The sequence below is a fragment of the Nicotiana sylvestris genome, chromosome 6 (assembly GCF_000393655.2).
Source record: "Nicotiana sylvestris chromosome 6, ASM39365v2, whole genome shotgun sequence".
Taxonomy (NCBI): Eukaryota; Viridiplantae; Streptophyta; class Magnoliopsida; order Solanales; family Solanaceae; genus Nicotiana; species Nicotiana sylvestris.
The window spans coordinates 26,387,494-26,459,582 of NC_091062.1; the positions used below are offsets into that span (position 1 = coordinate 26,387,494).

At 37.8% G+C, this 72,089-nt stretch overlaps 4 protein-coding genes across 4 annotated transcripts; 2 read left to right on the forward strand and 2 right to left on the reverse strand.

Moving 5' to 3' along the window:
- Positions 1 to 37,449: 37,449 nt before the first annotated feature.
- On the reverse strand, positions 37,450 to 38,684 carry LOC104230380 (early nodulin-like protein 4). The gene is made up of 2 exons (XM_009783167.2): positions 38,461 to 38,684; positions 37,450 to 37,820 (listed from the first exon to the last, which is right to left on the reverse strand). Exons 1-2 carry the CDS (start codon positions 38,630 to 38,632, stop codon positions 37,450 to 37,452), a joined length of 543 nt encoding a protein of 180 aa, XP_009781469.1. The 5' UTR covers positions 38,633 to 38,684.
- A 3,173-nt stretch (positions 38,685 to 41,857) lies between these two features.
- On the forward strand, positions 41,858 to 52,998 carry LOC104230379 (transmembrane E3 ubiquitin-protein ligase FLY2-like). Its single transcript, XM_009783165.2, has 15 exons — positions 41,858 to 42,471; positions 45,671 to 45,743; positions 46,014 to 46,141; positions 47,328 to 47,443; positions 48,577 to 48,637; positions 49,245 to 49,311; positions 49,393 to 49,470; positions 49,590 to 49,747; positions 50,059 to 50,118; positions 50,197 to 50,290; positions 50,906 to 51,073; positions 51,548 to 51,876; positions 51,999 to 52,115; positions 52,206 to 52,373; positions 52,598 to 52,998. The coding sequence occupies exons 1-14, from the start codon at positions 42,322 to 42,324 to the stop codon at positions 52,305 to 52,307; spliced, it is 1,701 nt and encodes a 566-aa protein (XP_009781467.1). The 5' UTR covers positions 41,858 to 42,321; the 3' UTR covers positions 52,308 to 52,373; positions 52,598 to 52,998.
- A 684-nt stretch (positions 52,999 to 53,682) lies between these two features.
- On the reverse strand, positions 53,683 to 56,423 carry LOC104230378 (L-type lectin-domain containing receptor kinase VII.1-like). Its single transcript, XM_009783164.2, has one exon. It carries the CDS (start codon positions 56,404 to 56,406, stop codon positions 54,349 to 54,351), a length of 2,058 nt encoding a protein of 685 aa, XP_009781466.1. The 5' UTR covers positions 56,407 to 56,423; the 3' UTR covers positions 53,683 to 54,348.
- A 4,612-nt stretch (positions 56,424 to 61,035) lies between these two features.
- LOC104230377 (leucine-rich repeat extensin-like protein 4) lies at positions 61,036 to 62,456 on the forward strand. Its single transcript, XM_009783163.2, has one exon. It carries the CDS (start codon positions 61,096 to 61,098, stop codon positions 62,239 to 62,241), a length of 1,146 nt encoding a protein of 381 aa, XP_009781465.1. The 5' UTR covers positions 61,036 to 61,095; the 3' UTR covers positions 62,242 to 62,456.
- Positions 62,457 to 72,089: the final 9,633 nt, after the last annotated feature.

The following is a 72,089-nucleotide window of genomic DNA, read 5'->3' on the forward strand; positions in this document are numbered from 1 at the left end:
TTTTAGCAAAAGAGCACGCGACATTGTTACTGGTTTTAGACTTATAAACGAGTGAAGCAGTTCAGATTCGATTAAAGCTCCTATAGGCATGCTTTCTATGTGTTGTCGATTTTGTACACTTTTATAAACATAGTAAAAAATGTTGAAATCCTATAGGCATGGCATCTAGATGCTGAATTTCGTTTAAAGCCTATGAACATTATATCTAATTGCGGTTGATTATTTAAGACCTATAAACATGTTTGCCTAATGAGGAATGCATATGCAAGATTCAGAAAGAACCTATAGGCAGGATATCTATATGATATGCAGAAATTCAGAAATTCCTATAAGCAGGATATCTATATAATATGCAGAAATTCAAAAATAACCTATAGGCATGGTATCTATACATGAGAATGCAGAAATTCTTAAAGACATGGTATCTATATGAGAATGCAACATTCCTATAGACATGGTGTTTATAAGAGAATGCAAGAATTCATAAACTCATATAGGCAGGTTATTGACCCCTTTTTGCATACATAGTTACCCCTCCCTTTTCACTAGCCATCCCCGAGAGTTTGATTATAAAGTTATTACAGCCGAGAAAGAGTAAAGTAAAGAAAAAATACAATCAGAAAAAGTACAACCAAGGAGAGCCTGATTCAGACTTCCTGTTTGAAGTATGAAGTAAACCAATTCTAAGAGATCTTATTTCAAAGCCTTTCTCCCATTTGGATGTGTCAGAGTTCCTTAAGAGCCTCATATGGACTCCGGGCAGTGCTCACACCCAAATGCATTATAGATGAAGATATAGTGCAGTGTGGAAGGGCCAGCCCTCAAGTGTCCAAGTTCAGAGAGAACTCAAGGTCCCAAGGCAAGTCTCACAAGAGGGGGCAGAATTTAGAGACTAAGAGAGGGTGCAAGTGCAGAATTCTGAAAAGGGGAAAGGGGAAGGGAAACAGTTTACATTAATACACATAGGGGTATAGGGAATGGGGACGTGGTAAGGAGGCAAGGACAAGCTAGTGGGCATACCCAACAATGACAAATGCTGGCACACCCATAAGCCTGTTAGAACACATTGTTTAGAGGTTAGGATCCTCTAAGGGATCAAGTTCAATCCATAGACAATAACTTGAATATTGTCATGTTTTAAACTATAACTCAAAGCACATAAAGGGAAATAGGGAGCGATGATTCATAGTAGAAATAGGCAGTAGGACATAAGCATACTAATTTAAATGTTTAACTCTATAGAAAGCAGTAAAGTAGACATGAATAAAAAGACTGTAAATAAACACATTGTTGTGGTGCTGAAGCTTAAATCAGGACATACCAGTTTCAAAGGAAACAAACAAAGAAAAGTAGTAGGTCTTGTAAACAAGCCACAATGCAGACAAGAAGAGAAAGTTATTGTAAGAGAGTATGAGTTCAGAAGGATTATGATGTCCTTTTTGTGAAAAAGGGTTGTGCCTTTTATAGTGTGAAAATCATAAAGAAATAAGGTAAGAAAATAGTCAAGGAACTGATTGTCAATCAATTACACAAGACTTCCCATAATTAAGGGATTCAAAGTCAATTAAATCACATAATCAAACTTGGTAGAACCCCCGAATTCTAGGGTTTCCACCTTGAATCAAGTACAGAGATGAGAAGGCAAGTAATCGAAACAGGCTCAGAGGTTTCAGTTCTATGAAACCTCTTGCATGTTTCTTTCAGCAGCAGAAACTCATGAGAAAACAATGATAGCAAGTAACACGCAGAACATAGTAGTAGAATTCAAAGAAAAATAGAGTAGAAGAAGCTAATACGAAACAAAATAGAGAAGACTGATAAGAACAGTAGAAGAAGCATGCTAAGAAATTTTAGAAGAAACTTTAAACAGAGCTCAGTAAAAGGAACTTAAAAAGGAAACTTAAGAATTTAGTAAGAAAATATAGTAGGAGAAACATATCAGAATACAGTAGAGAAAGCACACAGTAGAAAAGCATACGAGAACATAGTATAGGAATATACAGCAGAAGAAGCACGTAAGAATATGGTAGAAGAAAATACAAGAACCCAGTTGAAGAAAATACACATAAAAGGAAAAGGAAAGTTAGAAAACACTTAAATACTTTCAGAAAACCCTAGATCGGAAAAGAAAGATTTTGAAAGTAGTTTTTTGAAAGAAAAGTCAGGAAAACGTTTAAGACCTTAAGGAAAGCATGGATCTGGAACAGATCTAAGGGAATCGGAAAAAACTCGAAGGGTTAGTATTTCAAAAGGACCCTAGAAATGAGAAAGGCTTTGAAAAGTCACCGATCTAAGCCGGAGTGGTCAGGATCAGGCTCAAACAACCATGGTACGCCGGAGCAAGGCCGGAGATGGCCGTGGAACCTCGAATCGATAGAGGTTTGGGTACAAACCTTCAAGGTCAGGCCTTGAATCTTCAGAGATCAGGTGTGTAAGAGCAACAGGAGGTAGGTATAAGACTCCCATAGCCATGGAAGCCATGGATTCCGGTGGATTTCAGGGTGGAAGCGGTAAGAGGCGGCTAGGGTTCTGAGAAGACTCGAGAGAGTTTGAGAGATTGGAGGGTTTCAAAGGCGGCGGGTAGGTGAAAATGACTTAGGGTTAGTGGGGTTGGTGAATTAAAAAAAGAAAGGTCGAAATGTGGTCGTTGATCATTTCGATCAACGGCCTGGATTAAAAGGGGAGCCGGGCGGGTCATTCAAATGGGTTGTGGGTCGGGTAATTTTAGGAATTGGGCTGGGGTTCATTTGGGTTTAATTGAGGTAGAATTTAGGCTAAAATTGAAATAAGTAGGGCTAGTATTTAAATAGCCACTTTTCCCTTATTTATTTTATAAAAAATAGTAAAATAATTTCTGGAAAGAAATTAAAGGTAGTAAATTAATTAATAATATACAAATATTAAAATAAAAATACTAGACTCAATTTTGTAATTATAATCCTAATTAAATCTTAAAATATTCTAATATTGCAATTATATGCAATTTGGCTTTAAAAATACTAAATAAATTTGTAAAAATGTGCAAAAACCATACTAGCTATATTTTAGTATAAATATGATAGTCCAATAAATAAATTACAAAAATAATAATTTTGGGGATAATTATTGGTTTTTTCTTAATAAAATAAGGCAGTAAATTGATTTAAATCTTTTTTTAAAAAAGGTATATTTATATATGCATATACATGCTATTTTAAAGGCATTTTGCATATAAAAAATACAGAAAAAAATTGGGTGTCAACACCATCTCGACCCGAAGCTGGTCGATCCGATCAATCATCTGTTGGACCTGCGGGTTCTGACTATTAGTCACCGTGTCTAACTCATCGCCACTAACTTCAAAGATTTTTACCTGTTCCACCTGGTTAGCGTGTTCTTTCTCAGCCGCGTCCAACTCTACCCGAAGACTCTTAGCCTTTCCTTCACGTTGCTCACTAAGGAGTTTGTACATGTCTCTCTTCTCAGCGAGCTCTTTGGTTTCGGCCTCGAGTTGGCTCAGCTCATCTCGGTACCGGAGCAAGGTCTCATGGTGAAGCACCAAGGACTGGAAATATGAGAAGGAATATTATGAACATGCACGGAGAATCCACCTAGTTTATTTTTGCCTGGTCTTCTTCTGTCACCAGGCACCGGAGGTAACTAGCTACCCCAATAGGTGTGGAAAGAACTCGAGCATTCTCCAGAATGTTGATGATAATTGATCGCTTCCGACCAGGATCTATACTCAGGGAAGGGAACCGGTTGACTAGTATCAGGCTCGAATTAGGCCCACCTGCCCCAAAGGACAAACTCTTCCTCGGTACTTTTAAGTCAACTAATCCGGTGGTTTTCTCCGTGGCAGTGGAATCCACGCCCTCAAAAATGCTTTGGAGGGGATCATCCGCTCCATAGATGTTACACCCCAAGTTTTCATACGTGAGAGTACGTCGTAAGTCATTGATGTAAGCTCGGAAATGAGATTATATTTGGAAGAAAATAAAGTAAGTTAATCATGTTACCTTGGAGGTTACAAATATTTAAGATCATGAATAACGAGTACCAAGAGGGTTGGAAATCTTAGAAGCTAAACCAATTGAAGAAAATAAGTTTCGTCAAAAGTCGACAAGTTTGGAATGTTATAACATGTACTTTGGGGTGAGACTAGGGTTCTTAACATGATAAGGAGGTTATTCTATGAGTTATTTTAGTCGTATGATATTCATTTTCTACATTTTGAAGGCAAGCAAGTTGTGGAACAAGAGTTGGCAAAGGTCATCACAAGTTACATTCATAAATTTGTTGAAATTTAGGTCAAATGTATCTGAGCATTTATCCAAATATACTTGGAATCATGGGATGTTCTACCTACAAAATTGAAGGTCTACAAGTATAATTTCTAACGCATTAAACTGTTCGTCAATACGACATCGGAGTAGAGAGATATTCGCGTTTTCGCGAGACCGCGCAAGCAGCTCCCAATGGGACCCACTTAGGCGGTGGTTGACCTACTTCAATTTATAAACGATTTGGACGCCTATTTTTGCTCATTTTTCAACTAATATTCGTCTCCAAACTTCTCCTAACCCTCCTAAACATATACCACAAGGGTTTGAAGTGATTCCAAAGTGATTACACCATATTTCAACATCAAAACTTAGTTCTAGTGAAGAACAACACCTCTTTGAGGTTGTGTTGTCATTGAGGATTGTTGTGGGCTGTATTTGGATGAAATTCCAAGTTGTTGCTGCTGTATAAGGTGAGTATAACAGCCTACTAATTGTGCTTAATCTTGCTCGTATGTTGGTTAAGTTGTTAGGATGATAAACTACAAGATAATACTTGGATTAGCTTAAGTCACTTCTATGGTGTTGTATTGCTATTGAGGGTTGTTGTAAACTGAATATAACTTGGATTTTGACTTGAAGTTACTGTATAAGGTATTTATATTGTGATCTTGCTTGTGCCTAAGGTTATCTTGATGTTGATTAAGTTAAATGGATGGGCTAGACATGAACTAGTGAATAAAGTTGCTAATTGAGGATAGTTGAAGTGTTGGATTATTTTCGTTGTTATAAATATATGGTATAAGGATGTAATTATTGATTAATGACTTCATTATCATGTTAATGATACTTTTATGTTGAAGTAAGAAGTCTATAAGGATTGATAAGGGGTATACGGATTCCAATCGGAGCTTGCCGCTCGTCGTAATGTAGTTGTGACTTGTTGTTGTTATATGGTGTCTTGATATTGATAATTATGTATTGATGGATTGCTCTGGTCATTGTTGTTTGTATATGGTATTGGAGGAGGCCCTTGTTACAAGGGAGATGCTGCCAAAATTTACGTAAACGAGCTACTAGCTTAAGTTATAGACTTAGCCTTTGCTCAACACTGATTTTGAATCTCCTTATACTATGATAGATTGAGTTGACTTGTTTGAAGAGTTGCTTGGAAGGGATTTGGGAAGAATATACAAGGTATGTTAAGGCACTTACTTCTTTCTTTTGGCATGATCTAAAGTGACATGAACATAAACGGTACGCTAATTCATAACGGATCTACTCCTAGAAACTAAGGTTGTCCATGTTGTTCTTTCCTTATAAAGTTATTCTAAACAAGTGTGTATGATCCTTAAATCCCACTAAGGTTCATATTGATAGTAGGGATGTCCATAATGTTAATCGAAGGTGCAATGACCTTACATCACTCCGAAAGGGTTAAAACGTGATTACATAAGTCGAGCATGCATTATATATATGTATCTATTTTACTCTACCGAGCCGCGCTATAGTCGGCCGGGTATGGAACCTATTGTGCAACCACTGATCAGTAGGGTTTATCGAGCTCCACGTGGCCGGGTACGATTCTACCGAACCTTATGATGGTCGGGTACGCTTTTACCGGATCCTCTCTGAGGCCGAGTACGATATGATGATGATGATGCCCACAGAGGCGAATGTTTTTAAAAAACTTATGTATATATATATGTATTATGCATTTCATATCATAGCCCCTAGAGGCACTCAAATGTTACAGGTTGTATCTCCTCTATCTCTCTCTTTGCATTACTGTTCTTGTTTATGTTTTCCTGCCTAACATACTCGGTACTTTATTCGTATTGACGTCCCTTTTGCCTGGGGACGCTGTGTTTCATTCCCGCAGGTCCCGATTGATAGGTTGACAGTCCTCCTAGTAGTCTATCAGCTCAGCGAAGGTGTTGGTGCACTTCACTTGCTCTAGAGTTTCCTATTTGGTCAGTATGCTTTGGATATGTATTGATTGGTATGGCGGGGACCTGTCCCGACCTTTATGATTTTATATACTCTTAGAGGCTTGTAGACAGATATCAGGTGTATGGATACTTGTATGGCCTTGTCGGCCTATGTTTCGAGTTTACTAATGGTCATGTCGTCCTTATAGGCCCGTATGTCACATATATAAGTTTGTATATCATGTTAGGTCTTCATATGTTAAGTATTCCCTTATGTTCTATTCTTGTTATCTCATGACGAGTTTTCTGGCTCATTTACTCATGATAATATGATAAGAAAGATATGTTGCGTTGGTACTCGGTTGAGTAAGGCACCGGGTGCTCGTTATGGCCCTTCGGTTTGGGTCGTGACAATGGACCCCCTAATTCGATCGCTCCTTCAAGATTTGAGTTTCACCGAACATCAATTTTGTGAATGAAGGCGATCCCGTTATGTCAAAGACACCAGGCAGAGAAGAATCGACGTCTTGGGGATTCTCAACCCTCACTGCTACATCGACCTCTTGAACTTGAGGGGGATTGGCCTCCGTTGTTTCCCCCTCGGCTGCCACCCATTCCTCGGGCACAAGCGGCACATGGGCCAGAAAAAGGTCGTCCTTCTTTGACTCGTCCCTGAGCTGGAAGAGTGAGTTCGAGTCGAGCACTCAGGAGCTGGTGCTCTCCTTTAGCTTACACACCAGCCTTTCTTCTCATTTTCTTTTTCTCCGAGCTCGAGAACTCGAAGCCCTATTTCTTTTCTTCTCTCTGGACCGCATCGGAGAAGGAGACTCCATATGCAAGTCCTTGCTACTAACCGCAGGCCTAAGATTGACATCCCTAGGCAAGCCTGCAACAGGGATAAAGGAAATAAGGACTTGATAATAAAAGGAGAGGCCTAACACAACCTGATCGGGAAAGAGATCTTACCATGGGAACGGGCCTCCCAATGGCCCTTCGAGAGTTCGTGCCATGAGCTCTCGGACTAGGGCATCTGTGAAACGATACCTACCCACTCTTTGAGTCTAGGAACATCATTTGGAACCCAATCGACAGCTGCACCACCACAAATACCAATAAAAAGAGAAGTAAACATAAAATCAACATTCGAAGGAAAGTTCTATTTACGTCTTGTATTCCACTTCTTGGGGAATGGCATGCATTCCGCCGAAATCAAGTCCGAAGTCCTCACTCGGACAAAGAGGCCTTGCTAGCCTCGATCCAGGTCCTCATCGTTACTAGAGAACGGGGCTTTGTTGGCCCGGCGCACAAGCTTTATCAGCCCCCCTCAAAATATTTGGGAACTGTACAAACGTAGCAGGTGATCCACAGTGAACCGACAGGAATCAATTTTGTTCATAAAAAACCGAAGGAGGATCACAATTATCCACAGGAAAGGGTGAATCTGACTGAGGCAGTACCTCTTGCAGAGGTTTATTATGACTGGGTCCACCTGTCCTTATGTATAGGGATAAGTGTAAACATTTAGATATGCCTCAACATAGGTGGTAATGGCCTTTTCAGGGTCGGGGACCACTATATTTTTATCGGCACAGTTGCATCTTTCTGAATCGTAGGGAGGACCTCTTCGGTAATTGAATAGATGTATCTCGATACCTCTTTGCACCGATCCTGTACCGAAGAAGGTTTTTCAATTTTAAAATCATTATTGATTGAGCATCCCTCGAGGATGAACATTTTCAAGGGAGGTTTGGCTACTGGTTCATCAATTGTTACACCCGGTGCGGTCACCTCGACCTCAGTGGTCGGTCGCAAAGTAGAAGGAGTTTCTATTTGGGAAACGATTTTGGAAGTCTTTGCCATTCCTTTAGAAAGTAAAAATGGAGGAAAATATGGAAAATATGAAGAAAGAAAGGAAGTTTAAGAATTAGACTTGTTGGCTTGGGAAAAAGATGGGTGAAATTTTTTGCAACAGACCCTGAGTAACGGAGGTAAAATGCTAGAAGAGTGCAAAAATCTTGAAGATTCGAAGGTAAAAGGTTTGGTGCAAAGTGAAGATGAACAAAGGAGGCGGTATTTATAGGAACTCGGCGATGTTTCACATTCAGGGATAGCCAACTAGCGATTGACATGCATTTAATGCCATTATGACGTGACTGACAAGACGTTTTGTGTTTTTTTTTCATTTTTGATACGACGTATCGAAGAAGGAATCAGAAAGCTCATGTTGTTTCTCGTCAACTTATTCTCTGGGAAGCGAGGGGACTATCTGTATATGGGTAAAATCGAGCTCATGGTGTACTCCGACCTTCGACAAGATAATCCAGGCTCGAGACATGATGACAAGGGGCCCACATCGAGGCAAAAGTCTTATTGAATCGGAATCTGAGGGCATGACGCCTTCCCCCGAGAATATCGGGATGAGAGTTCTGGATTGGTCTTGACCTCGAATGACTTCGGAGAACATTATCGGACAATCAAATATAGCCAACGGAAGGCCAAAATATCCGTGATCGGCTGGATATCACGACGGAGATCTCGACACGTATCGATAAGGAGCCAAATATTAGTTAATCAGAAGATTATTTACCTTTTATAGATTTGTACCGAAGGTAAAACTCCCCTAATAAAGAGGGTCTGATGATTAATGAAACACATTGTAACACGCGTTCCAAGACAATTTATTATCATTTTCTCTGTTATTTAGATTTGTTCACTTGTTCATCTTTGTTTACTATAGCGAGCCCAGATCGACGGTGAACAATTTCACTTAGGCTGAAACTGTCCTATTCGTGTGGTTTGAATTCATTTTATCTTTCCTTGTTCAATCTAATTCAATTTATATCTTTGTGTCAAATTAATCCGTGTATCCTTAAACCATTTACAAATTCAATTGTGATCTGATTTTGAGTATAAACAATTCTTATCATTATAATTAATTTTTAAGAGAAAAATCTACAATTTTGATAAAATAGTGATTTGAGTCAGAAAATAGATTTCTAAACTTTGTTAATAAGGGTTGTGTCACCGGGTTTTTTAGTGTACATTATCATTATGTACACTTACACCATTGTTTGACCAAAATATATCGAAACCTTTTTGATTAAATCAATTAATGAGGATGAAGAGGTAAATCTCAGCCAAGCATAATAAAATCTAGATTAAAAGATGCAAGGGAAGAACAAGGTGAATAATGCTTCTTAATATGTCGAAACCAAATGATTAAGCATAAATGTGATAACTTTGAATGTAGAGAAATATTGCAATGGATACTATTAGCCAAGATAAAAAAATGATGTGTGGATTCCAGAACTGTAATAAGCAAAAGTCGTATTTTCTGTATTCACTTTTTGATCCCCCTTTACAAAGTCTTCTCCCTCTATTTATAAGGGACAATCCCCTCTTGAACCCTAAAAAGTATAACATAAATAATATTCGAAAAGCATATTCCTACTGTCCCCTACTACGCCTACACTACTACAAATGTTGTGCGTTTACTAACTGTTGTCAGTCGTCACTCTTTACAATGACAAAAGGACGTTGCGTCGTAAGGGCCTCGTCCCTTGTTGTACTCATTAGTGGTCGTGGTCATCCAAATTTGGACCTACACAGTTAGTTCCTCCGCTTGTCGAGGTTGTGGCTCGGTGCGTCCTCGATAAGCGGACATCACCCATTCCTGCGGAGAAATTTGGCTTACGAATTGTAATAGTTTGGCCAACAACGGAAGGGTATCATGCTTCACGATATCCTGGGTGGTGTGTCTTATTGGGAAATGACGTCACTTTTACGTGCGTCATCATTACGCGCATTTCCGAGACTGATGGTTTGTCGCTTCAATTTTGGTGTCATTAGCATCCTTCCGCTTTGATTATGGCGCTATCCAATCCTATAAATAGGTTGAGGGTTTGTTTTTTCAAAAACTCTTGGCCATTTCTTCTTTGGTTATTCCTTCTCATACCTTCATCTTTTGCTCTAGCGATTTCTTTGCTTTCTCTCTTTCGTTTGCCGTTCTTGAGTTTTTCTGATTTATCAACACATCTCCCACCATAGATATGCCTAGAACGTATCGATCTTGTGAGGGAATTTCTGATGCCACCTTATTATCCATGGCGCTCCCTTCCGGTGGTGAGGATATGACGGTGGAGGAAGGGGATTGTTTTCCCACCATAGATGAGTTACTGCTTAGAGACACCCCATGTCTCGAAGTGACTTTGTTAAAGAACATGCTCCTACTCCCGCTTCGGTAGTATTTGAAACTGAGCAGGCCCATATAGATGCCCTCCGTACTAAATACAACATTCCCCCTTATGTCGAGATGGTTTCGGTGAGAAGGGACTTCGTGGAGGTCCATAGACCGCGGTATTGTGCTTTTTATGAATACCCCTTTGTGATTGGTCATTCCTTCCCTCTTCTCCCATTAGCAGAAGAATTTTATCAGGTTTTCCCGGTGCAGCTTTCTCCGTACACGTACAAAATACTTTTGGTGTTGACAAAATATGCGGAGTTAGTGTGGTGTGAAGTTACCATTCACCACCTCCTACATTGTTTTCTCCTAGTTTTCACAGGGGTACTATAGTGCATCTGAGGCACCGTAAGGCCAAAGGGCTGGTGGTCGGAACTAACGACCGGGCGAGCAGCAAATTTTGACATAAGTATTTCTTTGTCAGAATCGAACACATTGTGTCGGGCCCTGCTAGATTCCCGGAGTGGTGGAATGAGAATCATAGGTGTCGTAACTTGTTTACTCTCTCTTTTTTTCTATCCAACTTAGTTTTTATTTGCGGCTCTCTTTTGAAGCTATGGGGCATCTACCCCGTCCTATCGCCAGTATAAGGGACTGGGTAGCCCGTTTGATACTTTATGCAGTGGAGACTCGAGACTGGCCCGCTTTGGTAAAACGTTTTGGGCCAAAGGTCTCATCCGGTAAGTGTCTTCCTCTGTACCGCTCTCGGTTGTTTGCCATTGTCTACTGATATGACTCTTTGTGATGACAGGTCATGGAGCTTCTAGGTGGAGGGCCCCAGTCCCTGCATTTTGCTAGGCTGTCACCTCTGCGGGAATGCAATTTACTTTGGAGAAGTCCATCCGAGAGGGTCGTGCTCAGCCGATACAGGTGAGAAACTCCTCTTGGGATATGGTTGTGAGGGGAGAGATTTCCTCTTTACCGGTCTATCACCTCATGGATGAGTCCTCTAATGGGGATGAATCTTCATTGAGAAAAAAAATGGTAGAGCTCGGGGAAAGGTGTGGCCGTTGATACTGGTAAGAGTGGGATGGGTGCGTCGGAGATATAACCGGTACCCGCGTCTATGACCGATACCATCTTGGTGGAGAGGTCTCCCCAAACAGAAGGGGTTTACCAAGGAGGGGGATCCGTGCGATCCACTACGGGTGGCGCATCATCTATTGTCGAAGGGGGCTTATGGGCCGAGGGGGATGGCTCGGGTTCAGACGTCGACCCAGGAGATGTTTGCGAGTTTTGGGAGCATCACATTCTAATCTACACATAGTCATCCCTGGGAACTACGACTTACTGTCGAACTGTGATCAGGTGGCGTCCATTTTTTCCCCTTTATGTGCTGCTCCTAAGAGCGAGGCACTTAGAGCGATGAGTGATGCAGAGTTGTCACAGAGCATTTCCAGCATGGCTCTTCGGGTAAGTGCCTCTCTTTTCTTTTCATTGTTGGATCTATTTTACTATTCTTGGCCCATCTCTTTATTTTAACTTGGTTTTTCATATTAGACCCTCATTGTGGAGATCGAGTGTGAGCGTCAAGAAAGGAGGAGGACGACCATCTATGGGAAGATGTCCTCTAAATATCAAGAATACTGCACCAAGCATCGTGCGATAGCCAACATTTTCACTCAGGATCGTGAATTTCAGCTATTGCATGATGGGCTTAAGCAGAGGGAGGATCAATTGACGCGTAAGGTCAAGGAATTGAAAGAGCGAGACGGGGACCTTATGAAGGTCGTTTCCCGTTGTAGAGAGCTTGAGGAGGCCCTTAATGTCAAGGAACATGAGCTTGAGCTAAATAAGGGAGTGGTGGCTGAAATTGCTGACCTCAAAGCAAAGGTGGCAAATTTAACCGAACTGAACACGAAGGCAGCGGAGGTCGTTGACCTTAAGAGAATTGGGTGCAACTGTTGATAGATTGGCCCATGTCAAAAGGGATAGGGCAACTGCCGTCTTTGAGGCAGCGGCTTTTGAAGACGCCCTCCGGGTTTGTAGATTGGAGCAGTCCAAGGAGTCGGAGGCATCTGCTCTTAAGGTTGCGAGACTTGAGGGGCATATTCAATGTTTGGAGGTGGAATTGTCCGCATTAAATGAGCATGTGTCTTCTTTGAAAATGGAGGACGTGCGACGTCAGTTACAACCCTCTACATCCCATGCTTCGGTTGATCCTACCGTGCCTCGCCATTTGTATGAGATGTGGGTTCATGCAGAAGCCCGACTCAATGTGTACAAGGCTCTTTATACTGATGGGAGGGCATCCAATATGGAGCTTTAGGAAGTGCATGCCAAGGCCCGTGCAACTCGTGAGGCATACGGGTATGACCTCATCACACCTAGCGGTGATGATATTAGTTCTGGTGATGTGAACAAACTTGCCTCCGATACTTGGTATGAGGAGGTGTATGCCACAGAGAATGATGTGGTTTAGTTTTTGGTTGTATTTACTTTTGCTTTGCCATTTTTGCAAGGGCATCTCTAAGCCCTTTGTAAAAACAAATATTTGTAATATATTTGCTGTAATGAAAATTGTTTTGGTCGTGTATCTCTGAGTTGTTGTTCCCTTTATCCAGTTTGTTTTACGATGACTTTTGCCGTAGTCATGTTACTCTGAATCTTTTTTGAAATGTTGAGCCCGTTGTGTTGTGAGTTTAGTTGAACTCTTTTCGTTAGCAACAGCCTTGGCCGTAGGGATATTACTTTCGAGCTGGTGCCGAAGTAGTATCCCGTCGTGGTTTGAGTGAAGTCGCTCTTTTCTTTGACAATGGCCTTAGCCATAGGGATGTTACCTTCGAGCTGGGGTCGAAGTAGTATCCCATCGTGGTTTGAATGAAGTCGAACTCTTTTCTTTGACGATGGCCTTGGCCATTGGGATGTTACTTTCAAGCTGGTGTTGAAGTAGTATCCCGTCGTGGTTCGAATAAAGTCGAACCCTTTTCTTTGACGATAGCCTTAGCCATTGGGATGTTACTTTTGAGATGTGTCGAAGTACTATCCCGTTGTGGTTCGAATGAAGTCGAACTCTTTTCTTCGATGATAGCCTTATCCATTGGGATATTACTTTCGAGCTGGTGTCAAAGTAGTATCCCGTCGTGGTTCGAATGAAGTCGAACTCTTTTCTTCGGTAATGGACTTAGCCATTGGGATGTTACTTTCAAGCTGGTGTCGAAATAGTATCATGTCGTGGTTTGAATGAAGTCGATCTCTTTTCTTCGATGATGGTCGTAGCCATTGGGATGTTACTTTCGAGCTAGTGTTGAAGTAGTATCTCGTCGTGGTTCGAATGAAGTCGAATGCTTTTCTTCGACGATGGCCTTAGCCATTAGGATGTTACTTTCGAGCTGGTGTTAAAGTAGTATCCTGTCGTGGTTCGAATGAAGTCGAACTCTTTTCTTTGACGATGGCCTTAGCCATTGGGATATTACTTTCGAGCTAGTGTCGAAGCAGTATCTTGTCGTGGTTCAAATGAAGTCGAACTTTTTTCTTCGACGATGGTCTTAGCCATTGGGATGTTATTTTCGAGTTGGTGTCGAAGTAGTATCATGTCGTGGTTCTAATAAAGTCAAACTCTTTTCTTCGACGATGGCCTTAGCTATTAGGATGTTACTTTCGAGCTGGTGTCAAAGTAGTATCACATCGTGGTTTGAATGAAGTCGAACTCTTTTCTTTGACGATGGCCTTAGCCATTGAAATGTTACTTTCGTGCTGGTGTCTAAGAAGTATCCCGTCATGAGGGTGGCATTCTATTTTATTTGCTAGAGTGTCGTATATGCCAGTTTTATTCATACATTGGAGACGCGTGTTGCTTTCGTGTACATAATGGAATGATTTTATTCATATGTCGGAGATACATGTCGACTTCGCTCGTACAATGGCGATACATGTTGATTTCGTACATATAATAGAGATTCTTTATATCTAGTCCCTTCATTACTTGGACTGGAGATATAATCAGTAGGCAGCATAATAAACAATGCTTCGAACCTTGAGACGTCCCCTTTGTTGCCTTATTAAAAACCTTCCCGAGAAAACCCGATTGGGATAAAACTCAGGCGAGGGAAAAAGAGTACGACTTGGGCGGCGTCTCTTTTCAGAAGTGGAAGTACTTGAGGTGGGCGACATTCTAGTTATTTTGTAGTAGTTTTCCTTCCATTATTTCTAATTAGAATGCTCATTTGCTTACAACTGCTGTGATTTTATATGGACCGTCCCAGTTTGTTCCCAATTTCCCTTTATTCGGGTCTTTCACCGCTTGTGTGTTAGCTTTTAGCACATAGTCCCCGACTCTGAGTGGTCGTACTTTGGCCTTCTTGTTATAGTACCTTTCTACTTGTTGTTTTTGGGCCGCCATCCTTATGTGTGCCATATCCCTTCGCTTTTCGACCTCATCTTGGTCTTGTTATATGCTTTCATCGTTGCTTGGTCCACTCTCATTGGAGTATCTCAGGCTAGGTTCCCCGACCACAACAGGTATGACTGCGTCAATGCTGTAGACTAGTGAATATGGCGTCTCACCCGTGCTGGTTTTCGGCATTGTTCGGTAGGCCCATAACACCTCTAGCAGCAGTTCCGGCCATGGCCCTTTGGCGTCTTCGAGCTTTTTCATTAATATGTTCAATACTGTTTTATTGGAGGATTCTGCTTAGCCGTTTCTGGCAGGGTGATATGGCGTGAAGAGTATCCGCTTGATGTTCCATTTTTCGAAGAACTCAATCGTTTTTTTCTCGATGAACTAGGGTATGTTGTCGCAACTTATTTCTTTGGGGATGCCGAAGTGGCATATGATGTTTTTCTAGAAGAACGCGATGACTTCTTGTTCATGTATTTGAGCGAACGCACCTGCTTCCACCCATTTGAAAAAATAGTCAATTAAAACCAAAAGGAAGCGTATCTTACCTCGCCCTACTTGGAGGGGTCCGACGATATCCATCCCCCCCGCATTCTTTAGTCAGAACGATATGACCTTATAGTAGTGCGTTCTTTGGTGAGTGATGAAAGCTATTTTCTCCTGGTCTTCTTCTTCCATGAGGATCTGGTTATAACCCGAGTAGGCATCCAAGAAGCTTAGCAACTCGTGTCCTGCTATTGCGTTGATGAGCTAGTCGATATGTGGTAGTGGAAAGGAATCTTTTGGGCATACCTTGTTTAGGTCCGTGAAATCTACACATATCTGCCACTTCCCGTTTTTCTTTTTCACCATGACCACATTGGCGACCCACTGAGGGTATTTTGACTCTCGAACGGAGCCATTTGCAAGTAGCTTATCGATTTCTTCACTGATGGCTTCGTTGATCGTGGCATTGAACTTCCTTCTTATTTGCCGTACTGGCAGGTATGGGGGTCGACATTTAGTTTGTGTTTGGCGATATCCTTTGGGATACCTAGCATATCTGCATGGGAGAAGGCAAATAAATTGGTATGGTTAGTCAAGAATTTATTAAACTTACCTGGTTCTAAGAGGTTGTGCCCGATATAAGCCTTTTTGTGCTGTCATTGATGTCTAGTAGGACGGGATCAAGAATTTCTATCGTTGACTCGGATGCTTCCACGATGTCGGGGTCCTTGATAACGTATGTCCGTACGTCAAGTTTGGCTCCCGACATAGCTAATTGCTAGGCTTCCGTATTTTCCCTTTTGAGTTGTTGGGTGTGGACGCAATCTTGGGCGATGTGATAACATTCTTGTGCGGTGCATTGCTCGCCTTGAATGCTGAATACTCTTCATTGGGTAGGAAACTTGATCACTTGATATAGACTGGAAGGGACCGCTCGCATGGCATGTATCCAAGGGCACCCTATGATGGCGTTGTAGGATGTTTCTGGGTTTATGACATGAAACGTCGTTTCCAGGGTGACTCCTCCAACTAGGACGGGTAGCATTATCTCTCCAGAAGTTCGTTTGACTGCATTATTAAAACCTGTTAGCGTTATGCAACACAATATTATTTTGCCTTCGAGTCTCATATGTACGAGGACTCGAGGATGGATAATACATGCGCCGCTCCTGCCATCTACCATTATTCTTTTTACACCAGTATCTGCAATATGTAAAGTGATAACAAGAGCATCATAGTGAGGGAAAGACAAACCGTCGACATCTAACTTATCGAAGATGATACTGTCTTCGAGGTCATCATAGCGTTCATGGGTGAATGATCGTTTGTGTTTATGTGTGGTGGTGAACTTGACATGATTGATTTCTATGCCATCGCCCTCTCTAATGATCATCTGTATAATGCGAGCGGGAGAAGGCGATTTTGGAAGTCCCTGGGACTGCTCGCGTCCGCGAGCAAAGTTATCCCGTCCTTGATCGCTCAACAGCTCTTCCAGGTATCCCTGGCTTAGCATTCGCACTACCTCTTTTCACATCCCTATGCAATCTTCGGTTTTGTGACCCGTTTCTTAGTGAAATTGACAGAAAGCGTCTGACTTTAGAGTGCAGGGGGTTTGACCTCATCTTTTGCGGCCATTGCACCTTTGTACCGAGTTTATCTAGTGCATACACTATTTCTGAAGGAGAAACACAAAAATTGTAAAGATAGGAGTGGAGGCATACCTTTCTCAAGTTGATATGGTGATGTATGTCGAGGAGGAGCATTCGTGTGCCGCGGTAGAGGCAAGGCAGACGTCCATATGTAAGGCTGATGCCTTTCTTGGCCGAGACGGATCCCCGACTGATCTCTTCAACCGTCATCGCGACAATATTTCCTTGCTTCAATTTAAAATGACGTCAACCATTGGGTCAGACCATTGAGTTCGTCCTCGTCAGCTCATACCTCGGCGCAGTAGGCATTATGAATTTCTTCCCAAGTAGTTGGAGGGTATTTCATGAGCCTGTTTAGCAATTTTTTGGTCTCCCTCGACCCGTTCCTGTTTAGTCCGTTCTGGAAGGCTGCTATTGCCATTCCCTCTGACATATTCGACGAGCTATTCTCTCCTTGTTGAATCGAGGTAAGAAGTCCCTGAGTCCCTCGGCGTGCATCTGTCTTACGGTAAATATATTGCTTACCCTAGCTTCTTCTTTTTTGGCTCCTGCGTGGGCGGTGACAAATTTGTCTGCCATTTCCTCGAACGTTGCTATCGAGTGTGCCGGTAGTTGAGAGTACCATGTCAAGGCTCCCCCTGTTAGGGTTTCGCCGAACGTTTTCAATAGCACCGATGGTACCTGCTCTTTTGAAAGATCGTTACCTTTTACTATGACGTAGTGGATGATATGATCTTCTGGATCGGTAGTACGATCATATATTTTTAAGTAGGGCGGCATTTTGAATGGTCTTTGGAATGGTGTACGGGGTAGCTTCTTCACTGTATGGTTGCTCAATGAATCGACCAATGTCGCGTTTTGGCAACAACTTTGGGGCGCCTGGTATTTTGTCAACCCTCTCTTGGTGTTCCTTCATTTGGTCACGGAGTGCCTTATTCTCATTTTCTATCTCCTTCATTTTCTTTGAAACGGCTGCAAGCGTATCATTACCTGCGTCATTAGTGACATGAGTGTTACCTGTACGGGGGGCATCTTGCTCATCAACGTTTATCGTGACATTTGCATCTACAACATTCTTGTTATCATTTAGGCGGGTTTATCAAGTATGGTGTCCAGAGTACTTGTTAGACATTCTTCCAGCAGTCTTCTTACCATCGGTGGTGCCTTTCCTGTTGTAGAAGTGGAGGATTCCTTCTCGCGCAAAGCAGTTATGCTTTCGTGCGGGGGAGGTGAAGCGTCTCCCCTAGGTGTGGTGTTCGGTGTCTCGTTTTCGTTATCTTCCCTGTTGTCTTCGTTGATGGTGTTCAGGAGGTTGGTTGTGATGCTTACTATTGCTTTTTGCCTTGCATCTCCTTTCCCTGCCATTGTTAATATGTGCAGAGCTAGGAAGAGGCGATTATCCCTCTCAAGGGTCTAGATGAGACTAAAATCTTAGCTAAAGAAATTCCCACAGACGGCGCCAAATTGTTTGACCAAAAGATATCGAAACCTTTTTTATTAAATCAATTAATGAGGATGAAGAGGTAAATCTGAGCCAAGCATAATAAAATCTAGATTAAAAGCTGCAAGGGATGAACAAGGTAAATAATGCTTCTTAATATGTCGAAACCAAATGATTAAGCATAAATATGATAACTTCGAATGTAGAGAAATATTGCAATGGATGCTATTAGCCAAGATAAAAAATGATGTGTGGATTCGAGAACTGTAATAAGCAAAAGTTATCTTGTCTGTATTCACTTTTCGATCCCCCTTTACAAAATCTTCTCCCTCTATTTATAAGGTACAATCCCCTCTTGAATCCTAAAAAGTATAACATAAAGAATATTCGAAAAGCATATTCCTACTGTCTCCTACTATGCCTACACTACTACAAATATTGTGTGTTTACTAACCGCTGTCAGTCGTCACCCTTTACAACGACCAAAGGACGTTGCGTCATAACGGTCTTGTCCCTCGCCGTACTCGTTAGTGGTCGTGGTCGTCCAAATTTGGACTTATACAACCATGACACAAATTTATCTGAACCTTTTATTATATCAATTCAATGAATACATGACACGTACTGTAGTGAATTAGTACATACATTTATAACTTAACCATGGTAATTAGTTTGGTTGTGCTTAAACACTAGGTTCGAATTATTTTTTACCCTTCCACCACTGACCACCCCCCTCGGCCCCTCCAAATCAGCCACACCAAAAATAGAAGTAATGGATGAGCTATATAAAGTCCTGAATCCAAGCAAGATAATGAGCAAGACCCGGGCATTTCAAAACAGACGTTACTGTACTACTATGCGTAAATCACTTCAAATCACGTATAACATGAGATGAACCAAAATTATCTAAAACCATAACCCTATCCTACCACTAAATAATTTCCATTTTTTTCCACTTTCCACCCCACGTAACAAGAAACCAATAATATATATACCTATAGCCTGAGACACAACTTCATTTTCTCTTTCCATAACCCTACCCCCCCCCCCCCTCCAAAACAAAAAAAAAATATGAATTTCCGCCTATGTATACTTTTCTTTTTCTCACTAGCCATGATAATTAATCCAATTTCATCGTCATATAATGATTTCAAGAATCTGTACAAAAACTTCGATCCGCTATCGATCATGCATGGCGGCCATGCAACTGCAGCTTCAACGAGGAAATGCAATGGCCTTATTGGAAATTGTATAAAGGAGGAAGAAGAAATGATGATGGAATCCGATATTAGTCGTCGAGTCTTACGAGGACAAAATCGCCATATTAGCTATGCAGCATTGTCCAGAAACAATATTCCTTGTAATGTTCGAGGTGCGTCTTATTACAATTGTCATTCCCAACAGAGAGTTAATCCTTATCGTCGTGGTTGCAGTCAAATTACACGCTGCGCTAGGAGTAACTCTTGAATCTCTCGACTGCTTTATTAAAAAGACTGTTTAATTTGTTCAGAACTTTGGTTAAGAGTAGTTATAGCTAGATCCTTTTCTTGTACTAGGAGGTGAAAAGTATCTTATTCTGTCCCATGCTGTCTCACAGTACAGTAACATCTACCTACACAAGTTCAGTGAGGACATAGATCTGCTTTGTATTTTTGATTTTGTGTTTTTATTTCCTTTTGTTGCGCCCAGGATTGGTAGATCTGAGGCGTAGTCATAGTGGTTATTCCGAAGTGTATGTGCTTTTGTTAATTAATGTTTTTTTTCATGAGATGTAAATTTCGCTAAGACGAGAGATTTGAAATTTACACTTTTTGTGTATTATGTATTTTTGGTTTAATTTTCTTATCAATCTCGTAAGATTTTTATTCTGCTTATTCGCTACAAACTCATATCTAAATGTCTTCATTCTCGAAATCTCAGATCCACAATGCATTGCTTAGTACCCTAGTTAGGGCTGGCGTGAAACCTCTACTTCTGGACTTTTGCCGTCTTTGTTGGTAGAATATAAACTCTGAAAATAGAAAATTATAAAGTAACGTTCACATCTATATTATATTAAAAGGAGAGTAGTATGCATTGTAGTTAAGCCAAGTGGCAAGCTAAAATGAAGCCACTTGGCAATTTTAAGACAACATTAATAATTAAAAATTATAGATGGAAACATAATTAATGGAAGTAGTTGAATTAATCTTATACATAATCTAAATAGATCTTAGACAAATTTTATTTATATATCTATATTTATATTTATATGTATATTGATATCTACATCTATATCTATATTTTGTATCTATATATTGATCCACACATAGATTTTCTTTATTACCTGGAAATATGGAGGTGAAAAATTAATTGAAAAGCTATAATAGAAACTAAATAAAAAATATAAAAAGACGTAATTGAGACAATTTATGACTATTTATACTTTGGAGTGTGTTAAAATATAAAATAAAGTAGCGTCTTAAGAATAAGACACATAGCAAAGTAAGACAAAACAAATAATAATTTAGGAAAGACTTAGGATAAAGTTAAAAGGATAAGAAGAAAATATAATGTATTAATTTTGTATCACATTCGAAGATTTGAAAAATCTTCATTTTTAATTGGACTAATAAATGCCTAAAGTTATGGGATATTGCAAATCCTATTAAACTTCTTTGTCGCTTTAATTTTAGGCATTTAAAAGGGTTATTTGCAAGAAATATATATATATTTGAAAGGGTAACATCGAAAGATTTTTTTTTTTGAAGACTACATTCTTTTTCCTAATTTGACATTGAGTTTTTGTAATATTGTTAACTTCTGGGAAAATCAAAAAATTTATAAACCAAATTCCAAGAGAATATATGTGTGTATAAATTATTACAAGAAATTAAAAGAAAAGAGAATATATATATATATATAATTTCAATGTAGAAATATATGGAAGGATAAGACTTATTTGATTTTTGAAAAGAGAAAGTGTGTGTGTGAGTGTTTATATATATTATATTAAGCCAAGTGACAAACTATTATAGAGCCACTTGACAATTTAGGATAGTATTAATACTAATACTTAATTTAAATTAAAACATATTTTTTCGAATCTCAATGAAAAGAAAGTAAATATTTTTGTAAAGATATTGTCTGACGTATCTTAATTAATAAATTTTAAAAAAAATTACATTGGAAGATTAAAAAAACGCCTCTATCTTAATTAATTATAAAGATAAAAATATAGGTATTATAAAAAATATGATAAATTTAAACATTAATATGGACAACATAATTTAAAAAATTAAAATAAAAAGAGAAAAATATATATAAATAAATAATTTTAACGTACAAACTATTATAGAGCCACTTGGCAATTTAGGATAGTATTAATACTAATACTTAATTTAAATTAAAATATATTTTTTCGAATCTCAATGAAAAGAAAGTAAATATTTTTGTAAAGATATTGTCTGACGTATCTTAATTAATAAAATTTTAAAAAAAAATTACACTGGAAGATTAAAAAAATGCCTCTATCTTAATTAATTATAAAGATAAAAATATAGGTATTATAAAAAATATGATAAATTTAAACATTAATATGGACAACATAATTTAAAAAATTAAAAGAAAAAGAGAAAAATATATATAAATAAATAATTTTAACGTAGAAATATTTGGAAGAATAAGACTTATTTGAATTTTGAGAAGAGAAAGTATTTTAAACAATAATGAATAAAATTTGCATTGTGGTTAAGCCACGTGACAAACTACTATAAAATCACTTGGCAATTTAGATAATATTAATACTAATACTTAATTTAAATTTAATTTTTTTTGAATCTGAATGAAAAGAAAGTGAATATTTTTGTAAAAATATTGTCTGCCCTATCTTAATTAATAAAATCTAAAAAATAAATAAATTGAAAGATAAAAATAACGCCTTTATCTTAATTAATTATAAAGATAAGAATATAGGTATTATAAAAAATATGATAAATTTAAAAATTAATATGAACAATAGATCAAAAGAATAAAAGTAAATAAAACATTTTACTACAAGAAAAAAAAACATATTTTTATTTATAATGTATTATAATGGAAGTAACGGACAAGACTATGATAATTTTAAGTTATGGGTAATGCATTATGGACAAGAAATTATGAGTAATTTTAAGAGATTTGAGAAATTTCTATTTTTTATTAACATTTGTTTAATGATTATATATAAATTTTATCTGAAAGATTAATATTTTAAAGTTATTTGCACATAAATCAAATAACTCAAATCATAGGTTTGTATCCGCGCATCGCGCGGGTAATAATACTAGTAGTCAATTAATACGACAATAATTTACAGCGTTAGGGACATTCAAGATGAAATTATTTAATTCCTTAATTTTTTACCTCTAGCTCCCAACTGAATTATCCATGTACGGATGGTATAACTGTGCGGTATGAAAGATAAAGAGCCCGGTTGGATGAGTTTGTTTTAAGTGACTTTTAAGCCAAAATAGCTTTTAAGACATAAGTTAGGAATTCTAACTTTTTGTTTTTGGCTTATTTTTGTCATTTTTAGCTTAAAAACAAGTGCTTAAAAGCACTTTTTTACTTTATTCAAACACTACAAAATGACTTAAAAGTTATTTTAACTTAAAAGCACTTAAAACAATCCAATCCAAACATGCTCAAAGTTTTTCAATATAAGATTTTCTATCAAGTCAGAGAAAATGTCTTGACAATAATAAGTTTAGGATTAAGTAACAGTTCATTCTTTGTAAAAGTTACCTCTCTTCTGTTGCTAGTCATTTATTTTCATAATAATTAAAAAAAATACTAGTAATGCTTTGTTATCATAAAAGATACGGTTTCATCTTTTTGAAGAAAAAACAAAAAGAAAGAAAAAGGTAGAAATGGCGTGGGGTAGCTACTGTTTAAGCTGGTATTTACTTTTTATCCTACATTTTTAATGCTTAGCAATAGTAGCCACTAGTCTATTAAAAATAATATGAAAAGATTGTGTTACCCTTTCTTCCCCAAACGGAAATACACTGATGCATTCAAAACATAAAGACTTCGTTTTAATTTGCGCTTGTTCACTACTGTTATGATTGACAACGATGCTTTTGGTTTTGAAAACAGCTGCTAATACAAAAATTGCGGATTCTGAGTCAAATGATGATAGTGACGAAGAAGTTCCTTATGATATTGATCCAGAGATAGAAATAGTCTCGCAAAATGTTGAACAGAAAACTCCTTCAGACACTTCAGATGAAATACAAGTACTTGGTAGCAAGGAAATGTAGTCTTGAAGTCCTAAAGTTAAGTTCAATAGTTAAGGACAGACAGTTCTTAACTTACAGTTACAAGTTCTAAAGTTAAGGACAGACAGTCCTTAACTTATAGTTACAAGTTCAAAAGTTAAGGACAGACAGTCCTTATCTTACAGTTACAAGTTCAAAAGTTAAGGACAATAGATCCTTTAACTTTGATTTCCAAGTTCAAAAGTTAAGGACATATAGTCCTTAACTTACATGAGTTACACGTTCAAAAGTTAAGGACAACCAGTCCTTAACTTACAGTTACAAGTTCAAAAGTTAAGGACAATAGGTCCTTAACTTTAACTTACAAGTTCAAAAGTTAAGGACGATTGGTCTTGAAGTTTGAGTTCCAAGTTCAAAAGTTAAGGACACGTAGCCTTGAAGTCCTGAACTTAGAGTTCCAAGTTCAAAAGTTAAGGACATGTAGTCCTGAAGTCCAGAACTTAGAGTTACAGGTTCAAAAGTTAAGGACATGCAGTCCTGAACTTAGAGTTCCAAGTTCAAAAGTTAAGGACATGTAGTCCTGAAGTTAAGGACATAAGTAGAAGGATATTTTCGTCCGGGCAGCTAAAGTTTATTAAAGCAATGGCTAAAGACTAAAGACATTTTAAACGGTGACTTAAAAATAAATACATATATTATTAGTGGTCAACCGTGCACTTCCCGAGAAAAAGAGGCTTTCATGTTATAGGGGCAAAGCACATGGCTTCTTCAAATTTTCGTAAAGACGAATCAACTCAACATAACACACGACCATTTCCTCTATACATGCTATGTTTTTCAGAGCCTTCAACCTCCCTGACGTCCACAAAATTACTTCTCACTCAACAAACTACATTTTTTCTTGTTCTTCGGCTTAGGCATGGTTTCTTTTTAAAAAAAAGGCGAAGACTGTTATTTGGTCACGTTAGATGTTACAGCACGCCAATAAATATGTAAGACATATCTTTTGCATATAATTAAATGTTTTACCATTTGATTATGGTTAAGTAATGTATTTTTGTTTGATGTATTTAATTCTTATGATTAATATTTAGTTAGGTGTAAACATTCATGTACAGATAAATAATTTATCATTATTTGGTCATCATGTCTCATTTTCACTCGTTATAAATAGAGTTAATTCTGCGATTATCTCGAATAGAATATGAGACAATTGCATTCATGAAAATTTCATTAAGATATTGTATTTAGGGGCATTTGCATCTATACCCACTTTTTGGGTCACGTTTTAACTTGTGTCCGCTTTGCAAAAAAAATTGCAAGTGTACCCACTTTTTCGCGTAACTTCAGCATACGGGGCTGAAGTAGCAAATGTAATCACGCAAAACTTCAGCATTCTAGTAGACGGGCCTGAAGTAGTAAAAATTGTTGAACCAAGTGTGCTGAGGTTTTTGTTTGTAATTGCTGAACTTAAGCATAGTAGCTGAAGTTTTGTTCTCTATTTGCTGAAGTTTTTGTTTGTAATTGCTGAACTTAGGCATATTAGCTGAAGTTTTGTTCTCTATTTGCTGAAGTTTTTGTTTGTAATTGTTGAACTTAAGCATAGTAGCTGAAGTTTTGTTCTTTATTTGCTGAAGTTTTTGTTTGTAATTGCACTAAATAAGCTGAAGTCTTTTTGTCCCGGATTCATTAGTTTTGTCATTAAGCTTTTTCAAAAACTTCAGCAGAAGATGTTGAAGTTATTTAGTTCATTTATAAAACTTCAGCACTAAATAAGCTGAAGTTTTTTTTATCCTGGATTCATTAGTTTTGTCTATTAGCTTTTTCAAAAACTTCAGCAGAAGATGCTGAAGTTATTTAGTTCATTTATAAAAACTTCAGCACTAAATAAGCTGAAGTTCTTTTTGTCCTGGATTCATTAGTTTTGTCATAAAGCTTTTTCAAAAACTTCAGCAGAAGATGCTGAAGTTACTTAGTTCATTTGTAAAAAATTCAATACTATATAAGGTGACGTTTTTGAAAAAGCTTTCTAACATACTAGATAAATAATCAGATTGCCTACAGTATCTAAATCATAAATTTTGGAAACAATAAACGTGAAAAGAACAGAATTATCATGAAAAGAATCACTAAGTGTGAAATAAACTTTTCGTACGTGAAAATATTTACAAACCTCCATTAGCAGAGCCTCGATTTGCGTGCGCAGTCCGGGCATGTAGCCGGAAAGCTTAAATGTGAAAATCTGTTAAAAATGATAAGTTTTGACTGTAAAATGAATAAATTTGACTTTGGTCAACGTTTTAGGTAAACGGACTCATACCTATAATTTGACGGTCCTGGAGGGTCTGTAGGAAAATATGGGACTTGGGCATATGCCCGGAATCGAATTCCAAGGTCCCAAGCCCGAGAAATAAATTTTTAAAGGAAATTATTTTCTGAAATTGTTTAAGGAAAATTGAAATGAAATTTTGCTTAGAACATGATGGTATCGGGCCAGTATTTTGGTTCCGGTGCCCGGTACAGGTCTTATATATGATTTAAGACGTTTCTGTGGAATTTGGTGAAAAACGATGTCATATGACGTGATTCGGACTTAAATCGCAAAGTTGATGTTTAAAGAAGTTTTGAGAAAATTTCATTGATCTCGAGATTTAATTTGATGTTCATGATATTATTTTGATGATTTGATTGCATGAATAAGTTCATAGGATGTTTTTGAGGTTTTGTGTGCACTTGGTTTGGAGTTCCGAGGGCTCGAGTGAGTTTTGGGTAGGTTCCGGGATGTTTTAGGCTTAAACCAGTAGTTGCAGGCCTCTAAACCCACCAATGCGGTCCGCGGTCGGCCTTGTGCGGTGCGCGGTGTAGGGCTGTGCGGCCACAGTCGACTTTGTGCGGTCCGCATAGGGACGCTGCTGTGCGGCCGCAATCGACTTTGTGCAGTCCGCACAGAGCACTGGACCACAGTACCCTCAAGAAGGCCTGTGGGGCCGCAATCCATTTTGTGCAGTCCGCACAGGGGGTCTGAAAATGGTATAAATAGACGGGATTTTCAGTCATTATTCATTTTTCAAAACCCCAAAAACATAAGAGGAGATTTTTCAAACAACCTTTTTTCTCCAAATCAATTGTAAGTCGTTTTTAACTAGTTTTCTTCAATCATTAACATCTTTTAACATGATTTCAACTTCAAATCAATAATTTTCACGGGGAAAATTGGGTGTTTTGGGTAGAATCTAGGTTTTTCAAAAATTGGGGATTTGGACCTCGATTTGAGGTCCGATTTAAAAACAAATTACATATTTGAGCTCATGGGGGAATGGGTAATCGGGTTTTGGTTCGAACCTCGGGTTTTGACCACGTGGGCTCGGGGGCAATTTTGACTTTTTGGGTAAAACTTTGGAAAACGCATTTTCATGCATTCAAATTGATTCATTTAGCGTTTATTGGTGTAATTAAGTAACTTGTAGCTAGATACGAGCGAATTGGCGGAGGAATCAAGGGATAAAGCTATAATTGAAACTTGAGTTATGTACGAGGCATTGAGGTAAGTGTTTGGTCTAACCTTAGCTTGAGGGATTAGGAGTTGTGTCTTAATTGCTACATGCTAAAGGTGGAGTACGACGTATAGGCATGGTGACGAGTATCTATACGTTGGTATTAAGCATGCTCGTGAGTCTTCTATTATAATTGTTATGACTCCGTTGTGGTTTTATTGCGCTTCATATGTTATTATCACCATTGTTTTCCTTTGCCGGGATGATTGTTGGATATTAATGATCCCTTGTCGGGATGTTTGTTTTGATAGTATTGTTCCCTTGCCAGGATGTTGTTGAAATATCATTGTTCCCTTGCCGAGAAGTTGTTATATTACTCTTGTTCCCTTGTCGGAATTCCTTGTGATTATTGTTGGCTTGTAACTGGGAGCGGGTGGTACGCCTACCACAAGATATAATGAAATAGGAGCGGGTGGTAGGCCTACCACAAGATATGATGAAATGGGAGCGGGTAGTACACCTACCACGAGATTTAATGAAATGGGAGTGGGTGGTACGCCTACCACAAGATGTGATGAAATGGGAGCGGGTGGTACGCCTACCACAAGATAAGATGAAATAGGAGCGAGTGGTATGCATACCACGAGATTTAATGAAATGGGAGCGGGTGGTACGCCTACCACAAGATATGAGAAATGGGATCGGGCTGCACGCCTGCAACAAGATGTAAACTGAAAGTGAAATTGGCCTTTATTTTCTTTATCCTTGTTAGAAGTTAAATTTTGGTTTCCTTATAATTTTATTGAGATTCTGTCTTATCTGTTATTCCCCAAAGCATGTTTTCTCCTCCCTAGTTTTAATTGTTTAGTTCTATATTTCTTTTCCGTTGTATATATATATATATATAATCGCACAAGTTTATCTGGAGTCTGGTCCTATTCTCGTCACTACCTCGCCGGGGTTAGGTCAGGCACTTACCAGCACATGGGGTCGGTTGTGCTGATGCTACACTCTGCACTTATGTGCAGATACCAGAGCAGCACTAGGTCAGCAGTAGTAGCTTGGGAGCTAGCCTTCAGTCCATCGAGATTCCGAGGTAGTCCTGCAGGCATTTGCAGGCCCGACGTCTCTTCTATCAGTTATTTTGTTCTATTATCATTGTATCCAAGACAGACCGTGTTCCTTCTTTCAAATGTTTGTATGTAGTAATCATAGATAGTCCGTGAAAGTTGTGACACCAGTTTCTGGGTAGAGGCATATGTTGATTTCCGTATTATTTTAGTTTATTTTGTTTAAGTCTTCCACTTAATCTCATATTCCGCTATTATTTAAATGTTTATCACCTGTTAAAGCAAGTTGCTAAAAAGGATTAAAACAAAGAAGTAAAGAATTTTCTAATTTTCGTGGCTTACCTAGCTTCTACGAGTAGGCGCCATCACAACTCCCAAGGGTGGGAAATCCGGGTCGTGACAAGTTGGTATCAGAGCTCTAGGTTACATAGGTCTCACAATTTACGGACAAGCTCAGTAGAGGCTGAGGGATCGGTACGGAGACATTTGTATTTATCACCAAAGGCTACACGGTTAGGAAAAACTTCACATTCGTTCCTTCTTGTCGTGCAGTTTGTTTCTCAATGCTAATTGAATTTCTACTTTGTTCTTTCGCAGAGGGCGAGAATACGCGCTTCCTCATCCACCGCTCAGTAGCCCGAGCCCCCCGAAGCAGCTTCCACGAGGGGCAGAGGGCTAGGCCGAGGCCGTGCTAGAGGCCGAGGTAGGGGTGGAGTTCAGCCCTTAGCAGCAGCACCAGTGACGGAGCCTCGGGTTGATTTTGATGAAGAGGTTCCGGCCCTAGCAGTTCCGGTGGGCCCAGCTCAGGTCCCAGAGGGGTTTATTGCTACCCCAGTTCTTCAGGATGCTCTGGTCCATTTAGTGGGCCTCATGGAGAGTGTCACCCGGGTAGGCTTGCTTCCTGTAGCACCAGCCGTCTCTCAGGCGGGAGGAGGGGCCCAGACTCCTGCTACTCGCACTCCAAAGCAGGTAGCTCCCCAGATTCAGACTCTAGCGGTTCAGCCAGTTAGAGCGGTTCAGCCGAGTGTGGTAGCTCAGACCGGCGATGGAGCGGCTATGTCTGCCGATGCTTTGTGGAGGCTGGATAGGTTCACCAAGCTCTTCACTACTACTTTTAGTGGTGCTTCTTCTGAGGATCCCCAGGATTATCTATACAGCTGCCACGAGGTTCTCAGGAACATGGGGATTGTTGAGACCAATAGGGTCGATTTTGCTATATTTAGTTTGTCGGGATCCGCCAAGACTTGGTGGAGGGATTTTTGTTTGGCTAGACCAGCCGGATCGCCAGCCTTGACTTGGGAGCAGTTTGCACATCTATTTCTGGAGAAGTTTCTCCCCATTACTCAAAGAGAGGCCTATCGGAGGCAGTTTGAGCGCCTCCAGCAGGGTTCCATGACTGTAACCCATTATGAGACCAGCTTCATCGACTTAGCTCGCCATGATCTTGTCATACTTCCTACCGAGAGAGAGGGTGAGGAGGTTTATTGATGGTCTTATTCAGCCGATTCGTCTTCAGATGGCTAGGGAGACTGGGAGTGAGATATCTTTCTAGGAGGCGGCCAATATGACTAGGAGAGTAGAGATAGTTCTGTCATAGGGAGGTGGTCATGGGCCAGATAAGAGGCCCCGTCATTCAGGCAGATTCAGTGGTACCTCGTCTGGAGGTAGATATTCATATGGTAGAGGCCATCCCCCTAGGCCTTTCCAGGCAGCACTCCAGGTTTCTCACGGTGCGTCAGGTAGCCGTGGTCCTTAGATGCACTATTCTGATTAGTAGTCCTACAGTGTGCCACCAGCACCTATCAGTGCACCACCGCTTCAGAATTTCCAGGGTCGTTAGCCCCAGCAGCCGAGGGCTTGTTTTACTTGTGGCGACACGAGGCACATTGCTAGGTATTCCCCTCGAGCTTCGAGCTGTTTTTCGCATCAGGGTTCCTGTGCTATGGTTTAGGCACAAGGTGTCCCACATGCCGCCCAGCCAGCTAGAGGTGGGGGTAGATGTGCTAGAGGTGGAGGTAGAGGTGCTAGAGGTGGAGCTCAGGCCGCTAGAGGTAGAGGCTAGCTAGCTGCAGGCCATCCCAAAGATGTAGTTCAGGGTGGTGGGCCCAGCCCCAATGCTATGCTCTCCCAGCCAGGCCCGAGGCTGAGGCTAAGGCTTCAGATGTAGTTATTATAGGTACGGTTCTAGTTTGTGATAGAGATGCTTCAGTGTTGTTTGATCCAGGGTCTACATACTCGTGTGTGTCATCCTATTTTGCACCGTATTTGATCATGCCTAGCGATTCATTGAGTGTTCCTATTTATGCGTCTACACCGGTGGGTGATTTTATTGTGGTTGATCGAGTCCATCGTTCTTGTGTTGTGGTGATTAGGGGTCTTGAGACTCGTGTAGATTTGTTGCTTTTAGACATGGTCGATTTCGATGTTATATTGGGGATGGACTGGTTATCACCTTACCACGCTATCATGGATTGTAATGCCAAGACTGTGACATTAACTTTACTGAGTTTTCCTCGTTTAGAGTGGAGAGGGACTCCTATTCATTCTACCCGTAGTGTTATCTCTTATGTGAAGGCTCGGTGTATGGTCGAGAAGGGGTGTTTGTCCTATTTGGCATATGTTCGTGATTCTAGTGCGGAGGTTTCTTCTATTGATTCTATGCCCGTTGTTTGTAAGTTTCCTGAGGTTTTCCCTTCAGACCTGCCGAGTATGCCACCTAACAGGGATATTGATTTCTGCATTGATTTGGCTTCGGGCACTCAGCCCATTTCTATCCTGCCGTATCGTATGGCCCCGCCTAAGTTAAACTAGCTGAAGAAGCAGTTGCAAGACTTGCTTGAGAAGGGTTTCATTAGGCCGAGTGTTTTGCTTGGGGTGCACCGGTGTTGTTTGTTAAGAAGAAGGACGGATCGATGAGAATGTATATTGATTACCAGCAGTTGAACAAAGTTACAATCAAGAATAAGTATCCATTGCCGAGGATTGATGATTTGTTTGATCAGCTTCAGGGTGCCTGGGTATTTTTGAAGATTGACTTGAGATCTGGCTACCATCAGTTGAGGATTAGAGCATCCGATGCCCCTAAGACAGCTTTTCACACTCGGTACGGGCATTATGAGTTCTTGGTTATGTCATTCGGGTTAACAAATGCCCCAGCAGCTTTTATGGATTTGATGAACCGAGTGTTCAGGCCTTATTTAGATTTGTTCGTGATAGTCTTCATTGACGATATTTTGATATATTCCCGCAGCAAGGAGGAGCACGAGCAGCATCTCAGAGTGGTTCTTCAAACTCTGAGGGATAGTCAGTTATCTGCTAAGTTCTCGAAGTGTGAGTTCTGGTTGAGTTCAGTTGCATTTCTAGGTCATGTTGTATCAGCGGAGGGTATTCAAGTTGATCCAAAGAAGATTGAGGCAGTCAAGAACTGGCCTAAACCAGCATCAGCTATAGAGATTTGGAGTTTCTTGGGATTGGTAGGCTACTATCGTCAGTTCGTGGAGGGGTTTTCATCCATCGCAGCCCCGATGACCAGGTTGACCCAGAAGGGTGCCCATTTTAGATGGTCGGACGAGTGTGAGGCGAGCTTTCAGAAGCTCAAGACAGCTCTATCTACGGCACCAGTGTTGGTTTTGCTCACAGGTTCAGGGCCTTATACAGTTTATTGTGATGCATCTCGTGTTGGGCTTGGTGCAGTGTTGATGTAGGATGGCAAGGTCATTGCTTATGCTTCGCGACAGTTGAAGATTCATGAGAAGAATTATCCGGTTCATGATTTGGAGTTGGCAGCCATTGTTCACACATTGAAGATTTGGAGACATTATTTGTATGGCGTGGCATGTGAGGTGTTCACGGATCATAAGAGTCTTCAATATTTGTTCAAGCAAAAGGAGTTGAATTGAGGCAGAGGAGGTGGTTGGAGTTGTTGAAGGATTATGATATCACTATCTTATATCCCCCGGGAAAGGCCAATGTGGTGGCCGATGCCTTGAGTAGGAAGTCAGCCAGTATGAGCAGTCTTGCTTATATTCCGATCGGTGAGAGGCCGCTTGCTTTGGATGTTCAGGCCTTGGCCAATCAGTTCGTGAAGTTGGATGTTTCTGAGCCCAGTCGGGTGTTAGCTTGCACGGTTGCTCGTTCTTCTTTGTTGGAGCGTATCCATGATCAACACTATGATGATCCCCATTTATATGTCCTTAGAGACACGGTGCAACACGAAGGTTCCAAGCAGGTTACCTTAGGTGATGATGGAGTTTTGAGATTGCAGGGTCGAGTTCGTGTGCCTAATGTAGATGGGCTCCGTGAGTTGATTTTAGAGGAGGCCCATAGCTCCCGGAACTCTATTCATTTGGGTGCCGTGAAGATGTATCAGGATTTGCGGCAGCATTATTGGTGGTGTAGAATGAAGAAGGATATTGCTGCATATGTGGCTCGGTGTTTGAATTGTCAGCAAGTCAAGTATGAACATCAGAGGCCTGGTGGTTTGTTCCAGAAGATTGAGATTCCTGAGTGGAAATGAGAGCGGATTACTATGGACTTTGTTATTGGACTCCCACGGACTCAGAGGAAGTTCGATGCAATGTGGGTTATTATTGATAGGCTGACCAAGTCAGCGCATTTCATTCCTGTGGCAGTCTCCTATTCAACCGAGAGGTTAGTTGAGATCTATATCTGGGAGATTGTTCATCTTCATGGCGTGCCTGTGTCTATCATTTCGGACCAAGGTACACAGTTTACCTTGCATTTCTGGAGATCAGTTCAGCGAGAGTTGGGCATGCGGGTTGAGTTGAGCACAACATTTCATCCTCAGACGAATGGGCAGTCCGAGCGGACTATTTAGATTTTGGAGGATATGCTCCGAGCTTGTGTCATTGACTTTGGAGGCTCGTGGGATCAGTTTTTGCCTTTAGCAGAGTTTGCCTACAATAACAACTACCAGTCGAGTATCCAAATGGTTCCTTATGAGGCTTTATATGGTAGGCGGTATCGGTCTCCGGTTGGATGGTTTGAGCCGGGCGAGGCTCGGTTGTTGGGTACGGATCTGGTTCAGGAGGCCTTGGACAAGGTCAGGATTATTCAGGATAGGCTTCGTACAGCTCAGTCAAGGCAAAAGAGTTATGCAGACCGCAAGGTTCGAGATGTGGATTTTATGGTCGGTGAGCGGGTATTGCTCCGAGTGTCGCATATGAAGGGCGTGATGAGATTTGGGAATAAAGGCAAGCTTAGCCCTAGGTTCATTGACCCATTTGAGATTCTTGATCGAGTGGGAGAGGTGGCATATAGACTTGCATTGTCGCCGAGCTTATCAGTCGTGCATTCAGTGTTTCATGTGTCCATGCTTCGGAAGTATCACGACAATCCATCCCACATGTTAGATTTCAGTACTGTCCAGTTGGACAAGGACTTATCTTATGAGGAGGAGCCGGTGGCTATTCAGCTGAGATCGAAGAGTTTTCTTCTGTTCGTGTTTAGTGGAGAGGTCAGCCTCCTAAGGCATCGACCTGGGAGTCCGAGTCCGATATGCGGAGCCATTATCCCCATCTTTTTCCCGACTCAGGTACTTCCTTCTTCTGTCCGTTCGAGGACGAGCGGTTGTTTTAGAGGTGGAGAATGTGATGACCTTTTGTCATCACTTGTGTTGCAATGAAATTCTACGTTTTGAGGCCTTAAAACCTCCCTTAGAACCACCTCGATTTGTATGCGCAGTCCGGGCGCGTAACCGGAAAGCTTAAATGTGAAAATCTGTGAAAAATGATAAGTTTTAACTGTAAAATGAATAAATTTGACTTCGGTCAACATTTTGGATAAATGAACCCGGACCCATAATTTGACGGTCCAGGAGGGTCCGTAGGAAAATATGGGACTTGGGCGTATGCCCGGAATCGAATTCCGAGGTCCCAAGCCCGAGAAATGAATTTTTAAAGGAAATTGTTTTTTGAAATTGTTTAAGGAAAATTGAAATGAAATTTTGCTTAGAACATGATGGTATCGGGCCTGTATTTTGGCTGCGGCACCCGGTACAGGTCTTATATATGATTTAAGATATTTTTGTAGAATTTGGTGAAAAACAGATGTCATATGACGTGATTCAGACTTAAATCGCAAAGTTGATGTTTAATGAAATTTTGAGAAAATTTCATTGATCTCGAGATTTAATTTGATGTTCATGATATTATTTTGACGATTTGATTGCACGAATAAGTCCATAGGATGTTTTTGAGGTTTTGTGTGCACTAGGTTTGGAGATCCGAGGGCTCGAGTGAGTTTTGGATAGGTTTCGGGATGTTTTAGGCTTAAAACCAGAAGTTGCAGGCCTCTGAACCCGCCAGTGCGGTCCGCGGTCGGCGTTGTGCGGTGCGCGGTGTAGGGTTGTGCGGCCGTAGTCGACTTTGTGCGATCCGCACAGGGGCACTGTTGTGCGACCGCATTCGACTTTGTGCGGTCCGCACATGGCACTGGACCGCAGTACCCTTAGTAAGGCTTGTGCGGCCGCAGTCCATTTTGTGCGGTTCGCACAGGGGGTTTAAGAAGAGTATGATTTTCAGTCATTATTCATTTTTCAAAACCCCAAAAACATAAGAGACGATTTTTTAAACAACATTTCTTCTCCAAATCAATTGTAATTTATTTTTAACTAGTTTTCTTCAATCATTAACATCTTTTAACATGATTTCAACTTCAAATCAATGATTTTCATGGGAAAAATTGGGTGCTTTGGGTAGAACCAAGGTTTTTCAAAAATTGGGGATTTGGACCTCGATTTGAGGTCCGATTTCAAAACAAATTACATATTTGAGCTCATGGGGGAATGGGTAATCGGGTTTTGGTTCAAACCTCGGGTTTTGACCACGTGGGCCGGGGACGATTTTGACTTTTTGGGTAAAACTTTGAAAAATTCATTTTCATGCATTCAAATTGATTCATTTAGTATTTATTAATGTAATTAAGTAACTTGTGGCTAGATACGAGCGAATTGGTGGAGGAATCAAGGGGGTAAAGCAATAATTGAAACTTGAGTTGTGTTCGAGGCATCGAGGTAAGTGTTCGGTCTAACCTTAGCTTGAGGGATTAGGAGTTGTGTCTTAATTGCTACATGCTAAATGTGGAGTACGACGTATAGGCATGGTGACGAGGATCTATACGTTGGTGTCAAGCATGCCCATGAGTCTTCTATTATAATTGTTATGACTCCGTTGTGGTTTATTGCGCTTCATATGTTATTATCACCATTGTTTTTCCTTGCTGGGATGATTGTTGGATATTAATGATCCCTTGCCGGGATGTTTGTTTTGATAGTATTGTTCCCTTGCCGGGATGTTGTTGAAATATCATTGTTCCCTTGCCGAGAAGTTGTTATATTACTCTTGTTCCCTTGCCGGGATTCCTTGTGATTATTGTTGGCTTGTAATTGGGATCGGGTGGTACGCCTACCACAAGATATAGTGAAATGGGAGTGGGTGGTACGCCTACAACAAGATATAATGAAATGGGAGCGGGTGGTACGCCTACTACGAGATTTAATGAAATGGGAGCGGGTGGTACGCCTACCACAAGATGTGATGAAATGGGAGCGGGTGGTACACCTACCACAAGATAAGATGAAATGGGAGCGGGGGGTACACCTACCCCGAGATTTAATAAAATGGGAGCGGGTGGGACGCCTACCACAAGATATGAGAAATAGGATTGGGTTGCACGCGTGCAACAAGATGTAAACTGAAAGTGAAATTGACCTTTATTTTCTTTATCTTTGTTAGAAGTTAAATTTTGGTTTCCTTATAATTTTATTGAGATTCTGCCTTATCTGTTATTCCCCAAAGCATGTTTTCCCCTCCCCAGTTTTAATTGTTTAGTTTTGTATTTCTTTTCCGCTATATATATATATATATATAATCGCACAGGTTTATCTGGAATCTGGTCCTAGCCTCGTCACTACCTCGCCGAGGTTAGGTCAGGCACTTACCAACACATGGGGTCGGTTGTGCTGATGCTACACTCAGCACTTATGTGCAGATACCGGAGCATCACCGGGTCAACAGCAGTAGCTTGGGAGCTAGCCTTCAGTCCACCGAGATTCCGAGGTAGTCCTGCAGGCGTTCGCATGCCCGACGTCTCTTCTATTAGTTATTTTGTTCTGTTATCATTGTATCTGAGACAAACAATGTTCCTTTTTTCAAACGTTTGTATGTAGTAATCATAGATAGTCCGTGAAAGTTGTGACACCAGTTTCTGGGTAGAGGCATATGTTGATTTCCGTATTATTTTAGTTTATTTTGTTTAAGTCTTCCGCTTAATCTCATATTCTGCTATTATTTAAATGTTTATCACATGTTAAAGCAAGTTGTTAAAAAGGATTAAAACAAAGAAGTAAAGAATTTTCTAAATTTCGTGGCTTGCCTAGCTTCTACGAGTAGGCGCCATCACAACTCCCGAGGGTGGGAAATCCGGGTCGTGACACTAACTTACGTAATTATTTATAATTTATTTTTAAATAATCTGGTAAACATACTTATGGAAATCATCCCCTGAACTGAAGTTTCATAGCAGCACAAACAGCAGCAGAAGAAAGAAGAAAAAGAAGAAGGAGGAGAAAGATGAGGAGAAAGGGGACTGAAGTTATTTAAAAAGTGGGTACAAGTTAAAACTTTTAAAAAAATAGTAATAGGGGCAACCAAATAGGGCGCCCTGTGCAATTTTTACTTATATTTATCCACAAAACTCGTCAACTACAAATTAATGCAATTTTGGTAAGCATATAAAGTAAGTAAAGACCAACAATTTCATAATCCTAAGGAATTAAAATTTAAAATGTCATTGGCTATTTATATTTTACTATTAGCGTGGCTTGATATTTCGTTGACTATATTCTTTTACTTTTGTTACTTCAAGATGATAAACATATTCTAATTTTTTCAGTAAACCCAAAGTTGAAAGTACTTTATGGAGCTCTTTGATGCATTTTTATAGCTAACGGGCGATGATTACGACTAAGTAATTTTATAGCTAGTATAGCTCCATAAAGCTAGACTAGTATAGCTAGAAGCAGTGCGAAGTTAATTCATTTTATACGAATAGGTTAATAAAAAAATATTACAGTTCTTCCTAGATTCTTTTAGTTTGTGCCAAAACTGAGCAATGATATTTGTTTGAATAAAAAATTCGAATTTTCCTTTTTTCAGTTTTTGCCTTCTCAACATTTTTTCGAATATACCAATGACGCTTCAATATACCATTTTGTTCAATCAAAAGCAATTAAATCACATTTAATTGAAAGAATTAATTAAAAAAAAACTGTAAGAATTAAACCAAGATACAGATATATGCTGCTATCATCAAACTAAAGCCCCAAAGGAAACCACTAGGACTAACAGTAAACCCTGCAGCCGATTGGGCCGGAGACGGGGCTGGTGAAACTGACCCAATGGGCTCAGTGACTGGGCTCAAGGCATTGTGGGCTTTATGGTTGGGAGATAACACAACAACTTTGAGCTTCTGGCCCTTCTCACAATTATCTTCATGTCCACTGATGAAATAGAATGGGCCTGATCTGTAAAGCTTGATTTTTGAATCACCATGTTTTAGTTCACGAATTGGCTTGTCCTTGTTGCACTTGGAATAATCATCTTGGTCAACTATAAGAACAGAATCTGACCCAATTTTGAACTTGAAAACTGCAAGTTTGAAAAAAAAGAAATACCAAGTGTCAAATTATTAAAAACACGTATACATCTAGACAGTCACAGAGTCAGGATTCTAACAATGAGATTTAGAAAAAATAGTATTAGTATAAATAGCCGCTCATTCAACCGCTTAAACTAAAAATAGCAGGAATATGTATATTATATGTATAGTTCATGTAATATGTGTATAATCAACATACATCGACTATGAAAAATAAATATTGAATCCGACAAGCTATTTGCGTAAATATCCCTTTAAGAAAACAAAAGAATGTTCGGCCTAGAATTGAAATCGGCAATCTAAAACAATTTCCGAAACATCTTGAGCTTTTTTCACTTTTAGACTGTGCCAAGCTATTCATATTTGGTAGCCGAAAAATTGTATAAAATTAGTATAGTTTTTATATATAATATACAAAATTTATATATATACAAAAAAAATATTTTTCGACTATTAGTTTGAAAGCGGCTATAGAGTGTCATTTTCCCAAATATTCTTTACCCTATTTCTACAGTATAATTTACTGACAAAACAGATTCAATTCAAAAATAACATGCAACTCTGCCACTGCAAATAAAGGTATTTGTATTATTTTTTAAAGATGAAAAAGAAGAGGAAAGGATTATTTACTAATGGTATCATTGACTTGAAAGCGATTTCTGTCAGACCAATGACTGTAAGATTCAGTAGGATTTAAAACCCAGCCACTTTTGCCACCAGCATAGAATGTATAAGCTTCACACGAGCACATAAAGCCAAGAAAAATCAAAAAGAAAGAGCTAAGTGAAAAAAGAGACTCCATTAGGAAAAACAGAGAGTTCAGAAACCAAAAGAAGAAATTTGCAAAAATGACCACAAAGAGAGCATCCTGAGGTTTGATGAGTGGAAGACTAGCAGTATTTATTTAGAGACGTATGAGATAACCGTTGATTTACATTGGGAATATATGGTAAGTCTTAGCTGTGTAATTTGTGCATATGTTAAAATCTCATAAATTACTGAGGTAGCTTTGACCATTGAACTGTATTTTTTTTCTTTTCAAATAACTGTTTACATCTGGCAATAAAATACTTATATCTGGCCGTTTGTGGAGATTTAAATTACATATAATCTGAAAGTCAAAATCATATGCATGTTGCTTCAAAGAATTAATTATACAAATAAGAAAAACACCGTTCTAATGGGAATAGAATCCTTGAAAATCTTAGCGCCCATTTGGCCATGAGAAATTTTTCATTTTTTTCGAATTTTTATTTTTTTTTGAAAATTTGAAAAACTCCAAAAAGTTATTTTTCAAAATTTTCACTAGATCACTCACAAAAATTCAAAAACAACTCAAAATTCTATTCATGTCCAAACACAACTCTAATTTTTAAATTACCATTTCACTTGAAAATCTTTTTACTTTTTTCGGAATGTTGCAATTCTTATGTCCAAACGCCCCCTTAGTGTATCTTATTGCAAATGTTAGAAGCTATTATGAGGAGTGTAAAGTGTAACTAATTGGATGAAGTTTATGGCTGAACAATTTTTTTCCTCCAAAAAGCCATTAGTTGCCCAAAAGGCTAGAAAAACTGTATAATTTCAAAAAAAAAAAAAATCAATGAAATAAACAACAGTGTATATTTTAGTAACACAATCAAAAAAAGTAATTCTCATAATGCCTCGCCGGAATTATACAAAGCTTGAAATATTCACTGGTACTTTAATAAATTAAAAAATAATGCATAAGTATTAAGTACTGGTAAAATTAATAGATATGAACACACAATATACAAGATTTTAACTTATCTACTTTTCAAGTATGAAAGAGTCGCCCCGCTGTTATGAATTTTTTCTAATTAAAAGATAACGACTGACATAAAATAATCATTTGTTCACTAGTATAATTTAGTCAACATTAATTAATACATTTTCTTAACAATTTGCAAATTAATCAATAAAACTAACATGGACTGCATCTATAACATAGGTTACTCGTGTAGTAAATCGTTCAACAAACTAACTAAGAGATTACGAATTGAACTATAGTGTAATGAACTCAAAACCTTAACAACGATCATTGGTGTTCAATTAAGTCTTTCCTATCTCCTTGAAATATAAAAAGAAGAATTAACTTAAATAGACGCCCACCTAATTTCTTAAATTAAAAATAGCTGAAGGAGGTATAATATATGTAAAACTCATATATAATTGTGTATAATCAATGTATAATCTATGTATACCGATTAGAAAAAGTAAATTGTGAATCTAACCGGCTATTAATGTAACAATCCCATATAAAAAAGAAAAAAAATAAACTTTCACGAGCTTCAAACAAAGCCCAAATGCTTAGTCTCCCATATATTTATAGGCCCATCTAAAAGACAACACCTAGAAATGACACCATATAGACGCGGGACAAATTCAAAAATAGCAAGATTTACAAGTGGTCGGTGAAAAATAGCCACAGTTTTAAAAATAATTGAAATTTAGCCACTTAGATAAATCTGAATGAAAACATTGTTCAAAATCCGGAAAATGTTCCAGCATAATATACTGGAATTATAGTATAATATACTGGAGTTCCAGTATAACATACCGGTCCAGCATAATATGCTGGAAGTTCATACATAGGTGCATCAATCTCCAGTATATTCTGCTGGAATTTTCTGTGTTGCAGTAAAATAGTGGCTATTTTTCAATGACTGTGCAAACACTGGCTATTTTTCAACGACCAGTCCGAAAGTTGGCTAGCCCGCACTATTTTTACTATAGACGCTTGTAACATATCTATTTAAATATATTTAATCTTTAACAACTATTTAAATTTAGTCAATTTTGGCAAGTTTCAAACTGAACATGTTTCTTCGTCTTCTTCCAACACATAAAAAATTAAAACTAATCGATTTTTAACTTCAGTTGGATGCGCATGTTTGAAGTTGATTTTGAAGCAGCTAAACTTTAGAAACATTGCAAATTTCGATGTTTAAGTAGTTAGCCTAAAACGGCTACTTTTACACTTCATCCACAAGCAGACAACTTGTCCAGAACAACAAAGAAGAGATAGGGAAAACTTCATATCCATAATTTTCAACTTCAGTTATACATCATACATGCATGCCAGGCTAAACTTTACAACCTTAGTAAAATTTGACTATTCTTTAAATAGGGGTCCTAAAAGGTTGTGCACTTCACCTACAATCTTGTCAGCCTGTCCAGAACAACAAAAAAGAGATAAGAAAAACTTCAAATATGTGATTTTCAACTTCAGTCGGACGCACATGTCTGAAGTTGATTCCGAGACAGCTAAACTTTACGAACTTAATAAATTTTGAATATTTTTTAAATAGAGAAGATCCTAGAAACGTTGTGAACTTAGTCCATAATCTGTCAACCTTTGATCATGAGGCGGCCAAACATTACAAACTTTGTAAATTTTAATTATTTTTTAAATAGGCGTCCTAAAAACAACTATTTGTGCACTTCACCCCCAATCAATCAGCCCGTCTAAAACAATAAAGAACTTCAAACGCTCATGTTTGAAGTTCATTTTGAGGCGGCCAAACTTTACAACTTTTTAAATTTCAACTAATTTTTAATAGGGCATCCTAAAAATGGCTATTTATGCACTTCACCCAGAATTTGTTAGCCGATCCAGAGCAACATAAACTTCATACCCGCTAAGTTAATTCTGACCCGGCTAAACTTTACAAACTTTGTAAATTTTGACTATCTTTTAAATGGGGTTTCTAGAAACGGCTATTTGTGCACCTCGCCCACAAACTTGTCAGCCTGTCCAGAACAACATAGAAGAGATAAGGAAACAGGTTCCATCCCTTTCATTCGGTGACAGCTCAATCACAACCGTTCAGAATGATCTTTAGAAAACTCTTTTGAAGATTCCATGGCCCAATGTCACATAACTGTAGGCAAGCATTAGCTTTATGCTTCATACCCACCAGTCAAACTATCATCCACACGGGACCACACCACTGAACCTAGACTTCATTTTTACCAAAGAAATTTAGGAGAAAACTATTGTCAAATGCTCTTTAGCTTAGTCTTAAATAGATTTTCTGCATAACTGATCCCCAACCCCGACCTCCCCTCACCCCCATTTTATTTATCCATGTATTAGAACATATTTAATTAATTAATAAAATATTGGGATAAATGTTTACTTATACTAACTGTTTTTGAATAAACAAATGCAAGTGCGGGTTTCTTAATTTCTGGTTCAAGAATTGACCAGTGAAGGCATTCTTGGTAAACCCCAAATCAACAATTCAAATGATTCTGCTTATGTTGAGCTTTCATTTTCTCTGAAGTTGATTGGTCTCTTGATTTTTTGTTGTTTGGACTTCACTTTAAGCAACCCCCATTTTTTGTATTTCTTCTTTTTAATTTTTTTTAAAAAATTTCTCTTCTTTGTAACTGTAATGGGCTTTATTTCTTCATCTGGGTTGTTCAAGAATTGCTTAAAGGAGAAGACTTTGAATTGATCTTAAAATGGGTGTGGCTAAAAATTTGATCTTTTTGAGGAAAAATGATGGGGTTTTGCTTAGAGTTTTATTCAGTTTATGGTTCATCTTTGGTGGATTTTGTCCAGTAATGTGCCTCAGGCCTCTCAGGGAAAGATATCGATCGTGGGGCGATGAGGTTAGTATTCGGAGTTATATTCTATTTGCTCTTCTTTGTTTTTTGCTTGCAAGTAGAAATTATTTTTTATTGGAATAAAATGTGCCCAAATAGTGGAATAAGTGCTGCTCTTACTAGTTTAGATTGTAGCATAGTCACTACGTTGATTAATTGATTGATCGTCGATTGTTGTTGTTGCTGTTGTTCTAAAACAGGATTGGTTAATGTTGTAAAAGTATCTCGCGGTGAAGTTTGCTACTTTAATACTGAATTGCATATTAAAAAAATGAAGCTTTACTCATTCAGCTAACATAAAGTGCGAAATTTGTATTAGCTAGCTGGTGAATTCTAGTCTTATGATCGTATTGTTTATGATTGGTTCTATTTCTTGTGTAGTTTTGCAGTGTTTAAAAATGTAGTCGAAAAACTTTGCATGGTTTAATTTCTGCTGATATGTTAAATTGCTCTCTCCTTATGTTAAGTAGCTTGAGCTATGTGGTTAATGGAATTGATATCTTTGGCTCCTGGCGAGCAAGAAAAGTACTATTGGTTCTTCTACCGTTCTACGTACTGCCTTGACATTGGATATTTATAAAATGGGCCGTAGTGGAATGGAACAGATATTAGGGATTCATATAGTTACCCCAACTAGTTTGGGAGTAAGGTTAGTTGTTGTTATTGTTGGAATTCTTGATGGGAAAGTTCTGACTTTGGTGCGTGGCACTGAGTTTCTGTTAAATATTTTCTGTCCCTAAGTTTAACCTTAGGCTTCTGATTGAAAGGAAATAGGTTTAAGCTTAGGCTGAAACTCGAAAGGGCTTTCGTGAAAGCTGATTGATAGGAAAGAAGAAGAGACTGGTGAGGGTCTAAAGTGATTCGGTGTTGTTGTTAATTGGATAAGCTAGCGATGACAAGCATATATGGGGGATGTAGAAGATGTAATGTGGTTAATGTTCATATGCTTCAAGTTTGAGTGGGTTAATTAATGGAGCAAATTTTTCACTTTTCATTATTCTTGTTAAGTCTTAGCTAACTTGACCTTATGTCAGTCAAAGGCTGAGCTCTTTTATTACATTGATGGAACTTTATATGACATATATTAAAAAAAAGGGAAAAAAACCTGCGATAGAAAGGTGATACGTTTGACTAACCCGCACTTCTATTAGACTTTCTCTTTGAAGTCTCAACAGATGCCAATGTTCTTGTATGCTTTTCGCCAAAAGAAGAAGAAGAAAAAAAACTAGGTGAAATGTGAAATTAGAACAAAGTTTTATGCGCTTGCCAGTTCGTGAATGATGCTATAAAAATCTGCTGGATGATGATTACTCCAATAAAAACATGAAAAGCCTGAGTAGTGTTTTGGAGAAACATCTGATGATAGAATAATGCATATCTCTAGTATATGATGAAAAATTCTTCAACATATGTACCATTTAAAGGTAGGGGTGGCAATGGGGCGGGGCGGGGCGAGTTTTCTTTAATGCGGGGCGGGGCGGGTTTGCTCCTATGCGGGTGCGGGGCGGGTTGAAACCATTTTAATTTTTTAAAAGCGGGGCGGGTTGCGGGTTTGACGCGGGTTGAGTGCGGGTTCAACTGCTATTTTACATTCTTTTTTCAGCTAGCAATTTTATTTTAGGTTTCTGTCCAAAGAAAGTATACTTATTTTTTGTATCTTGTAATTATTTATATTTTCATTAATATTTTTGGTATTAAAAATCAACATAATGGTTACTATACAACAATGTTCATTATTTCGGAAGTCAAATATTTTTTCTTAAATTGTGATTTTTCATGCATTTTATAAAAAATTTATTTATAAAACATTGTGACTTGTCGTTGTCTTTTACATAGTTTATAAATTTATAAATATGTAAATTTTATATTTCAAATTGAGAGTATTGCATTGTCTCATTATCAGTACTCCGACAGAATGTTGTTTTTAAAACAGATAAATGAATTAGCTATAATTTTTCCACTCACTTATCGGATAAATAAACAAATGCAGGTTACAACTTGGTGCGTCTGGCATGGTTACTGTTTATTTGTATGTCGTCCCTACCGTTTTCGATTTTTATAATTGCAATTCATGCACAAACTAGTTTGTTTCAGAAAAAATAATAGGAGAAAATTTAAGCGGGGCGGGGCCGGTTGAAAAAAGGAAAAATAGCTATGCGGTGCGGGGCGAGTTGAAATTCTTGCTGGTTAAGCCAAACCCGCCCCGCACCCATCCCGCCCCGCCCCGCCCCGCTGCCATCCCTATTAATTAAAGGAAACATCATTCCTTCTTTCTTGCACATGTTGCATGTAAGCATCTACGGGCCTAAGCAAAACACATGTCTAGATGCAGCCTAGGTGTGGCAACCATAGGCTGGTGAGAGGAATTCAAGCTATTTGGCTTAATCTGCAGCTGATAGGTCTAGTCCTTTATACTATTTGAATCTTACTAAATGTAAGTTTAGTATAAAAATGAGGAGATATGGGTGACAAAGTTATATGAGCTAAGAAGGAATAATCCATCTTTATTTATCCATTTTTTTTTTTTTTGATTTGCACCGGGTGTCCGAGTCTCTTCGAGCCCCGACTATTTCCGGGGATGCACAGGCCCTCGGCAAGGAGTTTCCCGCAAGTGCACCACGATTAATTCAGGTTTTACCCAGTCCGATGGCCCTCAGAAATTGTTTGCACCCAGTGGGTTTCGAACTTGAGACCTTGAAAGGGAGCAAACCCCAAGGCTCAAGTCAATTGCCACCAGGCCAACCCCTGAGGGTTATCTTTATTTATCCATTCTTTTATATGAAACTTGCTCTTATGAGTATTACCTTGTCTAATTATATTGAGAAAATCCCGAACAAAGTAGAATTTTCTCTGGAACTATTTCATGTATATGCCTACTGCCAAGATATCTGCCTCTCCAATCAACTCTTGACACCAATAAAGAGTTGGTGTTTACATAAAAAAAAATTCAGGGATGATGAAATGCCTAGATAAATTCAGTCAATAAGATATGTAATTACTAGATGGATAAACTCGGTCAATGAGATATTTAATTATTCTACTCAGTTATGACTTTTGGAGCTCATTTATGAGTATGGAACTCTGGAAAGGAAATTAGTCCTGCATTTGAACATGGAACCTGAAGATAATTTCATTTCCAAAAGTGAAAAAGGCCTTCTTTTTGTTTCCGCCTAACCTTTAATCATATCCTTATTGTTTGTTGCAGTGGCTTCTTGTTAGAAAGGATGAAAATGAATTGGGGCCATTTTCTGCTTGGAATATAACAGGAACTTATAGAGGTTTGTAAGTTGGTTGTAAATATGATATTTTAGTGCATTGCTCATATTACATATGAGTTGAACAGAATGCTTTACTGTTGTTCTACTTTTCAAAATAACGCCTTATTTGTTTTGTTAAGCCAACTGGGCTAAGAACTTATGGCCAATTTTGTAAGTGATTGAGTGGAACTCATCAAACACAACATAAAGGAAATTCTCATGCTCGTATCAATTACTATAGCTTTCTGTCTTGAATCTTATAATACCTTCTTCTGGACATTTGAGCTGCAGGGTCTTGGAGATTCCTAGATTCAACAAATGGCTCTTCCAGGTTTCCTGATTTTAGGAAGTCCAATGGCAACTCGGTCCTTGAATTGATAAGTAATCCAACAAAAATAACTGGTGTCCATTATGTTCAGGTAGTCCTGTCATCATTAAATAAGTGAATTTCTTTACAAATTATTGTGCTAACTTCCATTGTTTCCACGTAAGTACTTGTCTCTGACCTTTTAAAAAAATAAAGTTGTATACGTCATTGTGTCCCAATAGGTTTACTTAATTTTTAAGTAGATGTTTTGGTTAGTTTACTCACTCTTTCTATTAGAGCTTCTCTTATAAGTCATACCAGGTATCGTTTACTGTTGTTTACAACTTTCAAGAATTCAAATTCATTTAGCTGTACAAATTTTTGAACTTTGATGTGATGTTCTTTATCAAACTAACTAGTCAAGAATTTCTTTAATATTTTGTCCAACTACCACTAATATAGTACATAAATCAACTTAAGATTTTATACTTTGCATCCATTCAAATACTGTCATATGACAAGGATTGTGCTGCTATTTTGCTGAAGAAGTCTTACACAGCAAAAAGAGGCAGCCGGTGCACAAGACATCCCGCGTTCACGCAGGGTTCGGGGAAGGGACGCACCCCAAGAGGGTGTGATGTAAACAAGCTAACCTAATGCTTGCATTTGTGGCTGCTTCCACGGCTCGAACCCGTGACCTACAGGTCACACGGAGACAACTTTACTGTTGCTCCCAAGTTCCCCTTCTTACACAACATCAGTCGTTTACCCAAAGTTCCCCACAACCACTTTGGTATTTCATCCCAGCAGTATTATGGAACAAATGTCTATTGCTACTATTAGTCTATAGCTTATGGTGGTAGTGGTGTAATGGAATTGTTCTTCATCTTTTTATTTGTCCTAGCATTTCTATCATACCCTTAAATATGCTGTTTGTTGAATAAGCAAACTTCTTCCTGCTAATCCCTTTGACAAATTGTAACTTATCCAAAAATACCTGCATATTTGTAAACCAGTGAGTTATAGAGCTGTAAGCTCAACACCTTACTAGGAATAGTCTGATGTGCTTACTGATTCTAGCTTTGCTTCGTTATTGTAATGTATTGCTATCCTTTGATGAGTTGTGCATAAGCAGTGAAAACACGCGATTCTGAAAATTGAAGTCCAATATACTTTCTCTATTGCTGATTTACTATTAAAAGTGATATTTAGCAGGGGTTTGATCTTGCTCAGATGATGAAACTTTTTATGCAGAAATTGTACATTTCTACAATTTAACTTCACGTTGTACACAACAGGGTGCAATAATTTTCCATGATGTTTTTGACAATGAACATGGAATTGGTGGTGCTCAAATCAGAGTAGAAGGTGTATATATATGGCCATTCAGACAACTTCGAATGGTAGCTTACAGGTACTAGTTGCTAATTGGTACCTAGTCTGGAATAAAATTGATGTAAAAATATGCTAAAGTAATTAAGTAACTCATGCCAAAACTGTACAATAGTTGTTTTCTAGCTTTGAAATGCAACCAGCTTTTATCCTGCTGAATGATTCCGATAAAAAATAGTATTTAACAAAACCAATGAAGAACTGTTATATGATACATAAATGGATGGTCAGAACTGGTGCCTTTGCTGAAATTGAAGTAATTCATGCCAAAAATGTACAACAATTGTCGCCCAGGCCTTTGGTCTAGTGGTAAGAGTGCATCGCGTAAAGTGTGGGCTAGGCGGCACACGTTAGGGGTTTGAGTCTTACTGCTGACAAAAGCCTGGTACTTAAGTGGAGAAGGGTAGAGGGGCGGGCCAAATATCCAACCGAGCTTCGAACCGTGTGCCACTAGCCCTCGGGTATTTCTCGGTTATAAAAAAAAGAGTGTACAACTTTTTCTAACTTTTATTTCTAGAGTCCTTTTATCATGCTTGAGGATTGAGATTAAAAGTTGTATTTATGAACTCAGATAAGAACTGTAATATGATACATAAGACGATGGATGGTTATGACTGATGCATCTATGTTAAATTTGATTTGTATTATGTCTTGGACCGTCTAGAGAACATAATGGTATTCTATTCGGGTTCAAGCAATATGGCCTCACGTAGGAACTATTAGCTTATATGAAACAATGGCCTGGGTATAATGTACTACAGTAAGAAAGAAAGATAACAAGATAAAGCCTCATATATTACCTCTCCATTTCCTAGGTTTAGTTCCACTTAAGGTGCTTTATAGTGCATGAAACTATCAAGGCCATATTGTTCAAATTACCAAAACAGCAGTGTACGTACTTATAGTTGACTACTTTCTTGTACTTGCTAAGTTGAAAGCGGAGCTATTCTCAGTGCAAGAATAATAATCCTATCTGTTTTGATGCAGTTAGTAGCTGCGTATTAAGATATTTACTCACCTTTAGAATGTCTAAATCTTGTGTTCTTCATAAGATGGAATTTAAACTTTAGATATTGGTTCACACATCACATAACATGGTTGGAGATCCTATCTTAACATGCTTCATCAACTCACAGTCGTTCTTCTAATTTGCAGTGGCAAAGATGGTGAGTTTGGGCAGGAAGATGATTATCTATTGTCGAATCCATATCACTTGGTATTAATTACAACAATATGTCATTTGTCCTCAGCATGGATTATTGAAAAGAGTTTTGACATGTCACCTTATGATCATCAATAACATTGAGTTCTGCTGCTGCTAGAATCGGTTGAAGTACTTTAATTTTCTTCAAATGTGTCACATATTTGTATGCTTTATGTTTGAAGAACGCCATGCTTGAATTCCATTGAGAATTTGGCATGCTTTGAATTTTATATGATATTCTGGTAATGGCACAACAAATTTCAGAAGTTTTTTCTTCTACTTCTTTAGAGCTCCCTTTGTCTACTGTATTTTTCTTTTTCTAAAGAAAATTGCAGGGTATATCTCTTTATTAACATTTGAAATTTTAGCACATATTTGGATAGCCATAAGTAGAATTCTCTTTCAAAAGCGGGATAATGAGATGGAACTTCTAATACTATTCATATCCTGCAGATGGTTTTCCTTCCCCCTTATCCTTTGCTTTTTATTTCTCTTTTTGGTTTTTTAAAAATGTTTTTGGATGTTCCGTTCTTCCAGTGACAGTAATCTGAGTTTTTAGCTGTTAAGAAGATTTTTGTCATTGAAAATGACTTGCTTCATCCATTATCTTTGTTGACAGCTTGGAGTTTTCTCATCCCAGATCTTCCAGGAGTCTTCTCGAGATAAGATTTGGAAAAAGAAACACTGTAATAATGTTTACTCAACGTCGATCCGGTTTTTAATGTTGTAACTTCTCGCTTAAGCTATGTATCTTTTTGTTTCTGCAGCACCGTTTTATGAGATGGAGAAACATTGTAATATTGAAATTGCTGCACAAATTGCTCGTGTCTCATCCTCCACTAATGGTACTTCGGGTTTTCTTGTTTACCTTTCACCTTTGATATGATACAAGATCCTTGATCATACCTCATCCATAAGCTTGTGCAGAATATCAGGAAGAAGTGATTTATCTTTTTTTTGTCAGATGGTGCTCGTGATCATTATCACCTAGAAGGATTGATAGAGAGCCCTTCAGTGGATGCTGACGGAGACTGTTTCTCACCAATGCTATTGAATGCTACCTCTGTCAATATAGAGGTTTATTACAACAAAGCAGTGAACTATACATTGATGGTCACATTTGTATCCTAAAACACTTCTCTTTTTTACTCCCTCTGTCCCAATTTATGTGACGGTGTTTGACTCGGCACAGAGTTTAAGAAAGAAAGAAAGAAAGATTTTTGAAACTTGTGGTTTAAAACAAGCCATAGAACTTTGTGGGGCTATAAATCATCTAACTAATTGTAAAGTTGGAATTTTGAATCTAAATTATTTCTAAATAAGGAAGTATAACATTCTTTACTTAAAAGAAAAGTATGACAAAGAGGGATTATTAGTATCATTTTTGCTATAAACTGCACTTGTCTGGATTCCTTAACTGCCTAATCCACCAGATATCTTTTCTGCAAGTGCTCCTTCTTATTCGACAAATGGAACATAGCAACACTCAATCAGTAAGACTACCACCATCCATCTCTCTCTCTCTCTCTCTCTCTCTCCCAATCAATGATATGTGATATTTTTTTTTCTAGGGAGCTGCCAAAGTTTCAATTCTGATGATTGGACAACAGGCTATCATGGATGCTTATCTTTGTCTTTTGCATCTGACCGCTGGAATACTTGTTGGTAAGTTTGATCGGTAGTTGTTGTCTTGGTCATTCTAACTGGTACTAGTATAGTCGCAGAGTTCTGTGTAAGCTATTCATTCCTTGTGAGCAGAGGCGGATCCAAGATTTAAGCTTTATGGTTTCAACCTCTAAGATTCTTAGTATGAACCCATTGTATTTCTAAAGTTATGGGTTCAGTTTTCATGAATGTTTATACATAAATATATACTTCGTGTTGAAAGTGCGGGGTTCAATGAACCCGGAACCGATACTCTGCATCCGCCTCTGGTGATCAGGCGTTCTGCGGTCAGAATGCAAGTCATACCTATGTCATATTCTTCTGCGTTATTTGCCACTTTGAAAGCAGCACTGTTAAAAGTTTATGTAGATGGTTCTTCAAATGATTGACATTCTTAACTTGTTCATTCTTTTCTCATAACAAACTTATGTTGTTGGATATTGTCAATGAAGCCCTACCCTTGACTCCCAAGTATCACTTTTATATAGTTTTTCTTCATAGAAGTCTCTCCAAACTTATATCCAATTCTTGCTCTGTTAATTAAGTCTTTATAAGTATAAGCTGGTCACTGATTTCTTATGGAACTGTGTACCTCTCCCTTTAATTCTTTTGCAGAATCCCTTTTCAATGCTTTTGCAACTGCTGCATTCTTCAAGTTTGTTGTCTTCTCGATATTTGAGATGAGATATCTTCTTGCTATATGGAAAGCGAATAGGCCAATGAATAGTGGAGAGGCTTGGGAAGCAATGAGGCGTGAACTGTCAGTACTTTACGGCCGTTTCTGTAAGTATCTTTTACTTAATGTGGACTTGTATAAAATAGATGGCAGAATCTGCAACTGGAGATTTGTTTGATACACATACCTTTGTTATCAATATGCATGACTGCAATTGAAAGGGTAGTTAGATGTTAAAATCAAATAACATATCTGGTTTCACCAGCATTTACGTCTTTCTTTGTCCAACTTGCTGATGGACAGGCTAATGAATTAACCACTTCTTATTCTATCACTTTTCCCCAATTTTTTTTTTGTTGTGAGCCAACGAACTTTGACCAAGTACAAGAGAAAGATTTCCTAAAGGAACGTTGAAGCATTTGCTTCGGGTCTTTCCAGTCTCCCTCTCCTCTCAAAGTTGGGCTACTTGAGTTACATGTGCAGTTGGTCATAAACAATCTGCTCGCTTTTTACTTTTCCTTTTCCTTTGTTTTTTCCTCTTTTATAAGAACCTTTTTTATTATTTTCTGAATCTTTTGCAGATGGGATCCTTTTAGGTGGTATATTGGTCATGTACGAGTTTCACAAGCTTCTACGCCCTATTCTTCTCCTTTTACACTCTTTTTGGATACCTCAAATTGTAACTAATGTTATTCGTGACTCGAGAAAACCGTTGCACCCTCATTACATCCTGGGAATGAGTATAACTCGTCTGGCAATCCCATTATATGTCTTTGGCTGTCCTCACAATTTCATGCGTATAGAGCCTGACAAGAATTGGTGCATTTGCTTGGGAGTTTTTATGGCGTTGCAGGCGGCAATTCTTCTTCTGCAGCACTATCTTGGATCTCGATGGTTCATTCCACGTCAGGTTTGATACTATTCCGTCAGCTGAATCTCTCGAAAGGATTAATTGTTGAAAGCAGGAAAAACTGAAAATAATTCATTCTGCCCTTTTACCTATCTTTTGTAAGCTTTATTGTTGTGTTGCAGATTTTACCCGAGAAATATAACTATTACAGAAGGTTTGATCAGGGTGCCAATAGTGCCGCTGATTGTGTTATTTGTATGGCTGCTATTGATCTTACTCAACGTTCAAATACTTGCATGGTAATATATATAGTCATGATAAAATTTTCTCTCCTAATTTAGAGTTCCTATTAGAATGTGATTTTAACTACAAAATTTCTCGATATTCAGGTGACACCTTGTGATCATTTCTTTCATTCCGGTTGTTTGCAAAGATGGATGGACATAAAGATGGAATGTCCAACATGTCGACGTCCTCTTCCACCAGCCTGAATAGATGTTATTTCTTGAATTCATATTGATATAGAGCAACTGACATTGCTCAACCTGTTTAAAAAGGTAAATGGCTTTGCATGAAATTATATTTGAACAGACGACCGACTTGCTAGCTCTTGTGGACACTTTCGGTTTAATAAATTCAGCAGTCATTGTGAATGGAGTTTTGAAAATGTTATAGTTGTAAAATGTCATATGCTTGTAATTATTTTCCTATAAATAGATATCTGAAGGTCCTTAACCGAAAAGGAAAAAATGTGTTGACAAAGTTTTGTTTTTTATTTCAGGTTGGCAGACTGAGAGCATACTTAAGAAGACTTCACTAAGTTATTGAAAGTTAACACAGATTCACCAGACTGCTGTGCAGATGACCTGTAATGTACATTAGTAATGTAATAGCTTGTTCAAGTGATAACTGCCTATTCTTTTCTTGTATTACACCACAAACAGATTTCTTTAGAAATACATTTACTTGAGTCTAGAGCAAACTATGTGGGAAATGTGTAGTTATTTCCAAGTAGAGAATTCTAGACGGAAAGCTGATATCTTTGGCTGGGGAGCCCTAAGATCAGAGACCTATCTTCAAGATGTAAATTACAGGTAAATAGCAAATATGTTTGGTTTTCAAGAACAAGTGATGTGTATATCAATCTTGAATTCTTGCAATAGGATTAAACCACATGCTCTACCGCTTGTGTGGGCCCCTGTTAATTCCTTTGAGTTTTATAGCCCGTTTGGCCAAGCTTCTAAAATCAGCTTATTTTGAGAAGTGCTTTTTTCAAAAGTACTTTTAAAAAAAGTGTTTTTGGTGAGAAGTAATTTATGTTTGGCTAATTAATTAGAAAAGTACTTTTGAGTAGTAATTAGTGTTTGGCCAAGCTTTTGAAAACTGCTCTTAAGTGTATTTTTTCTCAAAAGTGCTTCTCAGAAAAGTGCTTTTGGAGAGAAACTACTTTTTCTGCTTCTCCAAAACTGCTTCTGCTTCTTCTCAAAAGCACTTTTTTTCCTTCCAAAAGCTTGGCCAAACAGGCTATTATACTAGCGAACGTACTCCCCTGCAATCTCATGCACAACAAAAGAAATTAGAAAAGAAATTTCTAATGCCTAATAGTCGACCAATACCTCTACCCTAAATCCCATTCTCTTTCTTTCACTTTTCCCACTTGGGACCCCGGCTTTGAGTTTTTTTTAGTATTTCCATGTTGGGATAAGTTAGCAGTTCGCATTTGATATAAATTTGTATTTTATGTAAAGTTGCTAGAGTACGTTCGAACAAATAAAAACTTGTACACTTAAATATCCTAAAAGAGGTTTGATCAGGAAAAAACTTATAATCAAGGGCAGGTTTGTTTTATAAAACTTTATCATGGTATGACCAACAAAAGTATTGTTCTTTCATATTGCATTAGGTATGAGATAATACATGACTTGATGTATAACTTATACAAGGACTAACTTGCAGAAGTTAATAACGAATACCCAACACTAGATAATTAAGTACAAAATTTTATACCATGATTGTTTCTTCTAATACATCATATCAAATGTTTCCTTAATGTATAAAAAAGAAACAAATGCATATATATATATATATATATATATATATATACACACACACACATACACGCGACCTTACTAGAACAGAATCTATTCCTTAGGCTCGTACCAATATATCATTGAGTTCTAAGGAGACAGGAAACCAAGTCTGGTGGATGAATCATGGCCATTACACCAGAGCGTTATTAACAGCCCCCATCGCCTTCAGGTCAGGAACTGTGTTTGTTCATGAAGCAGCATTGCCAATTCAACCATATATATCTCCAACCATTTAATAAAAAAGAAAAACAATTACACATATATCTCAAAACCAACCCTTTTTCCTTAGCCATCTTATATAATTTGTTCATGAAGAAGCATTGCCAATTCAACCAACGATAGACCCTGGGAGTATAGAGATGAAGGTAACAAGGAGCAGAGTGATGAACAAAAACCAACAATCATATTTCATCTCTACAGTCTGCAGAGATGTAAGTTAAAGTCACCTACCCTCCACTAGAGAATTTGTCCAAGAAATATGCCTGGAAGAACAATAATTGGATAGTATGGTATTCGGTCTCATACTTTCCAGAAGGTAAAAATCCATATCCTCAGCTTCAGATTCATCTACCTCTGAGTTCCTTTCAAAGAATTTCACCACTTGTCGCGTGGTTGGCCTAGCTTTGGGGTCTAGGCTCGCACATATCATCCCTAATTGCAATACCCTTAACGCCTCCTCTTCATTAAATCCTTGATTACTCCTTAATTGATTATCAAAGGCATTACTCAATTCGCCCCGTTTCATTAGTTCCCACAGCCAATCCACTAAAGGTGGCTTGCCTTCCTCTATTGGCCTCCTTCCACACATCACCTCCAATATTAGAACTCCATAACTGAACACATCAGTTTGCGTGGAGGCACGGCCTGTCTTGGCAAACTCTGGCGCCAGGTAACCAACTGTGCCAACAACTCGAGTCTCGTTAGCCACTTGACCATGATCATGCATTCTTGCTAGACCAAAATCACCAATTCTTGCATGCATTTCCTTGTCAAGTAAAACATTGCTAGCCTTAATGTCCCTATGCAACACTTTTGCCTCCCACCCCTCATGCAAGTATAGAACCCCTAATGCCACATCTTTCAAAATCTTAATTCTGTCTTCAAAACTCAACATGTTTCCCTTATCACATTCAAACAGCTTTTTATCCAAGCTCCCATTTTCCATATAATCATAAACCAAAATCAGGCTGCCTCCGCCTTTCTTGCACCAGCCTCTTAATGCCACCAAATTTCTGTGCTTTAGCCTACCAAGACTTGAAATCTCAGTCAAGAATTGCCTTCCCCCTTCACTGTTTTCATGAGAAATGCGCTTTACTGCAACCTCTGAACCCCCAGTCAAAACCCCTTTATAAACCTTCCCATTACCTCCAACTCCAATCACATTGTCATCAGCAAAACCCTTTGTTGCAGCATCAATTTCTTGATAAGTAATCCTATGTGGCCAATATTCCAATTCCCAATCTTCCGTACACTCTTTTTCCCTTTTTATTCTCCTATTTCTCTTAATTAGAAACAATGAAGCTACAGAAGTGACCATAACAAGAAAGAAGAGTGATATTGTCATACCTACAATAAATCCCTTCGATCGATAGACTGGATCTTTAGGAAGCTCAAATGAAGGCAACCCATGTGTGATCAAAGCATCACTAATCGAAAAATTGGAGTTACTAAAACTCCAAGCTAAAATCTTGTGACCTTGAGCAAGAGATCCAGTGGATGCTGTGAACCCCACATACATCTCATCCTTAAAAACTTGAGAAAGATTCAGAAGGAAATCCAACAAAGGTTGCTTAGGCCTTTTCATACCAACTGGTGCCATAGTAACATTAATGTGGAAATCTGCATAGTCAATCCAAACTTGGTAGTTTTTTCCATTATTCAACTTTAAAGTCTCGAAAGGCTCTTCATTTAGGCTACCATTATCATTATACTTATTGTACATATCAGGCCAATAGCCTGCTTCATGAGCAAACACTGATTCAAGAGAATTAACATCAATTCCAACATGGTTGTTATTTATGTCATTGAATTCTTGATTCTTGAAAACATCAAACTCAACCCCAAAGACATGGTTATCGGGATTCCCATTATTTGTGAAGTTCAAGAAACCTAAATTCTGTGAAGAACTCGACCCCCTGTAAATACCTGTGTGTGGCACAAACAAGAAAACTATGCCATGTCCTGGTAGCCTGTCCCTATAAGGCGCCATAGCAAAAATGAAAGATGTTGAAAAGGGAAGAACTTGGGATGAATTGGGTGCTTTTGTGACAATTTTTGAAGGGTGTAGAGCTCTACCATCTGAAAAGGAAATCGCATCAAGGGTAAGGCTAAGTATTCCAGATTCAATATTAGCATCCCCATACGCTGACATATCTGATGGTTTAAAGCCATTGAAGACAAAATCAATAGCTGAAGCTGATTGAATACTAGAAAGTATGGTTATTAGCAGGTAGAGAAGAAGAGTTTTTAGGTGTTGCTTCATTCTGAGAAAGAAGCACATGTAACTCTCATGCCAGAAAAAATTATGAGAAGCAAGTGGTTACATAGGAAAAGGGGAATATTGAAAGGATACTTGGTCAAAGATTTGACAAAAAATACTTGGTCAACCAAAAAAACCATTTAAACTAAAAATAACTATATTATATATGTATAATTCATGTATAATATGTGTATAAAGTATATAATCAATATATAGTCTATATATATCGGCTAGAAAAAGTAAACACTGAATCCGAACGACATTTGTATAAAGATCCAAAGATTTTTCAGGATAGTGGAAATATCATAAAAATGAATGAACTCTTGATGACTGTTTCACCCAAAAGAAAAATTTAATTACCTGTGTCTAAAGTCAAGGAACTAAGAAAATGACAATAAAGAAATGCTGCAACATGCAAATGTGAAGATAAATAGGAAAAATAGTGGGATATTTTTATGAGTGGTACTTAACTAATGATATATTTTGTGATTTTTCAAAATTAGTGCCGAACCAAAAAAAAAAGGCATAAAATGAGTGAGATATGAGCACTATAAATCACTATTTAAATTTTAAAATGGATAGACAGATTTAAAAAGTGGTAAGGAGTGAGTTGGATTTTTTTTTAACAATTTGTGTATATATTTTGTATTGAAAATTATTTTTATATATTATGATCAGTTTGTACATTCTGTTATATAAAGGTAGAATTTAGGTATAGTCTAATTTGAAATTTTAGTTTAGGCACTTCAATATTAGTGAGGAAGTGGAGAAAGTGAAATGGCGGCTGCCAGCTTGAAGAAAAGAAAAGTCCAAACAGAAAGCCTGACTCCTCCTTTTGGTGTAAAAAATATATAAGCTTGTATTTTCTTTTCTCATTTTGGTCATGTAGATTCATTGAAATAAACAAAAAGCAAAACAATTGGATACAAGGAAAAAAAGAAAAGAAATTTAAGTCCAATTAATTTTCAATCAATAAGTATGGATTTATTAAAGTCAAAACCAAACGATTTAAATTAGGTCCAATTACATTTTGGGGCATTTGCATCTATACCCGCTTTTTGGGTCACGTTTTAACTTGTGTCCGTTTTGCAAAAATTACAAGCGTACCCACTTTTTCGCGTAACTTTAGCATACGAGGCTGAAGTAGCAAAAACAATCACGCAACACTTCAGCATTCTAGTAGACGGGCCTGAAGTAGCAAGTGTGCTGAACCAAGTGTGCTGAAGTTTTTGTTTGTAATTGCTGAACTTAAGCATAGTAGCTGAAGTTTTGTTCTCTATTTGCTGAAGTTTTTGTTTGTAATTGCTGAACTTAAGCATAATAGCTGAAGTTTTGTTCTCTATTTGCTGAAGTTTTTGTTTGTAATTGCACTAAATAAGCTGAAGCTTTTTTGTCCTGGATTCATTAGTTTTGCTATTAAGCTTTTTCAAAAACTTCAGCAGAAGATGCTGAAGTTATTTAGTTCATTTATAAAACTTCAGCACTAAATAAGCTGAAGTTTTTTTTGTCTTGGATAAACTTTTTCAAAAACATCAGCAGAAGATGCTGAAGTTATTTAGTTCATTTGTAAAAACTTCAGCACTAAAAGCTGAAGTTTTTTTGTCTTGGATTCATTAGTTTTGTCATAAAGCTTTTTCAAAAACTTGAGCAGAAGATGCTGAAGTTATTTAGTTCATTTGTAAAAACTTCAGCACTATATAAGCTGAAGTTTTTGAAAAAGCTTTCTAACATACTAGATAAATAATCAAATTGCCAACAGTATCTAAATCATAAATTTTGGAAAAAATAAACGTGAAAAGAATAAATTATCATGAAAAGAATCATTAAGTGTGACCTTAAACTTCTCATACGTGGAAATATTCACAAATGATTGTTTACTAACTTACGTAATTATTTATAATTTACTTTTAAATAATATGATAAACATACTTATGGCAATCATCCCATGAACTGAAGTTTCATAGCAGCACCAACAACATCAGAAGAAAGAAGAAGAAGAAAACGAAGGAGGAGAAGGGGGCTGAAGTTGTTTAAAAAGTGGGTACAAGTTAAAACTTTAAAAAAAATAGATATAGGTTAAATGAGGCGACCAAATAAGGCACCCGTACAATTTTTACACATTTTGGCTAGGCATTAAAGCCACTACATGACAAGGCCAATCCATAGTCTTCAAGCCCAGGGGTCCCCTAGAACTACTTGGATACTACTCTACCTAACTCCTGGTTCATACTTCACATTTATATAAAGGGGTCACATGCTCCCCTCTTGGCTGGAGGAAGGAGAGAGCAAAAGGCGGTCCATATCTTCCTGTGGAAGTCTATAGCGCGAGAGGCCTTTTCCTAGAAAACAATCCAAAGTACAGCTCAAAGTTCTTGAAGATTCATGAATATATTACCAAAAGTCCATCCGAAAGACACTTTATCAGCCGTCGGATCAAGGTGAACAAATCGAGGTATAGAATTAGGGGATACAAACCGAGTTGTACTCATAAATACAAATCAATAAAATGATTATTTCTCACATTTATTTTATTATTGCAGTTATTTATTTTGTGGATGCAAAATTGGTGACGAACATATGCATCATTGCTTATTCGCAGATAATTCTAAAACCAAGGGTGTATTTGGTATAACTGGAAGAAAATATTTTCATGAAAAATAAGTAGTAATCTTATTCATTTTTCGGTGTTTGGTACGCAAATTAAGGAAAAATAATTTCTCAAGAGTATTCATAAATAATTTAGATACAATAAACATGAAGTCATAATCTTTCAAACCAACAACCTTCCAAACCCACAAATTTCATAAACTTCCGAAACCGCGAACTTTCGAACCCGTAAACTTTATAATTTCTAAACCCGTAAACTTCCAAACAAATAAGCTTCTGAACTCATAACTTTGGAACTTTTAAAATTTCGAGCCTGTAAACCGAAAAATGAAAAAACTAAAACTGAAAATATATATAAAAAAATATTTTTTTTCGAGGGGGGGTAGGGGGTGTGCAGAAAAATAAAAAAACAGAAATTTCAAATTACGGAACAAAAAGTAAAAATAAATTATGCTGGGGGGCAGTGGGGGTGGGGGTGGTGTAGAAAAACGAATGGTGACGAAAAAAACTGAAATTTAAAAAAAAAGCCTTTTTCGAGAGAGGGGATGGGGATTGAGGGGGTTGGGTTGGGTGGGTGGGTGTGGGGGTGTGGGTGGAGTTGGTGAGGGCGGGGAAGGTTGAGAAGGAGTTTTGGAAAATGTTTTCCTTCTATTGATAAGGAAAACATTTTTCTCTAATTGGAGGAAAATGAGTTCATAAGAAAAATATTTTCTAAATCATTTAAGCCGACCAAACATGAAAAAATTGGAAAATATTTTTATGTTTTCCTTCCTACCAAACACACCCCAAATGTAGTAATCCTTGATAAGATAAGTTTTGACGAAATAGACCTACCTGCGTGATGCAATTTCGTATGACCATACGTACAAATATGAAATTCTTCCTTTGGAATAGGACCTTGATGGCAAGGGCGGATGCACGGTTAACGAGATGGTGACGGCTTCGCCGAATTTTTTACTATTGTGAGAAAATAGATAAGTAGGAAAAAATGGACTCAATAAAATCAATATACTAAGGCCATTTCTTGTTTAGATGTATGATAATTAAAGTTATTATTCCCATATCAAAGGCGGAGTCAATTTTTGCTGCTTATGGGTTCGGATTCTAATCTTTTCGAGCTACTATGTTCTAAATTAGCAATCTGTATATAATTCAATGGAATTTTTTTAAAGACAAATATAATATTTGGACCAAAGCTACTGGGTTCGGTCTAACCCACAACTGCAAAGCCAGCTCCACCCTTGTTCCCCTTCTTCTGTTAATTTCGACACCTCTTACAAAAAATCATGAATACGTCCAGCTTGATGCGATCTTGATTGTCCTCGGAGATGCTCGAAGGCTGGGAGCATATAGTCAGATTAGGCAGAGATGCAGTGCTCAAGATGTTGTAAAAGAAACCATGTTTGTTTTATTCATACTTAAATATGGATTTAGAATTTTAAGTCAGTGAGTTTGGGAGTATACTAAACTCAAAACTCCTTGTATCAAGTGGTGCAAACCAAGTATGCTTATGTAACATCCCTTAATGGTCATGCTTCAATTGGTTTTTGACCAAACCATCACATAAAGCTATTCCTAGTACAACTTTGATCACCTCAAGACTTTGTTATGAAACAAAGCTTATCCCTTCAAATTGAAGTCAAAATCCAGCCCCCTTCATCCATTTTGTATCTCTCAAATCCCACTTCAAACAACTGAGAAAGCTACCTGTAAGGAGAGAGGTCCATCTCATGCACATCTTCTTCTACCTCTGTTTTACTTATGTGTCTTATTCTCAAGAAAAATTAACTATCTACATTCATTTAAGGTTTACAGAGTCTAGAATTTTGAGTAATTTCACATAAACCATCATAGAAAGGCATGAAAACATAACTTAGATATAATTGTGTTGTCATTATTTTTGACAGTTAAGTGTCGCCGTAGAAGGTTGTTGCAGAATGTAAATTTTTAGAGGTCAAATGGTTAGAGGATTATCACTTAAATTGTTCAGAAGCTACATGATTAACTAGAGGACTAAAAACTCTTTCCAAATAAAAAGAATTCACCCTATAAAAACCAAGACATGCGTATAATTGCTTGCATTGCAGAGACTAATTAACAAAAATGGCTTCATTTTCCAATCCCATTACCACCACCACCACCACCACCTTTATTATCTTGATACTAAGTCTTACATCCTTGTTCAACAACTTAACAGCCAAAAATGGTCACAAAACCGCCCTGCACCATAATCGTCGTGGCCATTCTTCCTCCATTAACGCTATAGCAAATCCACGGCTCCATCAAGCCTACATTGCTCTACAGGCTTGGAAGCGCGTGATTTACTCTGATCCTAACAATTTAACTACCAATTGGATAGGTCCTTCAGTTTGCAATTACACAGGAGTTTACTGCTCAAAACTCCCTAATGACACAAAAATCCAAGTTGTTGCTGGCATTGATTTAAACCATGCTGATATAGCCGGTTTCTTGCCTGATGAACTCGGCCTTCTCAATGACTTAGCATTGCTTCACCTAAACAGTAATCGTTTTTGTGGAATCCTTCCGCTTACTTTATCCAATCTAACTCTCTTATATGAGCTTGATCTTAGTAACAACAGGTTTGTAGGTCCTTTCCCTGACGTCGTCCTCTCTCTTCCTTCGTTAAAGTATCTTGATCTTCGTTACAATGAATTCGAAGGGCCATTGCCTTCTCAACTCTTTAGCAAGAATCTTGATGCCATTTTCTTTAACAACAATCGTCTCACGTCTATAATCCCATCAAATTTAGGCTCAAGTTCAGCTTCTGTTATTGTTTTCGCGAATAACTTCTTTGGAGGTCAACTTCCACCTAGCATAGCCAACTTTGCAAACACATTAGAAGAATTACTCCTAATTAATACTAGTTTAACAGGGTGTTTGCCTCCTGAAGTTGGATTCTTGTACAAGTTAAGAGTTCTAGATGTGAGCAATAACAAGTTAGTAGGGCCAATTCCTTATACTATAGCAGGGTTAGCTCATTTGGAGATGCTAAATTTAGCACATAATATGATGAGTGGAATTGTGCAAGAAGGAATATGTGCTTTGCCTAATCTGTCAAACTTCACATTCTCTTATAACTATTTCTGTGAGGAGCAAGGCATTTGTAGCAATTTGACATCAAAGGGCATTGTATCCGATGATCGTCGGAACTGTCTGCCAGATAAGCCTCTTCAAAGAAACAAGAAGGATTGTGAAGCTGTGAATGAGAATCCAGTTGAGTGTTTTTAACTTCATTGTTGTTGTTGATGTTGTTATTCATAGTGGTTTTGTTCCTTGTGAAATTGCTTCTGTCCTAGCTTCCTAGCTTTAAATTTTTATTGTTTCTTTTTCTATTCAAATGAACCAAAAAAAAGGTAAAGGAAGTGTGTTAATACAAATTATGGAATAATGTAAATATTGGTTTAAAGCAAACAGTGGAAATCTGGTGTGTATTGAAGGTTGTACATATTGGTTTGAAATTTTCGTTCTAATTGTTTGTATGTGGTACTAGCAGCTTGTCCAAAACAAAGATTTTTCAATCATTAAATCAATTAATCCTCAATGCCAAACTTGTTGGGAACACTGATATGAATCCTCATGTATTCCGTTACATAATATGATTGGCTAGCTGCTTGTGTAAAGATCCCTTTGGTCTCCTTAATATGGTTTGGGCAATCCTCAACTCATGAGCTAGAGTTAGACGCAAAGTTCATTTCTTTAATATGGTATCAAAGCATGAGTCCCAATTCTCGTTTTTAGGCCCAAGATTCATTTTTTTATCACAAAGCTCATACAAATGGAGTTTAAGCAAAATTCCTTCCCAAGCAATTTTTTTTTGTCGGGGTGGAATGTTAAACTTTGTGAAGTAAACAGAGATGGGGAGGTGACTGAAGAAAGCTTTCCGATTTTCCTGTTTCATTGTAAAGTTTTATGAGCTTATTTACTGTTCACCATAAGCAACACTGGCAACTTGATTTTTAAGCTCATCTATAGTTAGTCGCTAAAGCTTTGAATAGTAAGTTAAAAGCCAATAGACTGTATAAATTTGGTTATGATAGGGGTGGGAAATGGGCTATTTGGACTAGTGGGTTGACTCATTAAATGAGTCATTATTCAACCCCGCCCAAAGTTCACTTGGGTTAAAATAGGCTGGATCAAGATGGACTGACTCATTTAATGAGTCATTACCCAACCCTGCCCAAAGTTCACTTGGGTTAAGTGAGCTGGGTCAAGATGAGCTAAACAAAGGGTTGTAACTCAACTCGCCCAAGATGACCCAAAACTTTGCAATATTATCAACTTTTAAACAAGCATATATAAAAATTATCTTATGTTTTGGAATAAATGACAATTCATGCCTAATGATTTTTTTCTTCAATTTAGATTTAGAACTTTATTTGATAATTCTTCATCTTATAATACTAACAAAGATTAGAATAATAAAAAATGGTAAAATTAAAACTTCCCACCCACCCACCTTAACCCATCTCCCACCATCCCAACCCCCACCCCCACTCCCACCCTACATAGAAATATTATTTAGAGTATTTTCTTTTAATATTGTAGATAGCGTATTTCCTTTTTCATTTCACCAAAATGAATATTTTCTTTCTTTTTTTTATATAGAAAAAGTATTTTCTTTCATTGCAATAAAATAAATACTTTCTTTTCATGATATAGAAAAAATATTTTCTTTTTCACAAAATGAGTACTTTCTTTTCATGTTATACAAAAAATATTTTTTTTTGTTTCAACAAAAAGAGTACTTTCTTTTCATGATGTAGAAAAAGTATTTTCTTTCCACAAAATGAGTACTTTTTTTTTCTGTTGTAGGAAAAATATTTTCTTTTATTTCAACAAAAAGAAGATTTTCTTTTCATGTTATAGAAACGTATTTTCATTCATTTCAATAAAATGAGTACTTTCTTTTATTTTATCGTGATAAAAATAGCTCAGTACCCGTCCTTTATTTTATTGATATAAATTTTATTTGTTGTTTTTTTGTTGATAATGTATTTCTTTTTTATTTTTAGATTTGTTTCATGTTTGATGATTATTTTTGTCAATAACAGTTAGTTAAATAAATCATTCGACGCCATGAAAAGAAAGTAGTCATTTTATTGAAGTGAAAGAAAATATTTTTTTTATGTCATAAAAAGAAAGTACCTATTTTGTTGAAATGGAAGAAAATACATTTTCTACATCATGGAAAGAAGGTACTCTAAATAATATTTTGAGATATTTAGGGGTGGGGGAGTCGGGGTAGGGGCGATGGGTGTGTGAGAGTGGGGAGGTGAGGATTGGGGGTAAGGATAGAGGTAGGGGTTGGGGGGTAGGGGTAGGAGTAGGGGAGGTGGGTGGGGTGGTAGAGGGGTGGGTTGGGTGGTGGGAGCTGGTGGAGATAGGGAAGGTTGAAAAAAGTTTTGGAAAATATTTTTCCTTCTCTTAATAGGGAAAATATTTTACTCTAATTGGAGAAAAATGAGTTTACAAAAAAAAAATATTTTTCAAAAATTTAAACTAACTAAATATGAAAAAATTAGAAAAATATTTTTCAGAACATGGGTCAAGATAGAACTCTAAGATTGAGCATTTTCATGGGTCAAGGTTGGGAATCATCACGAGTGCATTTGGGCTGATGAATTTTGTTGGTTAACTTGGGCTAGCCCAAAACAACCCATTTTCAAAGTCCTTCTAGCCCAAACCCATTAAAACTTGAGCGGGTTGGACGAGTCAAATGAGTTTGGGTTAGTTTTGTCACCCCTAGTTTGGAACCAACCACCTCAACTAGAGGAAGTGGGAGTACAAACGAAAAAAATAGTGTTGTCTAAAATAAGCCAAACGCACCTGACTTTTCCCAATGTTATTTTCTACCTAAATTTTCTTTTAATTCTTTTTTTTTGGGTCAAACATGATATAATATATAAGGTTAACTAATTAGTGTATGTTATAGTTATATTTTGGGATGCGTTGTTCGCGTCCACAAACAGAAAGTAGTCTATTGGTACATTAGGAATATTACAAACCATTGTTTTCCTTTCAAAAATAGTTCTTAGGATGTCTGCTATAGTGTTTCATTGACAAACACCGAAGGAACTACCAAATTTTTCTACACACTTCTGTCCACTTCCCTGCTTCCTTTGCTAGCTTGTCTACGACTCTATTTACTTCTCTGTAGACATGGCTTATTGGTGGATGACCCAGTGCTACTAGGAGTGACTTGCATTCACATACCATAGCATCATAAATCAGGTTTGCCTTTATTGATACAATGTATTACCTGAGTTATGTCTAAATTAACCTCCAAGGAAAGGAGGTTATTTGTATTGCCATCTTCAGCCCTGCATAAAAGCTGTTAGTTCACAATGTAGTGTGTTAGTATAACTTATCTTTTCCATGAATCGATTACCCAATCCCCCCCCCCCATGTTGTTCCCGATTACCCTCTGGAATGAAGGTGTTTGCTAGTAGAGAGTTTGCCATGTGTCATTAGTGTTGATATCCAATTTTTTCCTCATATATTTCAAATATGCATATATACTTTCAAAATAGTGCATGAGCATCATCAAGTATTTTTTCTAATTTTTTCATAATTTTTTTTAAAAATTTAATCAATCTATTCCCATATTTTATTGTATAAATAATCATTAATCGCATCACAAATCATTTTTATGATGATTTTATCATCTAACTTCATCATTTATATACATATTAAGCCTCAAATATTTTTGATTCATTTATTATAATTATATTTGCATCTTTAGGCTAAAATTGCATATTTTGCAATAATAGCCCTTATATACTTATGATTACTTTATTTATGCAAAAAACTAACTTTTTTATAGTATTAAATAATTATTATTAACCATTTTATGCACAAATAATATTTTAACTATTTTATTTATCATTTTATGAATTATTTTATTAATTAAAATGGATATTTAACTAATAGTCCTAAATTCCTATTTTTCGGACCTAGGCTACCTAAACTAGCCCAAATTACCCAGCCCAACACCTAAAATGCCTAACCCAGTCCACCATCCCAAATCAAATAACCCAATTACCCATACCCATTCATTAAACCCAATCCCAATCTGCCTAAATCCTGACCGTTGATCAAAATTGATCAACGACCCACAACTAAATGCCCCCTTCCCTTATATCCTTCCTCTCTACCCTAATCCCTCATTCCCTAAACACCGCCGCCCCTGAACGCTCTCTCATTTTCCTCTTCTGAAACCCTAGCGTCGTAACCCAATTTCCCTTTCGATTCGAACCCCGAGATGAAATCCATCAATGATTCCCTTACCTTATTGACTATCTCCTACTACTGGCTACTCGATTATGGTATAACCTAGTAGCTTGCCCAGCATGACAAGCTGATCTCTCTATTTTCGGACCAAATCTGGTTTGAACCTTCCCCTTTTTCTCATCTGTGTTCATTTTTCCTCTCTATGTACGAATCTTTGAGATTTTTTCCCTATTCTTATTTACCCTAAATGTTAGGGTTTTAGATCTTTTAAAGATCTGTTTATACTTTTCTTATTTTTTTTTTTGTTTAAAAAACTCCTTTATGTTCTTGCATGTCTACTTCTTTGTGTTTTTCCGTTAAAAGTTTTACCTAATTTATTTGCCCTAAAATTAGTGCTCAGATCTTACTAAGATCTGTTTTGGTTGAGTATCTTAACCTTCCAGTATATCTGCCTTCTATTTTTGTGATACTATTTTGCCTAAATAATTGACCCTAAATTAGGGCTCAGATCTGTTAAGGGTTCTTATTTTTTGATTAACATTTTTCTTCAATGTTTCCTATATCTGTCTATGTGCGTATCATTTTGATTTTCCTTTGATTATTCTGATTAACTTTACTTATCCGTAAAATTAGGGTTTCGTATTTCTCTTCTCTTACTGATTCTGTCTATGGCTACTTGCCTTAGTTGTTCCCAGACCTGTTTGATTGCTGTTATTTCTGACTTACCTTAATAATATTATGAGTTTTCCTTAAATAATTTGATTGATTATTTCCCTGTTTGTGTACCCTAGTCTAAGGCTATATAAACCCCGATCCTTTCCCTTTTAAGACAGACTGAAATTAATATACTCTCACGAAAACTTAGGGTTTTGGTTTTGTATTCTCTTTGCTATCTCGTTTTACTTCTGGTTTTGGCCGGCTGAAAGCCAAGGCCAAATATTCTGGGCTCTCGATTATTGTGGTGTTATTCTTGTTTTTTCCTGCCTAACTGGTGAGTGACTACCCTTTTGTCATTTCCTTTTTATGTATCCATGAATTGTGTTTATGATCCATCATGTTTAAAGTCCATTCTGAGCATGATCTACCACTTTTATGTTCCTATGATTTCTTTTAATCCTATAATCGATACTGTTAGTTCTGAGATTAATTATCTTTGAATAATATGAATCATTTTAGAGGTTAGCTTAATATCTTCTAACTTGTTTCATGCATGTTGTTTTGCTAGATCTGAAATTGTCCTAAACTTAGCATCTTTAGGATAATACTAGTATACTCATCAGTTAATCAGTCCTGAGTCTTTACAAACTTGTATTGTTATTAAACCTTTCTTTGTTATTCATGTGCCCTGATAACTTTCCTTCTAATGTGTTTTGCATCCATTTGGATTTATGTGATTATCTGACTATTTGCTTTAATACATTGTCTATATGTTTTCTGTGATTGAACAAAGCTGTCCTAAAATGTTAGCATATACACTTAGCCTAATTAGGCCTTTCAGACTTTAACTCATTAGATACTGTTCATGAACAACTTTGCAAATCTTGCCAATTTGTCTTCTTAATGCAATTCTGCCCATATTCTGTGTTTTAAACACTGTCATGATGGCTTTTCTAAAATCAAACATGTTTTAAAATATGTCCTTTACCATTGTCTCCTTTTATATGCTACTACTTTTAAACTCTTATTCTTAGGTCCTTTAGGTTCTATCCTTCACCTCCCTAGTGTGAGCACTGCTCGGGGTCCATATGAGACTTTTGTAAACTCTGACATACTGGGGTTTGGTTCCTAACCTCCTTTGAATTATTTCTGAGCATTTGGTCCTCTAGTGTGAGTATTGCCCTGAGTCCTCGAAGCCCTTGGGAACTTTGACACACTAGAGATATGGATTCTATGTGTGATTGTTCTGTACTTGTGAAAGTGAGCCTTGGACCGGCTATGGTTTGAAGGACTGGGTTGCCCATGTGTATTTGGGCCTGTTATAGGCTCTCTATAGTTTATTTTTATTATCATTATGTAATTCATTCATTAATCTAGTCTGTAATAATTTTGTAACAAACAACTCTGGGGTATTTAGTAAAATCGAAAAGGGTTTCTTATTTTCATTTGCTAAATCGGGTAGAAATCCTGCCTATAGGATCTTATTTGTGTTGTTTCATATCATGCTTATAAGTCCTATGTTATGTTTACATACTAGAGATCCTGCCTATATGATTGACGTGATTTGAGAATCCTGTCTTTAGGTGTATCAATCTGTCCAATAAATGTGCGTTAGCAATCATGCCTATATGATCAATATTTGGCATAATTGTTTTCTGGCTCAATGTGTATAAATTCCTGCTCATATATTGCTCAATTCTAGAAATCATGCCTATAGGATTAAAATCAGTTCAATGCTAGAAATCATGCCTATAGGATTAAAGTCAGTTTAATGATAGAAATCATGTCTATAGGATTAAAACCAGCTCAAACCTAGAAATCATGCCTATAGGGTAATAATCATCACACTCGTAGAAGTCATGCCTATAGGATTCTATTAACTGATTCGGTTGCGATTATCACTATCAATCACTTAGACAATATGCCAATAGGATTGAACAATAATTCTGGACTTATGATTGTGATTTACTGTTGAGACGCCCAGATATTATATTGAATTAAAATTAGTAGGAAAATATAAGTAGGCCCTAACACTCACACTAAGAACTGACTCTACATACTACTACTCGCCTATTCATCACATAGATATCCTGCCCATAGGACTCTAAGATTAATAAAGTTTGCTAAATCAGTTGCGTGCATTTGCTGTTTACATGCGGAGGTTAACGTGAGCCCATATCTGTCTTTATTTGAAAAGTCCTAATTGTTTTGCTTGTCGCTTAGTATTTTACAATTTTGAGAACCTTAGGCCTAGTCTAGGACCTTCCTAAATAGAGGTCCCAATGCCTCCAGGACCTTAGGTAAGGGATGGGTAGTGCACGCATAGGACACGAGTTAGAATCAATTAGAGCGCTTTAGGTAAAAACTCAAAGATAGTAATCGGGTAGCAGGAGATGATAGTCTGTGACCGCTGAATAATATGAGTAACACCCCCGTCTTGGGGGAGTTACGAAGTATTATTTATATTGCACTGGGTGATCCTATAGGCTAAAAGATTTAGGACCCCCATCCTTATTAAATAGAATATTCGCTTCTTTATACTAATTTGCATAATTTAAGTTCAGTCGGGACCCACCTTTGTGGACCTCGAGGGGTGCCTAACACATTCCCCTTAAGGTAATTTGATCCCTTACCTAATCTCTGGTAATGCAAACCGGTATAATCTGAGTTATTTGCTATAGGTGCCCTAACGCACCTTAATCCGTTAGGTGACGACTCTAATAACCAATTCCTTTTCCCTAGGGAGTTGTCAAAATGTCGAAACCCGATTTTATGAGAAAAAAGGGTGTTAATAGAATGATAAAGACATGCTTATTGAGAAAGAAGAAACCCGATTCAAAATGTCTTTATCATTCTGTTAATACTTGCGTGCCCCTTTCCCTTTCAACTCTATATGAACTTATTTTCCTTCCTTCATTCGATCATGCTCACTAAATTTCTTCTTTTTTTTATTGCTTTTTTACTATGGAAACTAACTCTTCTGCTTTGTTTTCTTTCTTAAATGCCTTTACAATTGTTAAATACCGCATTTTATCATTCTTATCGTGCAAATACTTGATAACATGTTATTTTCTTTTTACATAAACACATGCTCAACATCATATTCCACTCGTGAGTAATTAATACCATAGCAACACTTGATGAGTGTCTGCACTTTTCCTGTATCACCCTGTTGAATTTGGAAAGGCTTATTTGCGGTAAAACTAATCGATCAGCAGTGCAATCGACGGTTCCGTGCCTTTTCCCCTCAAGTATTCCGCTTGGGGGTACCAGTCTAGACTTCTATAGAAACCTTACTCTGATAATAACTGTACATTCATCATGATCAAACCTAGCCTGGGTTAATATGTTGTCCGCATAATAACCCTCTAAGAAAAACCTTGTCCAAAGTCCACCTAGGTTTCCATAATCTCAACGGGTGCAACCACGATATGTGCATTATTTGGAGAGATAAATGCTGACATGATAATCGTTAATGTATAAGTAGTCGAATCTGGAGGGAGAAAGGGTCTAACTTTGCTTATTTTGCAGAAAATAAGGCACGAAGTCCCCAGGTTCGGCATGGTCCGAAATATACCACCTTTTTTGCTAGATTGGTAGGAAAATATTTCACCAAGCGACAAAAATCATGTGAAGAGGGTTCTCGGAAAGTTACCCTCCTTGTTAGACATCCAACCAAATAACATGTTGATCGAGGCTGCTACTATGTTCTGGGACGGAGAAAGGGTTGTATTCCGTTTTGGCAATATAGAAATGACTCCTCTTTTGGAGGAAATAGGAGGGATTCACTGGATTACCCTGGGATAGTCCTGGTTTGTTGGTGCCGAAAAATCGCACTCCTAGGGGGTTTCTGAAAATGATGGGTCTGAGAAAGAATGACAACTTGACATGCCTGAAGAAGTCCTACATACCCTTTGACTTCCTCTATGAACGATACGGACACAACAAATCTTATATATCTTTCATGATGAATTCTCCATCACTTCCCTGGGTTGGAATCCTCGTAGGGTTTTTGTATTCATCGTCTGCTTCCTAGGTATGATAGTGTTTCCAAGCCAAGGGGACAGGATTCACACCAGGTTGGCCACGGTAACCAAAGCTTTAATGGAGGGAATCGAGGGACAAACATATAATATTGTTCCGATGATTGTAGCAGAAATATACCGGGCTCTGGATCGTTGCAAGAAAGGGTTCAAACATTTTGAGGGTTGTAACTCGCTGCTGCAGATTTGGTTGTTAGAACATCTTCGGAGAGGCCAATACCACCAAGAGTTTCCATGAAGACCATGGAATGATCACATAGCTTTCCACCATTCGAAAAGAATGACCTTTATCCCAGGCAGGTTTTCACAACCAAAAAATGCTACAGAATGGGTACAGTTTTTCAACAATTTGACCGAAGACAAGGTTCATTGGATGTTTGAGTGGTTCCCTACCAGTGAATTCATCATCAGATCTAGGGATGTTCCGCATTTGGTGTTGATCGGGTTAAGGGGAATATATCAATATGTTCCAATCAGAGTCGTGAGACAAGCTGGTAGAAAACAAGTCATACTCCGAGTCTCCAAAATAGGTCACTACAAGACCGATTTTCAAGACAACGCCATCCCATACAAATGTGAAGCCCAACACATGTGGCATTTGAAGATCATTGTGGAAAAGGATACCATCGATCCTGATTGATACCACGCAGGTCATGTATACTTCTACCCATCATGGTTGGATGATAGCATAACAGGAATAGTCGAGCCAGGGGTCGGTCAAGGAAACAAGGTCATAGATGAAACTGCTGAAGCACAAGTGAAGTATAAGAGGCTACACAAAAGAGTCCTAGAGTCCGAGGCCAGGCATTTGGAACAACACAAGATTGACATGGAATCAATTAACGAATGGAGGGAAATGGCTACTAGATCAACGGAAAGGTTGGAATATCTGGAGCAGGGTCTAATGGAGTTAGAGGGGAAGATAAGGAAAAGAGTCATAAACTGTCAGAATGCATAGGGTAATGAGGGAGGACACCTAGCAAGGGTGTATTTGCTGTTGTACATGCACGACCTGGGGAATCTGATCGACGGATCCAAGAGGGTCAAGCCTGGAGAAGGTCCCTCTGGAACCAAGTAGAATAGGATTATCTATTTTTAGAATCATTTTTGAATTCGAATGTAATAAGGCAAATGCCATTAGTGACT

Coding starts and splice junctions, on each gene's coding strand:
- LOC104230378 (XM_009783164.2), bottom strand. CDS start 56,406: ATGTGCTTCTTTCTCAGAATGAAGCAACACCTAAAAACTCTTCTTCTC.
- LOC104230379 (XM_009783165.2), top strand. CDS start 42,322: ATGGGTGTGGCTAAAAATTTGATCTTTTTGAGGAAAAATGATGGGGTT. Junction 50,119..50,196: donor AACATAGCAACACTCAATCA/GTAAGACTACCA, acceptor TTTTTTTTCTAG/GGAGCTGCCAAAGTTTCAAT. Junction 52,116..52,205: donor AACGTTCAAATACTTGCATG/GTAATATATATA, acceptor CTCGATATTCAG/GTGACACCTTGTGATCATTT.
- LOC104230377 (XM_009783163.2), top strand. CDS start 61,096: ATGGCTTCATTTTCCAATCCCATTACCACCACCACCACCACCACCTTT.
- LOC104230380 (XM_009783167.2), bottom strand. CDS start 38,632: ATGGAGTCTCTTTTTTCACTTAGCTCTTTCTTTTTGATTTTTCTTGGC. Junction 37,821..38,460: donor TCAAGTCAATGATACCATTA/GTAAATAATCCT, acceptor TCAAACTTGCAG/TTTTCAAGTTCAAAATTGGG.